Source organism: Chelonia mydas, chromosome 1 (genome assembly GCF_015237465.2).
Source record: "Chelonia mydas isolate rCheMyd1 chromosome 1, rCheMyd1.pri.v2, whole genome shotgun sequence".
In the NCBI taxonomy this organism is placed as follows: domain Eukaryota; kingdom Metazoa; phylum Chordata; order Testudines; family Cheloniidae; genus Chelonia; species Chelonia mydas.
In genome coordinates, this window is record NC_057849.1 from 63,248,936 (window position 1) to 63,321,024 (window position 72,089).

Below are 72,089 nucleotides of genomic sequence, written 5' to 3' on the forward strand. Positions count from 1 at the left end.
AATTCCTAAGCTTTAACTTTAGCATTACACTAGTTGAACTGTTATGGATGTTCCCATAATATAATTGGCAAATAAACTTCATTGGTAAATCAACAAGGGTCTGGGAATCTAAGGGAATCCCTAATTTTTGGGACAAAAATTGCCAGCCCAGATTTATATAGAATAGGATAGTTTCTTTATGTAACACGACTGTCAGACTTAGAGTAACTGATTTGGTCTATTGCCTATTGACAAATTTTAACTTTCCTTGTCAAATTCATTCTTTTTAATTTTGTAAAAAGACCCTACCAAATAACCTTCTTTATTTTGTTTTCTGTAATTCTCTCAAATTATTGTTGCTAATGAAACCTGTACATTTACAATCCTCCTCCAGTCTGTACTTTAGCTAAGGAACAGAGGCACAAGAACCGTGAGAAAGGTAACTGCTTAATTAAAATTACTTAACTAATGTGTGTTTTATACCTTTATTGTCCTTTCTGATTTGGCATCTGAAAGATCTTCTAAAGACAGATTTCTGAGGTAGAGACACAATAATGGTAATAACAGAAAGGTCTCTGTTTTGCCAGAAAAACTAGGAAAGAAATTAGCTCTGAGAAAATAGTTAGCATGGCCATTGACTTATTCACAGATCATAAATTATAATGAAAGATCTGGGAAATGCTACCCAGAATCTAGAATCCGAAAACCAAGCCCTATGAAATTAATTGAAATGTCAGAATCCCCAGAGGCTGAGCAATACATAAACTCAAAAGAAGTCCAGGAGGTTGACTCTCTGGTCTCTAGTTGAAGGGAATTGTCTCTTGATGCCAACAAATTGAAGCAGTATATGAACACTCCCAAAAGAGGGCAGTGGTCCAGGAACTTATAATACTGACCCTGGGTAAAAATGTCACTCTCAAACGTAGATGAAGAGATTAATAAGACATAACAGGAATTATTCATACACAATATATATATGATATATATATGGATATAAATGATCTTATAGGCCTTAATTTTTCGGTAGACTTTGAGCGGAGTAAGAATACTGAACTATAGAACATGTCTTACCATAGAAAGCAGTGTTAATGATGACCATACTACTCTGGGGCAGTTAGACCTTGAGGAACTGTCTCTTTAAGGGTTAAAACAGAGCATGATAACTCTGAGAGAATTCCCCTGAATAAAATCATTATCCTCATGCAGAAAGCAAGCCATATCCTGCAAAGGGGGGTAGAAAGGTCCCAGAGACCTGCTAAATAAAATGGGGCCCTGAATCCTGAGACTGACAAAATATGTTTCAACCGCCTTTACCTTAAGCCAGGAAATTCTAGGGATCCGCCAATAACACTTAATTGGCAGGAGTGGCTAGATAGGGAAGGGGGCTGGAATTGCAACTTTAATGAATACCTTCCCACAGCTCTCGAGAGGGTCCGGCAGAAGGATGTTACATGCCGTGGATGGGTTGGGTCTGTCACTGCCTTTGTGACTCAACTGTGTGACTTGACTCACTCAAATTCTAGATGCCAGGTGAAGCTTCGGGGACATTACTTATCCTTACACAGAAAGATTAAGATTTTACGTATTAATAATAATGAAGAATAATGAATCCAATTGGCACAGGTCATCTTTCCTTCAACCGATCCTTCTCAATGTGTTTTCCACCCCTTTCCTCCTCCTTTATCATCTTCCCTTTCTCAGACCTCTACAGGCCTGCTACAGGAAATCACTTAAGCTTGTACTAAATTGAAGCATGTGCTTTAAGTTCTATTTAAGTCACTCTGCTTTTAATTATTTTGTTTCCTTGAGCTCATACTTTGAGACTTCTTCTGCTGGGCTGTCAATTTTAAACTCAGGGCTGCTTGGTAGTTTGTGGTACTTGTATTTAGAGCTATCTTATAGGGGCTTTGGTCTTCTTTTTGGTAACTACAGTGTGTATCACAGCCTTCTGGTCCAAGGGAAGCTGGCAACAAAGCTGTTTATTGTAATTCATTTAATTTAAGTGGGGTTATATATATGAGCTGCAATGTCTTGCACCTTCAAATAAAAATATGCTTTTTTGTCAGGGTTTTCCTCCACCTGCTGGTGGCAGCAGGGGTGGTGGAACCGGCGGTGGCGGTGGGAGGGGGCAGGCTGGTGTCCCTGCAATGGAAACATTATGGGGGCTCTGCCCCCAAGTAAACTTACATGTCTGTGGGGGGAGAGGGACAGAGGCGAGAGCAGGACACAGAGTGGCTGGAGTGGCTGCCGTTGGGGCCAGGCACCAGGGACCCAGAGGGGCTGGAATGGGCCCAGGAGCAGGTGGGAACATCTGAAACCCTCCTTTCCAGCGTGGAGCCGCCTGCCTCTCCCTTCCCCCGATAAGCCTCAGCACCGCTCCTCACTCCCCCTCCTATCCCTTTGCCCTGTCCCATTCGCAGGGAACTTCTACCTCCCCTAGATGCCAGATTCCCTTGGGGACATTCCACAGTCTAAAGAAGGTGCGCGCAGAAGTTCATACTCACTAGGAGCCTGATTCAAGGTCTGCTGAAGTCAACGAGAGTGTTTGGATGAGGGTTTGGATCAGGCCATAGGTCAATATTCACTTAGGTGAGGATTCTCCTTAGTGCTGGTGTGGGGGATGATGTATAGACAGCATGATTTTCGCACCCTTCCCCCAGCCCTGCTCTCTTATGTCTACCCCTGAAAAGAGCATGGATCCACTAACCTGTGGAGGGACTACCACAGAGGTTGGGAGAAGGGACGCTACCAGGCCACAGAGGAAGCACTACATTGTTCTGCTCTTCTCAGCAAGAGATCCACCAAGTTTTCATCCCTTCCACCCACAAAGACAGATGGGACAATAGGGCCCATAATTTTCTCAATTAAAACAGAATCCCGCATATTAAGCAGAACACTTGGAACACCTTGGGTGGCCTGTTTGTGATTAGAAATGAACCAGACAAGCAAATATTTTAGTTACCTTGTCCTCCCAATTCCCGCACTGCCCGTTTGTTTGTGTTCTAACTGCTGTCACTCGTTGGATGTTTAGACTGCGTAATATTTTGCACACTGAGTTAACAGTGTAGCTCTAAATTTGCTCTATTGCAAATTTATACAAAATAAATCTGTGTGCTTATTCAAAGTCAACAATAGAAGGTAAACATAGAAATCTGACATACTGAGAACTATATGTCCCAAGAATTGATGAGAAACAATTTGTGCTGTCCACAGAATATAGCATGTCTTGGGACTATCTACACAACACCTCTGCCCTAGTGAAAAGTGCAGTCAAGTGGTGATAGGGCCAGATCCAAAGCTCATTTATATCAGTGGGAGTCTTTCCATTAACTTCAGTGGGCCTAGGATCATACCCATGAAGCAGAGGCTGGAACTCTGGAGACTTGGATTCTATTCCTGACTTTGTCACGCTGGCTTCCTCTCTCAGTCTATGCTACGGCAGAAAAAGGTTTGTTGATATAGCTATACAGGTCTAGTTATAGTAAACCCTTCTAGTGTACATTCAGCATCTACCAGCAAAAATGTGCTTTTGCTGGTGTAGCTTATACCAGTTCCCCAAACAAAATAAAGACTTATGCTGGTACAAAAGGACTTTTATGCACCTACACTAGGACTTTTACCAGTATAGATGTATTGTAAAAAAAAAAAAATAAAAAAAAATCACACCCCTAATCAACATTATAATACCTGCAAAACTTTCTAGTGTAGACCTGGTCTAAGTCCTAGTTGTCCCCTCTGTAAATTGGAGATGATAATAATATTAATCCACTGCTGAAAAGCTCTTTACATTCTTCAGAAGGAAGATGTGGTACATGGGAAGTGCTGTTATTACTCAGAGGAATTGGAATAACCTCATATCTGGAGGGACATAAAGTTTCTAACTTGTTTTGTAAGTCCGGAAATAGGTGGGGTAGAATATTACGTTCTGATATGGGGCCCCTTTGCACTGCTCCACGAGCACAAACAGGCGAGAAACCTGATTGAACTGGCCAGATGGGATTTCTCCTGTGTAAGGGAAATCCCCAAAGAGCCTACAGCTGCCACAGTGGCTTCCTTCAGCCTGTGCCACCTCTGCCTCACCTGCATGCTGTGGGAGCTCGTGTGGAACGCAGCTCTGCGGCACTCAGGCGTTGCGTACCCGCTGTGTAAGGTCTCAGAATCCTCCCCCTCCCTCATTTTCTTACACTTAAAGAAGCAGTACTCAGAAAACGGAACCCAAGCTGCATTCTCCACAATAAGTATGTATTGTTTAAAAATACAACTGCAGACACTAATTAAAGGTAGGGGAACTGACCTGAACTTCCACCCAAACTCACACCTAGCCTTCCTGCCAGTTTAGAAATGTCTGGATAGCCATTTTCATCCTTGCTTGCCTCTACGCCTGGCTCCAGTGAGCACTGGAAGTGGAAGTGCCTAAATGCCATGAGACCAGCTCATCGATTGCCTGAATGTCTTGAAATTTGCTGGCAAACCATGTAGATCTTCGTGCTCCCACGCAAAGGGCCGTTCCACAGTGTGCTGTTCCCTGATCTCCGCTGCTTCAGGAGCCATGGTACCAAAGCTATAGGATGGGCGGACTGTCTTAGCATTATCTTGCAGGTTTGCTGGGGCTGTTCTTTAGCTCATCCCCCTCCCCTCTCCAATGGTTGGCCTTTAGCCCAAATTTGTGGAGCCCCATGTGCTCATGTTAAAAGGCATCCAGGGGCTTAGAGAAAGGGAAGGATGCTCCTTTGACATTGTATGTGAAATGACCTAACTTGAGGTGCTTTCACCCCATCTGAGTTTAGAAGCAGGGTTAGGAAGATGATGTGGTCCAGGTTGTCTATGTGCTCCTGAAAGGATTTACAATAAAAATACGGATAAAAGTCCAGTAAAAGGAAGCAGCTATTCTCCCTCCTCCTCCAAAACCACCAAGAATGCATTTTAATCATTGCAGTCCTATCAAATTAATTGTTCTGTCCATTGTGTACTTATTCCTTTGTGGCTCTCAGAGAACAAGATTAGATACTGGGAATGAGGAAGGGCTTTGCGGTACAAAAGGGCAGGGTGGTTAATTTTTGACAGCAGGCAATGAAAAAGTTATCTTTGTATAATAGTAGTTCAGTCACTTTCTGTGCTGAGATTCACTCACCTTTATGAGAAGTGTCAATAAATATTACACAAGTTCCTCTTTCTAAGCACAAAACTCCTGCTGGGGGAATTCCCAGAGCACACTATAAAAGGGCTCTGTCTGTCCTTTCTCCATCATACCTGTTTGCTGAGAAGATGAAGTGTGCAAACTTGGCTGTGCTGCTGGTCTTTCTACAAAATGCCATTGCACTGAATGCAGCCACCACCACCGCCGTCACCACCACACTCCATAATGTGGTAAGATGCGTATTATGATTTTCACAGGCTCTAACGTATTCTTGTTTCCTCTCACTATTCAGGTTGCTAGGAACATCTTTTAAAATTATTTGAGGCAAGTTTTCAGATCTCCACTCGTTCTGTGGGCTCTCTGCAGGTAGCAAGTGTAAAATACTGCCTTTAACAAATGTGCTGGGATTTAATTATAAATCCGAAAACAGATTACACTGTTTTAAAAAGCCAAAATTCTGCCTTCAGTTAGGCAAATGCAACTCCCATCGAGAATCTGAATAGAGTTTAAATGCAAAATGCAGGTTGTATTTAATTAAATATGGTTTGTACTTGAGACAAACTCAATCCAAAACCACACATGCAAACACCCCTCAGCCTTTTGGAGTGTTGAAGATCTGGATCTAGATCTCCGTGTCTCAGGTTCATTTGTCCAGCACTTTGAAAACATAATGCACTATATGAGTTCTAGGTGATACTATTAATGCAGTCTAGTAGGCCTTGAAAGTGCTGTGGACTCACGTAGGGAACTCAGCATCTAAGGAGAGGGAATGTTTTTTCACTGCAGCATGAATAAGCAGTGGCAATTCCTGGCAGTAAGAATCAAGGCTGAAGTGTAAATACATAATGATAAGCTGAGGACGCGGGAATTTAGTATGTCAGAGATTTCTCCTCATTATGCTCACTCTTGGGTAAACCATAATTCATGCAGACATTTGTAAAATTTATGATGCTCCTTGTAACTCTGCTGTTAATCACCATCAGCCCCCCCTGTACAACACTATCAGGGGGCCAGACAAATGGTTGGGTATATTATCTTTTTGACAAGCTGGCCCAAAAAAATCCTGTTTTCTCTGAATCAGTTTAAACGAGTAGCCCTTTTCCTGTCATCTTCCAGTTCCTCAGCTGGCTGTTTTAGGGGCTCCTTAGGAGTGGGACTGTCTGACTGGCTTGGGGAATGAGGGAGCAGGTGATGGGGATGCAGCAGCATGAGGAGCTGAACAGGTTCTTGGATGAAGTAGTGGGAGGCCTTCAGGGGAAGCTGGCTAAAACTGGGGCTCCAGAGCTCTGTCAGAATGGAGTTCTGCTTCAGCGTGGCTTTGAAGTTGTGCAGCTGGGGAGGACACCTGCCACGCGGAGCTCCTGCAGGAATGGCACATTGCTCTTGTACGGCTGGCTAGCAGCTGCCTCCTTATGCAAGCCCCTTCCTGCCCCACACTCCTCTAGTTTAATCACATCATTTAATGCACAGTTTATCAAATGGTTTTGTAACCATTGGAGATTGCCATGGTTCCCATTCGGTGGAACTCAGCTGCGTACGGTGGTTGGGTCCGTCCCTGCGGTATTTTGTGCAGTATTTTGTGCAGTACACAGGCCCTTGATTACGGTAGACTCTCAGGGATGCATATTAAGGTTAAAGAGTGACATCCAATCTTGCCAGTGCTACGGAGGGGTAGGACCTGACACCATATTCCATAAGATGGCAGTGAGAGGGTATATATTACTTTAGCATAAATAATGCACATTGTTTTGCACAGACTGAGCATTCAAGGCCTTTCATTGATCACATGAAGCTTTTTTCAAAGGAAGGACTCCACGAAACAGCGTTGTACCAGAAGAAACATTAACCGTCTCAGCAGTCAGTCAGAAATCCCAATCAACGTTAGAGCTGCTGGAGATGGCTCCCTTAACAAAATCAAAGTGTTTCAGAATACTGACGAATACGGAATGCTGATTGTCTGTCGGGAGGGGGGGGGTCATGATTTAAACAGGGATGGAACATGTAGTGTGTTGCATTGTAACAGGTGTTTTTGTTTCCTTTCCAGACTACACCTCTTCCTAGCTTGGTGGAATATCTGACTGAACCTCAGGCCACACTCAACAAACCTCAGTTTATGACAGAGGTATACCATTGTTTACTGTTCTTGGAAAGCTATAGTAAACATCATCATTAAGATAAGAGAGATGTGTGATCTAGTAAATTAAGCGCAAATCAGGTTGTTTAGAGGTCTAATCCTGGCTGTCACAGGACTCTGTGTCCTCTGAGCCAAATTGCTTAAGCTGAAACTTGAGCTCAGGATTTTGAAAATTAATTTCCTAAATTTAGGTTCCTAAATCCATATATAGTCACTGTAACCAGGCGCAGACTCACCGGCAGCACCTCCTGCTGGTCGTCTCGGGGAATTAGCGTTCCAGCCTCCGGAGCGCCCTCTTCAGGCTGGTGTCTCGCCTTACTGCTGGCTCCCATGTCCCTCCCAGGACCCCGGTGCCCCTTTCACTGGGTGCTGCCCCCCACCCACTATCCCTATCTCGCCTCAGTCGTAGGCTCCTGCCAGTCACCAACTAGCCCCCGTGCCCTGGGGCAGACTGCAGTATGAGCCACTCATCACCGGCAAGGTTGGGTTTGGACTGCTGCTTCTGCCTACCCGTGGCTGCCCCTGCAACCCCCGTGCCTAATAGGCCTTCCCAGGCCTGCAGCCTGGGGCTTTCCTAGGCCAGAGCTCCCAGGCTCCCTTGGCCTTTGCCCAGCCCTGCTCCAAACTGGGTCCTCTATTCAGGTCTCTGCAGCCAGATCCCTCCTTCTCAGAGCTAGAGAGAGAGTGCTCTTCTGCTCCTGGCCCGCTGGGTCTGTTTGGGGCGTGGCCCCCAGCTGCAGCTACTCTGCCAATCAGCCCAGCTCTTCCCCTGCCCCAGCCCTCTCCCAGGGCTATCTTAAACCCCTCTGGGCCCGAGCGGGGTGTCCACCCCGCTACATCGCCCAAATAAATGGCCTGGTTTTCAGAAATGCTCAGCACCCAGCAGCTCTCATTTACTTTATTAAGCTACAAATATTTGGACCAGGCTGAATAATATTTCTTTTAGACTCAGATACCTTTATGTAATACATGATTTAATTTTACAAACAGAACTTTTGCAGTCAAGTCCTTGCCGCAGGCTAGGACAGTTTGCTCTCTGTTAAATACTAAATGAAGCCTATTTAGCTTTTAAAAATACACACACCAACCAACCAACCAACCAAAAAGAGCCAAACTTCAGCATATTTTTATGTAGGACTTGGAAAGATGTTATGACCAAAATTAATAATTCTATTGACATTGCACTGTGATCAAAGGACTCAGGGACCCAGGAAGATCTTAATAAATAATAATAATAATAATACTGCTTACGGTTTCATCAATATCATGAACCCAGCATACTATAATGTCAATGGAAGAAATGAAACAATTCTGTCAACATCATATCAAGTCTGAGGAAGCTATGAACTTGATGTGATGTTAATGTGCAAAGGCCCTGAAATCTGCAACCATTGTTCATGCTGAATAGTTCTACTGAAACCTGTCCCTCTAAATTCCTGCTAAACGTCATCAACCTTTAATTCTTTGTTCTTACAGGAGTTCAGTGATTCAACCTATTGATGCCATTTATTTTTTTGGAGGAAGGATAGTCTTATGGTTAAGGCACTAGCCCGGGGCTCAGGGAATTTGGGATGGTCCAGTGGTTGGGGCTTTGGAGAGCTGGATTCAGATTGCTGCTCTGCCACAGACTTCTTGTGTGACCTCGGGCAAGTCATTAACTTCTCTGTGCCTCAGTTCGCCGTCTGTACAATGGGGATAATAGCACTTCCCTACCTCACAGAGGTGTTGTAAGACAAATACATTAAAGATTCTGAGGTGCTCAGATAATAGGGCAATGGGTGCCATAAAAGACAGAATTCTTGCCCCTGCCACAAATGTCATGTGTGATCTTGGCCAAGTTACTTAAACTTTCTGGGTCAAATGCTGGCTCCCGTTGAAGTCAACAGCAAAATTCCCATTGCCTTCAACGGGGTTCCTCATTGGTAAAACAGGGATAACAATATTTCTTCTTCCCACCCTTTAGCTATCTTGTCTGTTTAGACTTTAACCTCTTTAAGGCAGGGGCTGTCTTTTAGTATGTATATGTACATCTTCTAGCATAATGAGGCCAAACCTCAGCGGGGGTAACTAGGCACTCCTACAATACAAATAATAATTTTTTAAAAAGTAGTTGAATCCATCCATTGACGTTTGGTGGGTTTTTGATAGTTTAAATCCACTTTTAAAAGAGTTATTTAATTTATTAAATAAACATAGATAATGGGCAGTTTGTAATCTGTCTGAGGGATAAAATAATGCCCCCTCCCTGCAGGCTAGCACAGATGGGGGCCTTATCAAAGGTAAGTACAATAACCGTATTTGACTGTTAATTGGATGTTTTCCTCTCTGCTCCTTTTTTCACCATTCCTGCTGAGCAGAATTCAAATCCAGTAAAGTGAGGAGTCTGAGGGTGACAATTCCAAAAGCACCTAAGGGAGTTAGGAGCCCAAGGCCCATTTTTAATAATGACCGAGGCCCAGATTTTTAAAAGCTATTTAAGCATTCCTGCACTCAGTGTTGCAATGTCTAACCAATTTAGGTGTCTCAATTTCATTTTTAAAAGGGATTTAGGAGCCCAAATTTAGGGATTGTGTTAATCAATAAAGGAAGCACTGAATGTGGAACAGAAGCCTGTTTATGTCACTTTATTGGAAGTGGACAAATTTAGTCATGGTACAAAACTACTCATAAAAGCGATATTCACCAGCCAATATTTTATTATTTTTTAACTCTAACTGCCCCAATTAAAAAACTTGTTTATACCTCTGTGCACTGATGGAGCAGCGATAAATGTCCCTCACTCCACTCAGTACCCTGCAGTAGCTGGCATAGCAGCTCTCATGTGAATGTGGTTGAGTATACAACCTGTTTACCAGGGCTAGCTGAAAAATATCAAATGAATCATATTCCCAATGGGGAAAATAGGGTTTAGTCAAAATCAAAATTTTCCATGAAAATAGATCAATTTCTTTGGATTCTTCCATCAGTAAAATCCAAACAAACTTTGTAAAGTGCTTTGAATTAATGGACTAAAAGCACTAACTGGACCTGATGCAAAGACCATTAAAAGCAATGGAAAGACTGCCAATAAGATTTAATATTATTATTTCCTGCTCTGCCATTGACTGTCTGATCTTAGAAAAATCACTTAACTTTCCTGTACCTCAGTTTTGCCAGTGTTAAAATGGTTATAATAGAATTTAACTACCTCTATAGAGGTGGGGTGAAGCTTAACGAATTAATATAGGAAAATACTTGGAGTTTATTGGAAGAAAGTTGTAATGAATAAATGCTTTCAGGGTCAGTATTATTTTTATTAATGATTACAGCTCAACTTTTCCCTGCCTGGGGACTGTTGTCAGTCCTTTGCTGTTGTTTCCTAGTAGCATATTGACAATTTTTTATTTGCTTTCTGAAACAAACTTGTTCTTACAGCCATTTGCCAATGTAACCGGCTCTTTGAATGAAAATGGAGTGTGCCAATGCTCAGTGTACCTGCCAGACACCACGTTTCCTGTGCAGAAGGTCGAGATGCTGGAAATCACAGCCCAAGTGCTTTCTGAGAAATTTGAAACAGAACTTACTAAAGTAAGGATTTTTGGTTTTTCTTTTAAAAAAAAATCTACCAGTCCTATTGTTAGTGAATGTGAAACAGTCCAGCAGTCAGAACTTTGCAGGGTCTGCCTTCCAAGCAACGGCAGCAAGGGGCTTGTAAAAATTGCAAGGAAAAGGGTGACTAAACAAAAAATGTTCAATATTGTAGCATGCAAGCAGGGCCTTATAATAACATGAGTTTCAAATATCCTCATTCCTGGGCCTATATAGGCAGTCCCTAGGGAGGTGCGGAGTCCGGGGCGGAAGTGATGGATTCATCTCTTCCAGGACCGACTGCGCTGGCCAATCGCACTGGCCTGTGGGGCCCCGCAAAGCATGGGGCCTTGAGCGGTCGCCCCAATTCGCCCTACCCAAAGGACATGGTGTTCTTGGAAGGATGGAGGAAGGGCTATGCTACTCTTTATTAACCACGGAACAATCTTGTTGGCTTGTAATTGCTATATACAGTCACAGAGGAAGCCATGATTCCTGCTCCCTCCTGTGTTATTACTTGTATGTAACCAGCTTATGGGAGGGAATGAGAGAAGAGAGAGCAAATGTCAGCTCAGCCCAGGGTGAAGCATGGGCAAAAATCCACCCCCTCACCTCCTCCATTCCCTTAACAGTTGAAAAAAAATCAGTTATTTTCTCGGTCAACATCCGATGCTCTAGCAATGACTACTGAATTATGCATTCTAGTTAAAGACAAACTCCTTATCCTTACACTACTTTGCTTGTTTGTTACAAGGATTCAGATCTCATTTTTCTTGCAAAAATCAGGCAAAACTAGGGGACTACCATGGTTTCTTGAGAGAAGGAGAACCTGCATTTGATTTTTGCTGGTAGATGAATATTCAGGGTTTAAATTAGGTGTCCATAAGAAAGTGTTTGACTTTTCCAGGAGCCAGACATCTTAAAAAATGAAGTGTCCTTGAATTAATCAGTAGAAAAGGCACAGCAGTAAATTATAAATTCTAACCATAAATATTCATAACTCTCTTCTAGTATAATCAAGAATAGATAAGAAGTTATGCATAAAAACACAACAATGGGGGGCATAATCCTATAGAAAGTCTTTTCAGTTAAAATAATTTGCTTTGAAATAACTAGCGCAAACGATGACATACATTCAGTTGTCAGTGGAGATATGAAGGGCAATTTGACAAATCTCAGTGCCTCTCAGCACAAGAGTTACCTGATAGCTTTAGGAGGAAAATGGAACTTGACATTAATGATCCATGAAAACACTAGGTATTTAAGGTGTTCCCAAAGTGCTCCCATTGTGGTCAGTGGCAAAATTTCAATAGCTTGCAACAGGACAGGATCAGGTCTATTATTCTCATCCTGAAACTTGGACTAATTTTGCAAGGCCCTCCCGAATCCGAGAGGATTGAAATAAGACTCAACTGAAGCCAATCTCCTGTTGAAGTGAAACTCTGCATTGGGAGTTTTGCCTGAGTAAGGACCAAGTATGGATGGCAGGAATTGGCTGATTTTTTGAAACCCTGTAGCCGTTCTCTATTAAAAAAATGGCTGGACTCTAGTGACCTCAGCTGATGTTGTTTTCTCTAAGTCAATGGAGCTCTGGCTGTGTATACCAGTTCAGGAGTTGGCCCTCACTTTTCAACTCCAGTGGTAGATACCAAAAAAAATCTTGACCTAGTCTGAGTTTCACTGCACTTTATCATGTTGCGTCTGATCAGCCAAACAGTGTTGCAATGCATCAAGTTAGATATAGTGTGACAGATCCTCCAATGTGATCCAGGCAAAGAGATATCAGGTCAGAAATGAAAACAAACACACTGTATTTTTGTTTAACTATGGGGGTGTTACAACTTCATAGATAATTATTATGTTGCTTGACTATAGAACGAAAAAGATACCAGGCGTTGACCTGTTCATCTCTGAGTTCAAGTAAAATTGAAATGTCTGGAGAGGGGCAGAAGATGCTTGAATCTATGTGCATATTTGTACTTGTCTCATGTAAACATATTTCTCAGGCTCTCTTTGAAATGAGTTTTTTACCTTTCTAGATGTACAGTTACTTCTCAGTGTGTAACCCAATGTACTGCTTGTTTCCTGAAAATACTTATGGACAAAATGAAACAATAAAACCAAAAGATCTCCCAACTCATCCTAGCGTTAGAGGGGTCTGAACCAAAACTCTGGGTTCCAAGCACCCCCAAACTATGGGGATGTTCAGATCCACATCCAATTTTGCAACCCAGACTCATCTTTACACATTATGGAGTGGAAGCGACCACTGACCTATTGTGAAAGTTAAAACAACTAGGCAAATCATAAACACTTGGATTTGGGTTTTGAATCTGAGAACCACTTTACAAAGAGGGTTGGAATAACAAACAGATCCTCAACTAATTTAAATGGATGAAGCACCATGGAAGTTAGTTTACAACTTGCTAATTTACACCCGCTGAGGATGTGTCCCAAATGCCATAACTACATTTCACCATCCCATTGTGGTTGGGTTCAATCTTGCCCTACTTACTTAGTCAAAACTCCATTTGAAGCTAATGGGAGTTTTTCCTGAGTAAGACTTGCAGGATCCAGCCCTTTAAGAGGTGCTATACATGCATTAGAAGCCCTAGATATACAACCTGATTGAATCCCTAAGCTTTTGTCTGATTGTAGGCTGTTAATTCAACAAGCAAAGGGGGCCCTTTTATAAAATCAGCAGGCAGTGAATTTCACAGACAAAGAGATACTCCGATATTCCAAAGCATAAAAAACTGTTGCCTGAAAATGTTGGACTAATTTTCTCATCTGTAATTTGAAACCTTGCTAGCAAAATTATCATGATAAAAAAATTACCTGTTAGACTAATGCGGGAATCAACTTTTGTTCGCAACAGTGAATAGGAGTATGGTTCTCTTTGTGCACCACATTAAAAGGGAAGAATAGCAACGTTAACCCCATGGGAGAATTTGCCTTTCAGTGCTTTGACCACAATGCCCAGAACATGCTCGGGCAATAAAAACAGGAAGAGCAAACACACCTGCCCAACAGAGATGAAAAATACATTCAAAACAGATTATTCTGTTGGAAATATTCCTCTTGATCTCAGCTGGGTTATATGACATGCGGGTGGCATGCTCACCATGTGATCACGGAGATCAGACTTGCCTGTGGCCAATGCACTTGCACGTGAATTGCTTGCTCATGTCATTTCTATCCCCCTTTCCCTCCCTCTCCATCCTTTTTCATTTTATGTCTTCCTTCTGCTTCCTCATTCCTCCACTCCCACCCTCCACCTGCATGCTGGAGGAGTGTCTGCTTGCATGCTGAGTAACCTGTGTTGATAAATACCAGTTTTGGGTAACTGACACAATAAATGAACATTACAGATTTTCTCCCTGCCCTTTTCAGGCCCTTAGTGTGACAATGCTTGCAAAGCAGGAAAAACTAGATAGGAATTATTCTTACGCATGCCTAAAAAATAGATGAATTTTATATTTCTTTAACGGTGCAATTCACCCCCTGCAGAGGTCCACCACAAGGCCTATGCACTGCTCAAACCCCACTGCAAAGCTCTGTGATGAATGCGAGATGCATGCGAGGTGAATATTGATCTGTACCCCAAAATGTGGTTTATGCACTAGATTTCTGAGATGGTGTGTTGGCCTGTTAGAGGGGAGCAGATGGTTTCAACACAATCCCCCACAGGTAGATACAGTCACAAGCTATTAAGGCAAAATGGGTCTAACTGCCAAGCAATAGAGCAGCCATCATGGGAGGCATTCTCCTAGATGGCCCAGCTGGGCAACTGGGAAAAAACAGTCTGAGTCAGAAGGAAGACTGGGCTGTGTAACACACTCCAAATAGGGCTTATGTAGTGCCTCTGCCTTGTGCTGGCCCTCTGCATTTTGCCCAAATTGAAAAAAACAGATCAATACATCTGAGAAAACCAAAACTCCTGGGCTCAGGCCTGAAGCTCTTACTTATGAGAGTAGCCCTTACTTAGGCTGGTAGTCCACTGACTTCAGTGGATTGCAGATTTGGCATATTTTTGGCGACTAGCTTTTCTTTTAAAGCATTTGTTTTCTTTGAATATTTTAATATTATTAGCATCGGGATAGATACCCACATTTCTGAACGTTTGTGCCTGTGGTATAGGTAATTCCACACATCAGTACGCGTTTTCTCCACATGGTTGCCACTTTGTGCTCACCGGTTTGTGAACGCAAATGCATTTTTATGCATGCGGTGGGGTCATGTGCAAATTTTACAGGCACAGTTTAGACACCAACTTTTAAAACATCTTCCCCACAGAGATTACTGGGGAAATCTCCCAGCTCTCACTAGATTTTTTGTGAGTAGCAAGGTAGTCAAAATCCATCTAAATCCTCTATTCAAACAACATGAGGGTGGTGAAACCCTGGAATGCGTTACCTAGGGAGGTGGTGGAATCTCCTTCCCTAGAAGTTTTTAAGGTCAGGCTTGACAAAGCCCTGGCTGGGATGATTTTGTCGGGGATCAGTCCTGCTTTGAGCAGGGGGTTGGACTAGATGACGTCCTGAGGTCCCTTCCAACCCTGATATTCTATGATTCTATGAACATGGATCTTGTTCTATGCACTGGCCCACGTTAGGGTGGAGGTAGGGAAATTTAGACATACCTATGGTGAACGTCCAGTCAGTTAGCTCCATATATGGAGATAAATTTAAACAGACACTATTTGTTTTGATTGCCAAGTACAACACCTTTAATCATTCCTAAGCTTGAATTTACACAGGACTAAAACAATGAGAGCCAGATCCTCAGTTAGTGTAAATAAGGGACTCAGTTGGTGTAACCAGGAGATATTCAAAGATCTGAAACTCAAAAAAGAGTCATACAAAAGTGGAAACTAGGTGAAATTACAGAGGATGAATATTAAAAAAACCCAACAGAAGCATGAAGGGACAAAATTAGAAAGGCCAAGGCAAAAAACCCCAAGATTAATCTAGCTTGAGACATAAAAAGTAACAAGAAAACATTTTACCAATATATGAGAAGCAAGAAGATGACCAAGGACAGGAGAGGCCCATTACTCAATGAGCAGGGAAAGACAATAACAGAAAACACAGCAATATCTGAAGTGTTAATTGCCTTTTTTGTTAATATTTTCACCAAAAACATTAGCACTGATTGGATGACTAATATAGTGAACATCAGTGCAAATGGGGTAGGATCTGAGGCTAAAATAAGGAAAGGACAAGTTAAGAATTACTTAGATGAATTAAATGTCTTCAAGCTGGCAGGGCCTGATGAAATACATCATAGAATACTTCAGGAAAATATTGAAAATATTGCTGAGCTATTAGCAATGATCTTTGAGAACTCATGGAGGATGGCAGAGATCCCAGAGGCCTGGAAAAGGGCAAATATAGCACCTGTCTATAAAAAGGGCATAAGGACAACCCAGGGAATTATAGACCAGTCATCTGAACTTTGGTATCCGGAAAGATAATGGAGCAAATAATTAAACAATTTGCAAGCACCTAGAAAAAGTGAAAAGTAGCAGTCAATCTGAATTTGTGAAGAAAAAATTATTTCAACCGAATATCCTTCTTTGACAAGGTAACAACCCTTGTGGATAGTGTGGACACAGCAGATGTGATATATCTTGATTTTAGTAAGGCTTTTGATACTCTCTCACATGACCTGCTCATAAGAAAACTAGAGAAATATAGCCTAGATGAACCTACTATAAGGTTGGTGCACAACTGGTTGGAAAAGTATATACAGAGAGTATTTATCAATAGTTCACATTTGAGCTGGAGGGGCATATTGAATGGGGTCCTGTAGGAATCTGTCCTGGGTCTGGTTTTATTCAATATCTTCATAAACGATTTAGATAATGGCATAGAGAGTACACTTTTAAAATTTGTTGACAATACCAAGCTGGGAGGGATTGCAAGTGCTTTGGAGGACAGGATTAGAATTCAAAATGATCTTGACAAACTGGAGAAATGGTCTGAAATAAATAGGATGAAATTCAATAAAGACATATGCAAAGTACTACCTCTAGGAAGGAATAATCAATTGCACAAATACAAAATGGATATGACTGCATAGGAACACGTATTGCAGAAAAGGATCTAGGGGTTATGTGGCATCAAAAATGAAATATGAGTGAACAATGTAATATTGTTGCAAAAAAACTGAACATCTTGCTGGGATGTATTAGCAGAAGTGTTGTAAGCAAGATACGAGAAGTAATTCTTCCATTCTGCTCAGCACTGATAAGGCCTCAGCTGGACTATGGTGTCCAGTTCTGGGCACGACACTGAAAAGTTGTGGACAAATTGGAGGAAGTCCAGAGGAGAGTAACAAAAATGATTAAAGGTCTAGAAAACATGACCTATGAAGAAAGATTGAAAAGATTGGATTTGTTTAGTCAGGAGAGGAGTAGACTGAGGGGGGAGGTGAAAACAGTTTTCAGGTACCTAAAAGTTTGTTAGTGGTTAAGGAGAACAATTTTTCACCGAGGGACGTACTGGCCGCCGCTTCCAGCAGCTCCCATTGGCCTGGAGCAGCGAACCGTGGCCACTGGGAGCCACGATCAGCCAAACCTGTGGACACGGCAGGTAATCAAACCGGCCCGGCCCACCAGGGGCTTTCCCTGCACAAGCGGCGGAACAAGTTTGGGAACCACTGCTGTAGGCAATATCACCAGGACAGTAGAATAGCAAAGCTCTAGTCTTAATGAAAAACTGTACCCATGTCAAATTTTTTAAAGTCCATTTCGGAGCTGTCCTCTTGATTAAAACAGATCTGAAAAAAATTGTGACTGGTGCAAAACACTCTTAATTCATGTTAAGATAATGTAAAAGTTGCCAAATTGATTTTTAATCCAACAAATTAATTTTAAGTCTGAGAATATGCATGAGCAATTTCAATCCAGAAGGTAATATTTAGGGAAGTGATAAGCACCTGAAAATTAGGGCTTATAATGGAAATGCCTTCTGAGTCCGTAATTTCAGAGTTGCTAATTTGACACAATAATATAATTCTATTTATTCCTGTTGAGAGATACTTCTTACCTTTTGGAATGCCATTAAGGAAAAATGGGTACAGTTTTAAATCATGTGGGGAGAAGATTATATCTTTTCCAAGATGTTCCATTTGTATGCGCCAAATCCACATAATGTTCTTGACATTCTTCTTCACAATGTTTGCACCGTGACCTTTACATTAGTAGATACATGTACAAAAGTATATTTCTCCAGCCATCTGTTTAGTGGTTCCACGTCTGAAGAGGCTGCTGGGCAACAGTTATTCGACCTAAAAGCTAAAATAACTATTTCATCTCAACTGGCCTTCATGTAAATCAGTTTCAGGATGGATGGATCGGATTTGTAATAGTGCACTCTGCTAAAATATCCCCTTCTTCAGGGGACTCAATTAGTTCTAATGCAGAAAAGGTTGGGTACTATTTGCAGAGTGGTGGCCTGACCAGTGCCCGCTGAAGGCAACAGAAAGTCATCTTGGGGAAAGTGCTGGATCTCTCGTTACCTTTTCCAGCCCCAGAGAGTACATCTACACAGCAAGTGGCAGGCCGCAGCAGTCAATCTCTGAGCCCCAGGCAACAGACTCAGGTTTGCGCTGCGTGCTAAAAATAGCTGTATAAGTGGCATGGCTCAGGCTGGAAAGCAGGCTCTGAGGCCTAGGGAGGGGTTTATCTTTTAGCACTTCTGCTTTTAGCCTGGCAGTGAGAGCCCCCGTCTGTCGACAGGCTCGGAGTCATACCCCAACATTCTTCACGTACATCACTTATTAGAAATAGTCACTGCAGATTCCCTGGTGGACTCTGGCCCCTGAAATTCTATATAATCCTGGATAAAGTTAGCTCCTAGAGGGAACATTAGTGAGTGTAAGCGGGTGGCTTGCCCTGTACAGGCCGGAGGGCCTGGGGCTCAGGGCCGGATTAACTTTTTGTGGGCCTGGTGCCAAACATATTTATGGGACCCCTTGGGGACAGTGGAGCATGGTGTGGGGAGGTTGGTCCCCAGAGCGAGGGGCTGGCCAGGGGCAGTGGGGCATGGCACGGCGGGGGTGGCCCCACTCCGCCCAGCCCAGTGCAAGGGCACAGTTTACAAATCAGCAGTTGCCAGATGCACAATGGCTTGTCTGGCCCTGTGCTGCCAGCATGCCACTTCTCTTTGGGGGTGGACCTGGGCTGTGCCCCACAGCTCTCTGACCAACCTCCCCCTACTCCCTATGCCCAATATCCCTTGGACCTGCTATGCCATTTGTGGTGCCCCTCCACATATCTCCCACCACCAATGCACAGTGCCCTGCACACTACCACCCTGCCCAGTGCCCCCCCACAACCCCACCACAACTGCCCAGCACCCCCCCAGCCCGACCACAGCTGTTCAGCACCCACACAAAACCCCCACTCCCTAGCACCCTAACACACACAGATCTCCCCCACCTGCCACTGCCCAGTGCCTTTCCCCACAGCCCTATCACCACAACTACACAGCACCCCAAAAACCCTCCACTGCTCAGCACCCCAACACACACAGACCTCCTCCACCACCCAGAGCCCCCCACAGACCCCCCACTGCTTAGCACCCCAAACGCATAAACTTCTCCCACTGCCCAGCACCCCTGCCCCCTCACAGCCCAGCACCATCCACTGGCCCCCCCAGAGATCCACTCCCCTCATGCCCTGCCCCCCCGGCTGAACTCACTGCTGCTGGGAGGTGACTGTGGCTGCTGCGCTGAGCCAGCAGCATGGCTGGGGCTAGTCCCATTCCCGGGGCAGGGAATTGCTCCGGCCCCTTTGGAGCAGCATGATCACCCAGGCAAGGGCCTGCCCCTGCCACGGATAGACTCTCAGGACCCTCTTGCCTGGAGGGGCCCAGCCAAGCCCCCCACACTGCCTCTTCCCCCCTACACTGGCCGAGAGTGGCCAGAGCTGGAGCTGCACTGGGGTCTGGCCAGGGGGCAGAGAGGAGCCAGTGGGCTGGTGGGGCCTCAGGGCACAGTGCAAATGGAGAAGGCCAGGCTGGGGCTCCTTCTGAGTGTGGGCCCAGCACCTTGGCACCATTGTAAACCTGGTGTTGCTGGGGCAGCCAACCCCGATTACTGAAAGAGGCACACCTGACAGGGATCAGGAGATTCCCCTATAAAAAGTAGCTGGAAGCTGAAATGGGGAAAACTCAGGGAGACCAAAAACTGCTGGGAGTGAGGAGGCTCCAGCAGAATCCTGGGATTTGTGACTATGGTTTGTCTATACCAGTGTTACCCAGCCTTATTACACAGGAGTGCCACATAAACCTTATGTGGGCCAAACAGATTCTACATATTTTAATAAGATTTAAAGTCACATGTATTGATTTATATTTGAAGTTTAGCTTGTGTTGTATGTCTTTAGATAGGTTGTTTCTATGTACAGTATTGTCTATTTACACACTTGTGTAAACTAAAATGATTTAAACGTGATGACCAAACGCTAGTGAATCGGCCATTAGTATATTGTGTTGAAGCAGGCCTCAGGCTTTATAAAATACTCTGATGGGCTGTGTACGGCCCACAGGCCATAGGTTGGGCACTCCTGATCTACACTGTCCAGCAGTTTGGACCACGGGGGTGTGAATAGCAATGTGCACCAAGATGCTGCACTGTAACTCACTTGTGTGGATGCTGTGGGTGCAACCCATAAGTTTCCTAGTTTGCCTTCATGGAATCCTCTTCAAATAGGACTACATTAATGGGAAGAAGGAACCTTTTAGTTCGCACCCCAGGCATCCACACAGGGAAGTTACAGAGCAGCACTTTGGTGCGCCCTGCAGTCTGAACCACAGGGCAGTATAGATGTAGCCTAAGATTTCAGCTAGGAAGTGCTGGCAGTAGCCTGCTAAGGCAGGGGAGACTCTGAGAGAACAGGGGAAAGACAGCCAAAGCTCTCCAAGCAGGGAGGCTTGGGAGCAGGAAGAGAAACGTTTGCTTGTTGGACTTTAATTTGGGACTCTTGAGATTTATTTTGAGTTTGTTTTGTGAATCAACCTAGGTCCCAACAAGGGGTATTTTGACCCCAGAAAAAGAGTATGGAGTCTGCATAAGGGGCTCTGGACGGGGAAACACGCAGATGCTGCAGGGTGACCTCTGGTCAAAAGGAGTTGCTCACAGTGTGGTTGCTCTTGTTACAGTGAGGAATAAAAAAGTGAAGATTATGAATGAAATTCTGCCCTCAGTAATGCATAGGTGTAAATGAAGGCACAATTTGGCAAATTTATATATAAATGCGTGTAATAAAGATGTCAAACATGCCTGTTATATTTGCTAAACTGAACTTGAAAATGTGCTTGGTTTTTTTTTAGGTTAGCCAATATACCAAAGCAGTTGAAATATATGAACAGAGAATCCGAAACCTCACCATCAAGGTGGAACATATGGAGTCGACCAGTGTTTCTTACACTAAGCTGGACTTTCAGTTACTGAAACTGGAAATCATTGAAATGGAGAGACTGGTCACTCAGCTGAAATCCACAGTTGTTGGAAGCAATGTGATTGTTGAACAACTATACGTGGAGGTAGAGTATGAGGGTTATTCTGCCATTCAGAAACATTCCGTTCTGTGTTACACCAGTGACATTTGGAATGTCTCTACTATTGTCAGTGGAGTTACTCTGGATTTAAATCAGTGTAAATTAAAGCAAATCTTGGCCTGAAGCATGTTTCTTCATATATGACAGAAAATGGCAATTTTTATCATTTGTGTGACTGAAAGCTAAAGTTCTTGGATGCTGCTATATTAAATAAATATGCTGTCTAAATTATTATAATAAATATTAATTTATGGGCACCGATGCCTGAAAGCTCCTGTGCTCTACAAATATAATTTAAAAATTTAACTTATTAGGGTAGTAACCCAATCAATATAAAATCAAGAACTGGAAAAGACTCACACCTTCCCAATATTCAATAAATCAAATTTTCAAAGTTATCACTCACTCACCTGGAGTGAATAATTGCTTTTGATGGCAAGTAAAATATCATTAGTTTCTTCACTGTCCTCTTCAATATTAAATGAGCATGTGAATAGATTATTTATCTGGGCAGGTAAAATTTCAAGACACATTTGCAAGGTTGAAATCATTTATAGGTAACAATTAATAATCGAGTAAGTGGACATGTTTGGGTGATCTTTAGCATTCTGGAATATGATTGAGTGCTAAAATCACAAACATTTTCTTGTGGTTACACACATCCACATGATGGTTATGCTAAACCTGATGGTTATGCTAAAACATATTCTTGGGAACATTTCCTAAAACTTGTTCTGCAGCACCTGTTGTGAAATGATAAATCCAGCCTAAAATGTTTGTGAAATAAAGTTGACTGTAATTTAAAGTCATGATGAATTTTTATTTCTCCAGATTAGGAATTTGACTCTCATGGTAAATGATCTGGAATCACTGGACAAAAACAATATCCTTGCAATCCGTCGAGAAATTGTGACTCTGCAGAATCGACTGAAGGAATGTGAAAAAGATAGAAATCAAACCACTCCACCCCCCTATTTCCCACCAGGTAAGCATTTCATGTATAGATCACATGAGAAGGGATGGGAGAAGTAGGAAGAAGACTGAGTTAAATGAAATGACAATAAAGCACAGGTCCTGGAAAATTTGCCAGACATGTACTAACCTTTCAGCAACAGACTGGTATGAAAAATGAGAGCAGGAAACAAACACTTTCACATACTCTTATACTGTTTTTCAAGTGGAAAAAGTTGGAAAACAGTACAAATGTAATGTTTTCCCCTTCTTCCAAACTCTCTTTTTGTGGTAAAATATAAGAACATAAGAACGGCCATTGGGTCAGACCAAAGGTCCATCCAGTATCCTGTCTTCCAACAGTGGCCAGTGCAAAGTGTCCCAGAGGGAATGAACAGAACAGGTAATCATCAAGTGGTCCCTCCACTATCGCCCATTCCCAGCTTCTGGCAAACAGAGGCTAGGGATACCATCCCTGCCCACCCTGGCTAATAGCCATTGATGGACCTATCCTCCATGAATTTATCTAGTTCTTTTTTGAACCCTGTTATAGTCTTGGCCTTCACAACACCCTCTGGCAAGGAGTTCCACAGATTGACTGTTCGTTGTATGAAAAATACTTCTTTTTGTTTGTTTGAAATCTGCTGCCTATTAATTTCAATTGGTGACCCCTAGTTCTTGTGTTATGAGAAGAAATAAATAGCACTTCCTTATTTACTTTCTCCACACCAGTCATGATTTTATAGTTCTCTATCATATCCCTCCTTAGTTGTCTTTTTTCCAAGCTGAAAAGTCCCAGACTTATTAAACTCTCCTCATATGGCAGACGCTCTTTACCCCTAATCATTTTTGTTGCTCTTTTCTGAACCTTTTCCAATATATCTTTTTTTGAGATGGGGTGACCATATCTGCACACAGTATTCAAGATGTGGGCGTACCATAGATTTATATAGAGGCAATATGATATTTTCTGTCTTATTATCTATCCCTTTCTTAATGATTGCCAACATTCTATTTGCTTTTTGACTGCCGCTGCACATTGAGTGGATGTTTTCAGAGAACTATCCACAATCACTCCAAGATCTCTTTCTTGAGTGGTAACAGCTAATTTAGACCCCATCATTTTATATGTATAGTTGGGTTTATGTTTTAAATGTGCATTACTTTGCATTTATCAACATTGAATTTCATCTGCCATTTTGTTGTCCAGTTAACCAGATTTGAGAGAGATTTTTTTTCTGACTAGCTCTGATCATGGATAACTTCTGTGAAAGTGATATGTGTCTTGTCAATGTTACTTTACTGCTGCTTGGGAAATTTGAGAAGCAGCTGATTCACTGGAGGAGTTTGTATGCAGACTCAAGAAGACAACATTGCGTAGTTTACATTTTTCATTAATGTGCAGAAATTTATTTTGAGCCATAAAGTCTAGAATCTTAGGGTGAAATCCTAGTCCCATTGAACTCAGTGGGAGTTTTGCCATTGTCTTCAATGGAGCCAGGATTTCACTCAGTTTTTTTTTTTAAAGAAAGTTTAAATTCTGTAGCAATTGATAGCTTTCCTTAAGGGAAAGCTTCCCAATCACTAATGAGTAGGCAAGAGGATTTTTCAAGCACTGTTACTCCCTTGTATGCGTTTTTATGACTTCTTTTTGCCAAATTATTCTAAAGCAGAAGATATTGAAATGTTCATAATACAATTGGGGAAAAAGACTGTTTTTTCACCTGTACCTAACAATTTGGCTAGCAAATCAGAGGTGAACCAGATGAATAACAAAAAGTTTGGAGAAACCTTTGAACAAAGCAGAGCACTTTCCACTGTACAGATAGTGTACATATATTACCTGCCAGCATCCTACCATCCTACCATATTGCCTCCTACCATCTTCAGGTCAGTTATTTCAAGCTTCCCATTAGCAGGAGAGAGGAACTGGTGGAAGTAAATGTTTTCCCTCTGCGGCCTCTTCAGGGTTTGCCAGCATTACAGGCAGCCAGCGCAGTTTGTCTCTGATAGGAAAAATGAACAGCACCTTATCGGTTAGGTCAGATGATGTGGGGGATGGAGGAGGGGCTTATTTCAGGGTTGGTGGATCTCTTTCTGGTTGACTTGAATGTGACATGCCTGCAGGGCACCGCAGCTTTCTTAGCACCGGGAATGACATGGAAGGCCAGATCCTCAGCTGGCATAAGTTGCCATAGCTCCATTGACTTTGGTTGGAGTATGACAGTTTATACCAGTTAGGGACCTAGCTGATGACTTTTTTGATGGTTTCTGGGTGCAATTCCCCATTGGCACAGAGGCTTCAGAAGGCCCCTACTGCAGTGGAACCTCAGTGGTTCTCTTGTTTGAGGCATGTGTGAAGCTGTGGAGAGACCATAGGGAGGGACTCTACATGTCTTGTGCATGGTAGAGGTAAGTTGCCATCAACTTCAAATAGCTCAAAACAAGGTTTGCTGGGAGTTTGGGAGCAGAGAGTGCTTGTGATTTCTGGGTGTGCCATTAGGTAGATCAAATGATAGTAAACCATGCTGAAGGGGAGTATATCAGTGCCATGGTTCCTACTTCAGCCCAAGACTGGAATAACAACTGTGGAGAGCCTGGGAATTTACCTGTCTGTTAGGAAGTGGAGCTGCTCAGCTACTACTGTGTAAATATCTAGATAGATACAAAGATTCAGATCCCTAACCTGCTGTATAATTGACCACACAAAGCCTGCTTAGCCTGACATTGTTTGCATAGTGGAGAGGAAGGTGAGCAGATGAATTTCACTCTCTTTACAGTGGGTGCAATCTTTCATTTCATGTCCTATTGTTCAAAACTTTCTACAGCGATTGCACACAGTATAGTCCAGGGGTGGGCAACCTATGGCCTGCGGGCCAGATCTGGCCCCTCAGGACTTTGGATCCGGCCTGTGGGATTGCCCCCGTGGTGCCGCAGAAGTGGCTGGCACCACGTCCCTGGGGCCCTAGGGGTGGGGAGGGGCGGGGAGAGGGCTCTGTGCATTGCCCTTGCCTCCAGGCACCGCCCCCCGCAGCTCCCATTGGCCGGGAACGGGGAACTGCGGCCAATGTGAGCTTCGGGGGACATACTTGGAGGCGCAGCAAGGGCAGCGCGTGGAGCCCTGTGCCCCCCCACCCCAGGGGCCGCATAGGGACGTGGTGACTGCCGCTTCCCAGAGCGGTGTGGCGTGGGGCCAGGGCAGGCATGCAGGCAGCCTGCCCTGGCCCCGGTGTGCGCTGCTGCCACCCCGGAGCCGCTTTAGGTAAGCGGCACCGGGCCGGAGCCTGAACCACTCCTGCAACCCGCCCCCCAACTCCCTGCCCTAAGCCCCCTGCCTGCACCTCGCACCCCTCCTACACCCCAACTCCCTTCCCTGAGCCCCCTGCTGCACCCTGCACCCCTCCTGCACCCCAACCCCCTTCCCTGAGCCTCCTCATACACTCTGCACCCCTCCTCTGCCACAATCCCTTGCCCTGAGCCCGTTCATGCACACCGCACCCCCTCCCACACCTCGCACTCCCTCTTGCACCCCAACCCCCTGCCCAGGCCCTGCATACAATTTCCCCACCCAGATGTGGCTCTCAGCCCAAAAAGTTTGCCCACCCCTGGTATAGTCCATTTCCTTAACAGAGAGAATGTGAGAGGGAGAGGTTGTTGTTTGGGAACAGGGGGCAAATAAGTGACTTTGTTGGATTTCCTGGATGGGTCCCTTTGGAGGATGCGAACGGTTGCTCACACTAGACTGTCAAAACTCCCTAACACGCCTTTAAGCAGTTACACACAGATTTCCAGAAATTTCCTCCACAACCTTGATTCCTGTCAAACAACTTCCTCTGCTTTTGGCTCATACTATATTTATAATATTTGTATTACACTGATTCTTTGTCCTGTTTTCAGATCTGTTCCCCCCCACCCTTCATATTTTGGTTGGGTAAAGCGGACTTGGGAGACCCTGAAAGATCGCTAACTTGTCTAAGGCGGGTTTAATTAAAGTTACTCGTTCTTGCAGTACTTTGGAATACAGCCCTCAAACACTGCATCCCAAGGTGCTGCTCACTGACACACGGTGTAGAGAGAGCAGGCCTATTCTCAAGCAACCTGTCAGAAAGAAAGTACTGTTCTCCATCTAGCCTGCTCTCTGACTGCAGTTTTCTAGTGCATGGCCCAGTCCACGATGGGATTCAGTAAATGTGCTGATAATAAAAACTCATTACTTTTACCATGCTTGCAGCAGTTTCCAGCACCTCTGTCACTATTTACTGCCCCAAATCAGCAGAATCTTATCCAACCTTTTCCCATCCCTTTGACAAACTAAGGACTTGTCTCCACTTTACAGCGCTGGAACTTTCTCGCTCAGGGGTGTGAAAAAACATCCCCTTGAGTGCCGCAAGTTTCAGCGCTGTAACGTGCCAGTGGAGAGGATGCGCCAGGGCTGGGAGCCGCGCTTCCAGCCCTGGTAGCTATTCCCCGTGTGGAGGTGGATTTTTAGAGCTCTCCCAGAGCTGGCCGCAGCAGCCCTTTAACGTTGCCAGTGAAGATGTGCCATGAATGACTGTCTCTCTTTTGTGTTGATTTCAGCTGATTGCATCAGGACAGGAGTACAGAGATAAATGTTCAGTGAGGGCTCAGCAACAGGCTCATTGTCACACTGGACTAAAATGATCTGGTAGTCAGCAGACAGTCATGAGCCAAATGAGACACTAACAGGCATATGAAAGGGCAAAGCTGGTTTTCCCCCGCATTGTGCCTTCATGGACTAATATACCAGACTGCAGGTTATTGGCAAACAGCTCTCACCAGGGTGGGGACATGGAATCAGCCTCCGTGGAAGCTCAGGCATCTCGGTCTGAGGGTTACACTGATTTCATGCACCCCCATCTAAATAAGGCTGGGATGTAGGAAAATAAATGCCTATAGTTTGGTTGTCTTTTGGGGTAATGTAGTGGCACCAGTTATCACCTGAAATGTTAATGCTTTAGTTATGGATATGTTAATTTAGAGCTGGACATTTCCATGGTGTTTGTACAAACACAGGTCCACTCCAGCAATCTGATCCAGGTGGGTGGAGCTCTGTGCCCCTGATATCAATGGGAATCAATGTGGGTGTAAGGATCTGCCTGCATGGGCCAGATCAGAGAAGTAGGACTAAAATGTAATATGTTCCCTTCCCCAGGGAGCTTACTATTTCTGAGTTGGATGGTGTCCCAGCCCTTTGGAAGAGGTGGTGCATTGCTCCTGGGGCAGCCCAGCAACACAGGAAAAATTGTGGTTCAAGGAGCCACATTTTCCCGTTCTGCCTTGTTCTTCAGGGGGCACAGGCAATGTTCCCTCTAATTTTTTCCATCCATGTGTGGAATGAATTTTGTTATGTGCACCAAATTATCGAGGTAATGTGTGGATGTGTGCTCCCAGTAGAAACAAAAAACCTAAATATAAGAATATTTTTTAAAAGTTACCATAGGGAAAATTACTCCAGCCATTTTAGAACTCACTACTCAAAGAATTAAATGTAAGCGTAAGAGAGGAATAAAAATTATGAAATGCACACATCAGTAAAAAAAACTCAAATAACAGCACTTTGAAAGAACAAAATTACAGAGCCTATATGTGCATTGTAGGAAGTATTCAGAAGTAACAACAAGAACACCACAAATATGTGTTGGGAGGTGTGTGTGTGTGTGTTTGTGAGAGAGAGACACACACACGTACTGCCCCTTTAAGTAGATCGGCACTCACCAGTCTGAACAGTCTGTGCTTGTTCAGACACAGCAGCAGCTGCCAGCAAGCTCTGTCCCACTTCTGAGCTCTGTCGTGTCAGCCCCACCCCGCTCTGCAGAGATGGGATACAGGCAGGGGTGAAAGTAAGTTGAGTGACTTACCGGTACGCTGGGGCCAGCTCTGGCACCCAGAAGGGGCGGGGCCTAGGGTGGAAGGGGCAGGGCTGAGAGGGTCAGAGCCAGCCCCAGCCCACCCTGATAGGTAAGTGCCCCGCCCCTCCTTCTCCTCACCCCTCCTTCTCCTCTTCCTCCCCTTCCCCCCCAACCAGGGTAGCAGCAGCAGCCCGGGGCTCTGGGGGCTATTTAAAGGGCCCGAGCTCCCCTCTTCTACTGCTCCGGTCCTTTAAATAGCTGCCAGAGCCCTGGGGAAGTGGCGGGGCTCCAGGGGCTATTTAAAGGGTCGGAGCTCCAGCTGCCTCTGCTGCCCCGATCCTTTAAATAGCCCCCAGAGTCCTGGAGTAGCGGGGGCAGGGCTCCAGCAGCTATTTAAAAGGCCAGGGCAGTAGAAGCAGGGGAGCCCCGGGCCATTTAAATAGCCGCCGGAGCACCGCTGCCGCTACCCCAGGACTCCAGCCGCGGGGCTCTGGAGGCAATTTAAAGGGCCTGGGGCTCCAGCCACTGCTGGGAGCCCAAGGCCCTTTAAATTGCCCCCTGGGGAAGCCGGGCTGCCCCAGTACGGTGCACCAGCTCTTGCTGGTATGCCGTACCGGGGCGTACCGGCTTACTTTCACCTCTGGATACAGGGGTGGTGGGGACGGGGAAACCCTGACATCATCCTCCTATCTCTCCCACTGCTATGCACAGCAAGCAGGAGGCTCCCGGGAGCAGCTGGCCAGGGGCTCCAAGGCAGAGGGTAGGAGCAGCGCTGCAGTGGCAGGAGAGGGCACCTGAAGTGCGCGGAACTTGACAGACTGCTGGGCGGCTGCCTGGCTGCGCAGCTTAGAGGGAACTATGGGCACAAGGATATCAATTCACTGCTGTCACAACGCCCAACCTGCCAGCTTAGCTGTGGTGACTGGCACACTGAGACTATGGAGCCATGGCTTCCCACCTCTCCATGCTCACTCCTCTGCCCCTCAGAAGTGGGTTAGCAAGTAGACATGCAGCGCCACTTCCCCCTGGGCATCCTGACCCAAAGTCTGGGTAGCCTGTGTGGGGGAATAAAGCGTATGTGTTTTCTTAGCTCCCTCTACCTTATTTCCCCACATGAACATGCAGCCCACCTCTGAAAAAGAGACAAGACACAGCTTTAGCCCTGGGACTTCAATGATCAGAGGCCTAACACAGTAAAAAAGGAGTTAAAAATGCTAAAGTCTGAATAATTCATATGGATTTATTTCAAGTGCCGCCCAATATTTACAAAATGACATGACACTTTGTTTCTTTTGTGTATCTTTTTCCATAAGATCCAGACAGGAAGGCAGGTTAAGATTAAATAAACAACGAGTTCCTCTGAACCTGTGCAGAAGACAGATAACCCACCCTGACTACCACAGAGTTGGTTTTTTAAACTGTTTCTGGGAGAATTTTCAAAAATCAAATATCTACTGTATGGAACCTCACACAATTTCTCATGTCATTAAACTGCACATGCTTCTAACCTTATTTTAATAATTCATGCATGGTTTCATAAATAAGAAACAAACAAGTGTTCAGCAGAGAGATCTCTTTAAGGGAAGAAATAATAATTTATTATTTCTTTTGTAAGAAAAGGTCTCTCTGCTGAACACGTTTCTTTTTTATTTATGAAACTGCATATGAATTATTAAAATAAAGCTGGATTGGGTTCAGTTTAATGACATGAAAACTTATTTGAGGTTGCATATATATGAGTTAAGTAGTACCTCAGTACCAGCAATATTATTTGGAACAAATCACAGATTTATAGAGGCACTTAATAACCATTTAAAAATAAGATTGCTGTGAGTTAGGTTCAGTAATAGATTCAGTATGTCAACAGTTAAGAACAAACCATAATGCCGGAGGTAGTGATACACAATAGAGATATAAGGCAAATGGCTCAAATTGATTTATGGCGTTGGCAGGCTGCAAGCCACTGTGCATCATCATCCGCGTTATCTTTCCTGCACTGCATTAGCTGAGGTATGAGCACCTCCAAACATCAGTATGTGTGCCAAGTACTGAGGCCATGTTATTAGCCATGCTAATTGCCGTTTGCAGAGCTACAGCCTGCCTGGCTATACGTGCCTGCATTGTGTGCTATATCTGGAAATGAGGTCTCCGGTCTCAGCGGTCCATTCCCAATCAGTAAAGCACTTAAGCACGTGTTTAACTTCTTTGCCGAATCTGAGCCTAGAATGCTGATTTGCTGTAACTGGAGCGTTATTTGGTAGTGTTTTTCAACAAGGGAGCAAAACCCTGGGCTACACCATCTTCTAGCAGTGTGTCCTCAGAGCAGAAGATTGATCGGGGGAAGTTACAGTGGCACAGAATGGCTGTAATCTCTAGCCAACCATGCCCCACAAATGGCTGGTGCTGACCAATAAGGGGCATGACCCAGGTGGCCAGGGGAGGCAGCAATTCAGCACAGCCTCTCTGCAGCTTCCATCAGCAGGGCTCCACAGAAGCCCCGGGAAGAAATGAAATCTGCTTCCCATCCCCAGCAGTGAGGGCAGTGAGTGAATTCCTGATCCCCACATGCTTTGGCACCACAGATCAGGCTGGGGTAGGGAGGTGTGAGAAAAGATGTACAACAGAAGAAAGGAGACAGTGGAGCTTAGGAAAGGTGGAAAGACAAAAGCAAGTGAGACATGGTGAGTTTCACTGAAAAACCATATTTCATAGACTGCCCCAAATGTTACAATTACAGTTAAATGCACATTAACATTGGATTCTGCAGATGTTACCAATAGTTAAACTGAAAGGCCACAAAGATACAGTCCTGCCTCTATGGCGGTGCATCCTTCTAGCTAGATGTTGATAAATCATCCCTGCCAGGGATGACTTTGATCCCTCTATTTCTGAACAAGAAATGTTTTGCATTTGCAAGTGTAACGCCGACAGACCCCGGTCATTGGTGGAAGGATCGAACCTGGGACCTCTGGAGCTTAGTGCATGAACCTCTACAGCATGCGCTAAAAGCCAACGGGCTGTTAGCTCAGGCTGTAGAGCAGACTCATTTTATTTCTCTCTCTAAGTGGCCTCAGTGCCACTAGATGGGACAGAACACCACACCCAGAAGGTGTGTGGGTTACATACTTCCCCTAGCTGAGGAAGCACGTTCCAAGCTTCAGAGTCTTTCCAGTTGAAATCCTGGACAAGCCCCAACTTGTGTCGTGGACAGACCCCAATCATTGAGAGGCAGGATCGAACCGGGGATCTCTGGAGCTTAGTGCATGAGCCTCTACCTTATGATCTAAAAGCCAACTGCTTGTTAGCTAAGGTTGTAGAGCAGACTCATTTAACTCTCTCTCTAAGTGGTCTCGGGTGCCACTAGATGAGACGGAACCCAGGAGGTGTGTGGGTTACACAAGCACCAGTTTTCTCCAAGTGGCAGGTGTGTTCCAATCATTTCCCAGGGAGAGCATCTTCAGACTGACCACAAGGGGTTCTCCCTCCTCTGCACATTGCTTTGTATATTGTGGACTGTTCAGAAGATGTTTCTGGCCAAAGGAACCTGCTCGTCTGGGCCTGTCAGTGTTCCCTATTCTGCTCCACAGGTGCTCTTCAACCCTCCTTAAGGGGGACCAGCTTTAGGTATGAGAGCATAGTTCTGTCTTTGTGTTATCTCTGTTCTCAGTGCTAATAAGGGGGTGATGGTGTTATTTGTGCTGTGGCCTCTTCTCTATTTGGAATAGACTAAGACCAGCAACTATTTTCATACAGGCTTGCAAACAGCCATCAAATGATATTCACTGAAAAGATAAAATATAAGTGACTTGTGTCAAAAACACCCCCTCCACCAGAGCATGTGCAGCCTCTGCCCTGATCTAGGTGTTTATGATGTCATTAGCTGTTGCCATGAATTGATCAATTAATAGAAACATGAAACTTGGCAGATAAAATTTCCTTCACCTCTAAGAGGAAGGGAGCATTATCTAGCGGTGAAAGCACCCGAGTTAGGAAATGTTTGTTCTATTCCTGGCATTGCCACTCACTTGCTGTGTGACCTTATATAGGTCACTTGGCATCTGTGTCTCAGATGACCATATTTTTAAAGGAAAAAGAAAGCTGGCGCACGTACATGCTGACATCTTTTAGGGCTGCAAAGAGTCAGACAAAAGGATACTTTTATTTTAAAGTGTGCTGGTGTCACCACTGCCAGCTTCTGACTCAGAGAGACATGCATATTTTGGAGTGCAGGATTTTTTCAATTTTTAAATCAGCTTCTGTACCAAATGACTGGAGGATAGCTAATGTGACGCAATTTTAAGAAAGGGCTCCAGAGGTGACCCTGGCAATTACAGACGAGTAAGCCTGACTTCAGTACCAGGCAAACTGGTTGAAACTATAGTAAAGAACAAAATTGTCAGACACATAGATTAACATAATTTGCTGGGGAATAGTCAACATGGTTTTTGTAAAGGGAAATCATGCCTCACCAATCTACAAGAATTCTTTGAGGGGGTTGTCAAGGTTCCTTCCCCACTCTGAAGTCTAGGGTACAGATGTGGGGACCTGCATGAAAACCTCCTAAGCTTACTTTTACCAGCTTAGGTTAAAACTTCCCCAAGGTACAAACTATTTTACCCTTTGCCCCTGGACTTCCACTGCCACCACCAAACTTTATCTGGGTTCCTGAGAAAACGTAGTTTGGACACGTCTTTCCCCCCAAAATCCTCCCAACCCTTGCACCCCACTTCCTGGGGAAGGTTTGGTAAAAATCCTCACCAATTTGCATAGGTGACCACAGACCCAAACCCTTGGATCTTAGAACAATGAAAAAGCATTCAGTTTCCTTACAAGAAGACTTTTAATAGAAGTAAAAAAGAATCACCTCTGTAAAATCAGGATGGTGAATACCTTACAGGGTAATTAGATTCAAAACATAGAGAATCCCTCTAGGCAAAACCTTAAGTTACAAAAAAGACACACAGACAGGAATAGTCATTCTATTCAGCACAGCTCTTTTCTCAGCCACTTAAAGAAATCATAATCTAACACATACCTAGCTAGATTACTTACTAAGTTCTAAGACTCCATTCCTGTTCTGTCCCCGGCAAAAGCATCACACAGACAGACACAGACCCTTTGTTTTTCTCCCTCCTCCCAGCTTTTGAAAGTATCTTGTCTCCTCATTGGTCATTTTGGTCAGGTGCCAGCGAGGTTACCTTTAGCTTCTTAACCCTTTACAGGTGAGAGGATTTTTCCTCTGGCCAGGAGGGATTTTAAAGGGGTTTACTCTTCCCTTTATATTTATGACAGGGGTCAACAAGCATGTGGATAAGGGGGATCCAGTGGATATAGTATATTTAGATTTTCAGAAAGCCTTTGACAAGGTCCCTCCTCAAAGCCTCTTGAGCAAAGTAAGCAGTCATGGGATAAGAGGGAGGGTTCTCTCATGTATTGGTAACTGGTTAAAAGATAGGAAACTAGGGGTAGGAATAAATGGTCAGTTTTTAGAATGGGGAGAGGTAAATTGTGGTGTCCCCTAGGGGTCTGTACTGGGCCCAGTCCTATTGAACATATTGATAAATGAGCTGGTAAAAAGGGTAAACAGTGAGGTGGCAAAATTTGCAGATGATATAAAACTACTCAAGATAGTTAAGTCCCAGGCAGACTGCGAAGAGCTGCAGAAGGATCTCTCAAAACTGGATGACTGGGCAACAAAATGGCAGATGAAATTCAATGTTGATAAATGCAAAGTAATACACATTGGAAAACATAAACCCAACTATACATATAAAATGTTGGGGTCTAAATTAGCAGTTACCACTCAAGAAAGAGATCTTGGAGTTATTGTGGAGAGTTCTCTGAAAACAACCACTCAATGTGAAGCGGCAGTCTAAAAAGTGAACAGAATGCTGGCAATCATTAAGAAAGGTATAGATAATAAGACAGAAAATATCATATTGCCTCTCTATGCATCCATGGTATGCCCACATCTTGAATACTGCATGCAGATGTGGTCACCCCATCTCAAAAAAGATATATTGGAATTGGAAAAGGTTCAGAAAAGAGCAACAAAAATGATTAGGGGTATGGAGCGTCTGCCATATGAGGAGAGATTAATAAGACGAGGACTTTTCAGCTTGGAAACAAGATGACTAAGGGGGGAATATAATAGAGAACTATAAAATCATGACTGTTGTGGAGAAAGTAAATAAGGAAATGTTATTTACACCTTCTCATAACACAAGAACTAGGGGTCACCAAACAAAATTAATTTTAAGGCAGCAGCTTTCAAACAAATAAAAGGAAGTATTTGTCACACAACGAACAGTCAATCTGTGGAACTCCTTGCCAGAGGGTGTTGTGAAGGCCAAGACTATAACAGGGTTCAAAAAAGAACTAGATAAATTCATGGCTATTAGCCAGGATGGGCAGGGATGGTGTCCCTAGCCTCTGTTTGCCAGAAGCTGGGAATGGGCTATAGTGGAGGGATCAGTTGATGATTACCTGTTCTGATCATTCCCTCTGGGGCACCTGGCATTGGTCACTGTCGGAAGACAGGATACTGGGCTAGATGGACTTTTGGTCTGACCCCATATGGCTGTTCTTATGTTCTTATGTTCCAATAATGTCGTGTTCTGCGTTCATTGTGAAACATTGAACAAAGTGTCACCAACAGTCGCTTTGAGCAAAGGAGTTGATTTGAGCAAAGGAATAGCTTTGATAGCGTTCATTGAAGTTCTCTTCATTCCAGACATTGTTCATTCCACTGAATGCTCATTCCACTGGGCTGTTTATTCTAGGTAAATAGTGCAAATTCTACTCAGCATAGCAATACATCTTGAACAAGCATTGTGTAGCTATCAAAAAACCAAACATTTTGGCTGATGAAATGAAAAACACAGGCTATTTCAATCATCCTGAAGCTCCTGGGTCATCGTAAAAAACACCAGGACTGTTACCTCACATGTAAACTGGGGATATTTAACACCAGCTCACAGCGCTGTTGTAAGGCTGTGCTCATTAATGTCTGAATTGCTTTGAGAGCCTCAGGTGGAAGGCACTGTGATGTATTGTTTTTAAGTGGTGATTTTGACAGCAGCATGCTAATCTGAAATGAGCCTCTAGAACTAGTGCTGCTATTTCTCCCTCCAACTTCTAAAATTCATTGTTGTATAGTGAGACAAGATGTCCCATTTTCTTGTTTCCTATATTCCCAGAACTATGCTCCACTACAGGAGCAAAGGACCTAAAATGCTTCTGAAATTGTAATTTCTATGTGATTTCCCAGCCCATCGGGTTGGAAAGCATAGAATAGGTGGAAACAGAAAACTGATCACTTATCTAAGCTGATCACTTATTTACTGCAAGTGAGTACTGACTGAAAACAGAGGTCCCTATAATTTGTTGCTGGATTGTTGGCTATTTTTTCAGTATGACCCCCATTCTAGTGGTATGGGGCTTTGACCTCTGTATCTCAGTCAGACTGGAACAGCTACAGTAATGACATCCATGCGCTGCTTACATGGTGCAAAGCAAATCTTTGACAAAGATATGTATGTATTTCTGTTCTTGCAACAAAGCTGATTCTTATAAAGCACACACTGTAATCTTCTCCCCTAATCATGCCATTTGAAAAGCCTGCATTTTCTTTTTGCTTACAGGTAGCTGTGGTCATGGTGGAATTGTGAATATCAGCCAGCCCTATATTGTACAGCTTAACTGGAGAGGATTTTCCTTCAAATATGGTGCCTGGGGTAGGGATTACTCTCTTCAGACTCCAAAGAAGGACCTATACTGGGTTGCACCTTTGAACACAGATGGGAGACTCTTGCAATATTACAGACTTCATGATTCCTATGATGATTTGCTGCTATTCAAAAATGCTAGAGAGAGAACAATTTCATACGGGGAAGGCAGTGGCACTGCAGTTTACAATAATTTCATGTACTATAATATATATAATTCAAGAGATATGGGCAAGCTTGATTTAAACAGAAACACATTAACTGTGAGGAAAACTCTGCCCAATGCTGCTTATGGTAACCGTTTCTCTTATGCTGGTGTTGGGTGGCAAGATATGGACTTTGCTGTGGATGAAAGTGGATTATGGGTAATTTATTCAACTGAAGAAAGCACAGGTAACATTGTGATTAGCAAACTCAATGAGACCACACTTGATGTGCTCCATACTTGGAAAACAAGGCAGTACAAGCCATCTGTTTCCAACACTTTCATCATATGTGGTGTTCTATATGCCACACGACCTGTCAACACTAGGGAAGAGGAAATATTTTACATGTATGACACCAACACCAAACAGGAAGGTAAAATTAACATAATTATGGACAAAATGTTAGAAACAATTCAGAGTATCAACTATAACCCCTCAGACCATATCTTGTATGTTTACAATAATGGCTACCTTGTTAAATACAATCTGATTTTTCAACCTGTGTTACACTGATATGAATAAACATAACAGCTAGAGATCATAGAAAGTCCCATTTTATATCCCTGTGGAAAATGCTAATGTTAGATTAGGATCTAATCCTACCAAGAATAGCTACTGGGCATAGGGTTTATTACCATGAGCTTTCCCATTGAAGGGATTACTTACACTATAATCTCTATGCCTGGTAATAACTAATTGCAAAACTGGGTTCTTAGCTTTTTAACTGGTGTTTAGCTACAATGGTGACAGGTGTACTAGAAATGCCTCTGCTATAAAGATAAATAGATGACTTACTGATGGACAGAACATGCATAGCAATAGGCTCATACACTGATGTGCATTTGGAGGAATGTCTGTATTTGAATAAAACATGGAAACTGAACTGCTGTTTTATCATCATTGCTCAAAGTAAGGAAGGCCATAAATATATTAAACACTGGCCTCAAATAATTACTAAAAGATTAAAATTAGAGGAGAATTAAGACTTGATCTTTAAAGAGCAGACCATTGGTTAAGATGAAGCTATGGAAACGGTTGCCATGGCGCCTTCCTTGCAACCCATCGATATATTTTAGATGGCAGGGCTCCAATGCACTACTTTCCTAAAGTTGCACTCCAGGGAATAAAAACCGTACCCATTTTTGGATAGTTGCATTTTCTTAGCACTGAGTCCTGCGGGTCTGAGCCATAGCCCACTGAAAGCAAAAGAAAGAGTTCCATTGACTTGAATAGTCTCTGGCAGTTCCTTGGTGTAGGCCATATGCTTCAGTAGAACAGAATCTATGCCACCCTGCATACTTCCATTTAGTCATTTAGCAGTCTGGAATTTATTGTGACCTCCATTAGCATTTTTCAAAAACACTCTGAAAACAAGGAGCCAAAATTCATTTCCAGTATAACTCCATTGGCTTCAATTATTTTACATTGGGGGGTGAATCTGGCACATGATCTGTCAGTTACAGAATACTGAAGTTAGGACAAAATCAGTCATATGATCTTTATTTTTAAAATGCCACAAAATATTTTTTTATCAATATCTGTACTGTAATCATGTCAGAAATACTGACATGTACAATTGTGAAAATGCAGTGAATGTTTGCTGGTTTTATTTTATTAATCCTATTTTTGTTTTCTTATAATCTGGATCAGTAGATGGGAGTGATTAATTTTTGTTTAATAAAGTGTTCTAAAAAATCTAAACCCTATAGTTATTTAAGTCATTGTGCGACAGCTGGGAAACTTTTGGGATGCAGCAAAAAGCCAGCTTGACCAAACAATATTGGAAACAGAGATCATCACACTCCTTTGGGCTTAGAGAGTTTAAATACTCCTGGAACAACACAAAGGTGTGAATCAATATGTCAGTAACTAGATGAGGGACTTTATTTCCACCCACTGAAATATGTTCATCGGTTAGATTAACATTCTCCACCAAACTGAGATGTTACTTGAGAGGTCTGAGGCTGATGACCCATCTTTAAGTCAGGTGCTGCTATTTACCAGGTATCTGCATCTGTTTCCGAAAATGTGTGAAATAAATTTGAAAGCCAGCCATCACCGGCACAGTAATCTGATCCATGAGCATGGGCCTATAAGGAATTCACAATAGCCCAACCGAGGGTTTGTTTAAAAATAAAAAAGCTAATAGAGAACAGAATATTTCTTGCTTCACATTTTTTGGGGTGGCGAACCAATAATTCCCAAGGGTTGCCCTATTCAAAGCCATAAAAGGTATCCCTATATGGCACCACATTTTAAGGAGCAATTTGGGCCTAGATCGGCAAAGAGGACTTAGGTTCAGTGTTGCAACACCTAACTTTAGGTCCCCTGCCACTTACTGTAATCTTCAGCCCTGACTCAGGTACACAGGCTCCCCATAAATGTATGCGGAGATTTAGGCACCTAAGAATGAGATTCACAGAAGCTGAGTGGGATGCTGCTTAAGATAGCCAGTAGCAAATGCTGAGTAGAGGGTTGGCCTCACGTCCACTTAATGCTACTTGGGATTCACAGCTGTGAACCCTCTCCTGGAATTAGGTGTTTAACCCAGGTCAGCCCTGTGTGAAGGGGGGAAATTGGAGGTCGTGATGCCCTTTTTATACACAGTATTTAAAGCATTCAGCTTGGATATGGGAGATCAGGGTTCAAATCCCCACTCTTCTTGTGTCAGAGCAAGCACTTGAACCCCCAGGTCTTTCACTACCCAAGTGAGTATGCTAAGTACTGGGCTACAGGGAACTCTGAAGTGGGTCAGGGGAGGGGCTTTCTCAATCTCACCTGTTGAAGCTGCTTCACTTTGTATGAAATACTTAAATAGTCAGTGGGCCAAAGAGTAGTCAGAATGACTCTATAGCAGAGGGATTACAGTATCTAGTTTACAGACCCAAGTTCTAGTCCTGCACCAATGACTGTTTAAACCTGGAACATTACTCAGTTCTAAGCTGTTACTGTGTCTTGTTATTGTCACTGTGAGAAATCTTGTGATTAGCAACAAACTTGCTAGCAGCCAGCAGGGCCAAACCCGTCAACTTTCTTTTGTAGGAGGTTCCTATTTACCAAATAGGCTGTGCAATGTCAGCTCATTCTGTATCTAATATCAGAAAGACTAAAGCAAAGGGCAAGTCTAGCTGATTCTGTGCATTTCCCACTTGCAATTTTTGAGAGTCACATCAGCTGGACAGCTCCATGCCTTTCTGTGCTGTCCAAAGAGAGAGTGCCTCTTCAGTCATGTAGGTGCCTAGTGTGGGGTAGGCCCCAAATGGCCTCATACTGTAAATGAGTTTCTGATATGGTACTCTCCAATTTACAAAGAGGAGTACAGTGTCGCCAGTCCCTGCACTGGCTTGCCAAATTGAACAGCAAAGCAACTTGAAAGCAAGCGCCTTCCATTGAAGCAATTGACAAAACTTCCTTTTTCTTCAATGGGAGCGAGACTACAATGAACCGAAATCGGAACATAAATTCACAAATTCGGTTGTTTGGAGATCCATTCCTGACCTGATTCCTCTCCACAGTCTTGCATCTTGGCCTGTCTCTCTGTCATCTCCTTGTGGATATTTTGCTATCTATTTCATTGTAACTTGGTCAAAATTGAGCTCCTTTCATTCCTCTCAAGATCTCCATTGCATTCTCAGTCACCACTGACAGTACTACCATCCTTCCTGTCACTCAGACTCATCATGAGAATCATCTTTGACTCTTCACCCTCTTTAGAGCCATGCATCCAAGCTGTATCCAAGCCTTGCCACTTCTTCCTCCCTAGCACTTCCACTCTTGGGCCTATTCCCTCAGTCTACATGATTAAAACTCTACCTGGTGCTTATCTGCATCCTCTCTGACCTTCCTGTCATTCACCTCACTCTCCTATCTAGGCAAAATGATGTTGCAAAGTTACCTTTTTGACCTGTCACAGTGACAATGTCAGTCCCCTTCTCGAGTCCAATAGAACATGTCATATGGAAGTTTTTTGTTCCTCCTTTATGGTCTTTCACAACCTAACCCTTCCCCACTTGTCTACTCTTTTATCAACCCTGCCTCTTCTGCTTTGCCAATGCTGTTAGCCCCTATCTATTAGTTCACCTGTCATCCAAGCACTTTCCCATTTATTTCCACTCTGACTCTTATGCATGTGCACTCCCCCTAAACTAATCCATAAATCCATTACACTGTGCTCCTCCAAATAGCTCCTTAAGACCGACTTCTTCCAGATGCCTATGGTTAGTTGGCAGCTGATTACAGCTAAGCAGATGTTTCCAGTAGGAACTTCTGATATTTATCGTATTTAAAATAATTAAAGACATGAACCAACTCAGGACCATCTATTCGTGAGCATAGCTGGTCTCTGCAAACTCATGATCCTGTTACTTTTACCCTTATTGTTTATCCCTCATTCTTTTCAATTGTTGTTACAATTACTTGTTGCGTCTTAGCTTACATTTTGTTGTATGTTCTTCTAGGGAGGAACTGCCTTTTTGCTCTGCGTTAGAACAGCATCAAACACCAATTGTGGCCTCTAGGTACTTCTGGGATACAAACAATAAATAATAGCATGCCTCGGATTTTTTGTGCATCTGTGTTTTTGTCCGAAATTTCATGTGTGCGGCTATGTGGATTGAATTTAAATTGGCTTTGAAAAGTAGGCAAACAATATGCTTCCAGACAACTGTGTAAACATTCTGTTGGAAACAGTGTTTCAACAGTTATGTGCACGTAATGACATTTAAATTTCATGAATTCATCTCTAAATTTATAAGGTGTAAGAGATGGGGATCTCTTTCTCCTGTAGATATTACATTGTTTTTTGTGATTGAATATTAGTGCACCTGAAAGTTAGAGACTAACAACACTAGTCTGAGGCAATCACAGAGCACAAAGCCAATGGGTAGTCTTTTGCACACTGCACTATTGGTGGGAACTCTGCCATAAAAACAACATTTAGCATGTCTCTTGAGAATAGATTGAAAAATCATGACTTGCAGTCTCTGCTGAAGATTCTTGAAAAATTCTGTTCCTATTTGTTCTTAGTCTGTTTTCAAACTCTAACAAACAGTTCTAGTGTTAATTACTTAACACTCTTTAGTTAAGTATTTGCCAGTGTAATGCCCTTGGAGTTCAGGGAGCATGGCCCCTTTAAAACCTTGTTCTGAGGCAGAAGTGCATGTTGTTTCAGGCCTGGGGAGTGGGAGAGTGACAGGGCAGGTGTAGCTCCAGACAAGAGGGCTACACTGAGCAGGCCCTCATGTAATGAAGCAGCAGAGAATGAGCCCAGAGCCTGGGAGGGACAAAGCAACTGACTGGGCCACCCCAGGACTGGAGCTAGGAGGAGCACTGTGCCAGGGAGGAATCACCTGAGAAGGACAAACCAGAGCCTGATCCAGAGCTCTGTGGGGCTGTGAGTATTGGGGCTTGTGATCTTGCATTAGGAATAAAGAGGGAGGCTGTAGCTAGTTAAGTGGGGAGGTTGTTGCTCTGTGTCACTTTGTAGAGAGTGGCAGAAGAGGGCACCGGAGGGGTTTGCTGGGGAAAGTTTATTGGTGCTGAAGACGACCAGGGGCACCAAAGACTCACTGCCAGACTGGAACTTTTCTCAGGACTCCTGAAGTCTGAGTGTAGATGCATTGCTCAGTGTCTGCCCCTTTCAGTCTGTGGTACCACTGGGGCCTTCTGTTGGATATAATCCTGTTTTACTGCTTCCTTATCTTCCGCCCTGTTGTTTTTCTCCATTCATCCCTCTGTGATGAAGTAAAAAGAAAAGGAGTACTTGTGGCACCTTAGAGACTAACCAATTTATCTGAGCATAAGATTTTGTAGTGATAAACACCCATTTTTTCATGGTCTGTGTGTATAAAAACATCTTCTGTATTTTCCACAGTATGCATCCGATGAAGTGAGCTGTAGCTCACGAAAGCTTATGCTCAAATAAATTGGTTAGTCTCTAAGGTGCCACAAGTACTCCTTTTCTTTTTGCGAATACAGACTAACATGGCGGTTAGTCTGAAACCTGTGATGAAGTATTTCCCTTTCCTATATTCCTTGTACTATTCTGGTGCATGTGTGTTTACTCCAGGGGATGTGGAACAGGTACTCCTGGGTTGGAAGGGAGTTTCTCTGCTGAATTACTGCACTTGCCTTTTCTTGGCCGGAGCTCCCTGCAAAGCAAACTCCTTCTTGGCCACAAGGGCATTAAAGTTACACTAGCAAGTTAAAATCGTTTCCTCCATTATACACTCTTTTGGCTTTATCTCCACATTCAGTTTTTGGTTCCGATTGAGCTAGTCTTGTCATTGTACTGGTAATGACTTACATCCTTACACGGCCCATGATATTGAGCTTTATCTCCAGAAAGATCCTAAAGAACCATACAAGCCACATTTGTGTATGTACGTGTAACTCATGGTGAATGTGTGTTACAGGTCCCCTGCTGTAGCTGATCTGCTCTATCCACTAATCCATCTTTCCAAGAAGTAAGGATTTGTTCACACAAGGAAGCTATATCACTTTAACTGCACTGGTACAGTTAAAGTGGTACAACTGGTAGTAAGGGATCATCATCTAGTATCATCATCGTGTTCCTATTGTGCCTCTGGCGTTTAGGGCCGTGACGAAGCTCCTCCACTCCTGTCTGTTTCTGGCAAGTCTTTTAATGGTTCCCCAGCTGTGCCCCAGGTTTTTCAGCTCAGCTTCCACAGCTCTTCGCTACGTTGTTTTCGGGCAGCCTCGTTTTCACTTGCCTTCAGGTGTCCATCTTATTGCTACTCTGGTGATGGAATCAGTTTCCATCAGAAGCACATGGCGGATCCATCTCCAACGCCTCCTGGCAATGAAGGTGCTCAGAGCCTCTTGGCTGCACTGTGTCAATAGGTCTTGGTTTGAGATTGTTCTGGGCCAAAAGAGACAGAGGCTTTTTCTGAGGCAGGTTGTATGGAATAAAGACAGTTTGGACATGTCATACTTCCTCATTCCCCAGCATTCTCCACTATAAAGTAGTGTTGAAAGTACGCAGCTCTGATAAATCTTGAATTTGGTTTTGGTGTTGTATTTTGATGATTTCCAGACTGTATTTAAGCTCCTGAAGGTGTTCCTGGCTTTACTGATTTAGTTCCAGATGTTCTGGCTTGTTCCACCGTCTTGGCTGATAGTGCTGCCCAACTATGTGAATGTTTCTACATTGGTGAGAACATGATCCTCTATCTGTACTTGTGATGGTGAGGCAATATTAAGGGTCATGATATCTGTCTTGCGGTTGATTTTCAGTCCAATTTGCTGGCTGAATGTGTTGAGTCAAGTTGTTTTTTCTTGTATATGGTGTTAGGTATGTGAAAGGAGAGTGACATCATCTGCAAAGTCCAGGTCTTCAAGGGATGAGAAGAGTATCCATTTAATGCCTCTTGGCAGGTCTTCTCTTGTACGCTGCATTACCCCGTCGATGGCAATGTTGAAGAGGATTGCAGGCATGACACATCCTGATGTACTCCTGTTTTGACTTCAAAACTGAGCTCATTGTGATCAACACTGCATGTAAAGTTGAAATAGAAGCTGTTGATGACGTTGATTATACGGAAAGGAATTCCATATGCCCACAGCCTGCCATAGGCTGGTCCTGTGAATGCTATCAAAAGCCTTCTCAAAGTCTGAAAATTTATGTAGAGTTGCCATTGCCATTCTAAGCACTGTTCTATTATGTTTTGTAGAGTGAAGATCTGGTCTATGCATCCAGGCCCTTTCCGAAAACCAGCTTGCTCTTTTTTGAGAATGCTACCATCTGCCTCTGATATATGCTGGACTATGATCTTACACAATACTTTGCTTGGCACAGATAAAAGTGTGATACTATGCCAGTTATTACAATCACAGAGTTCCTTTATCTCGTATCTTCACTATAACCCCATTGGTCCACTCATCGGGCACTTTTTCCCTCTCCCAGACTGATGTAAATAGCGGGGGCCAGGATAGATGCTGCTAATTTAGGATTTACCTTGAACAATTCTGCATTCAAGTTATCCTTGCCAGGAGCTTTCCCATTTTTTTAAAGGATTTGATGGCTTGAATGATCTCTTCCTTAGCTGGGGTGTCTGTGTTGATATCAAGATCTTTTTCTGCTTCCTGGATGTTTGCTTCCTCTTTAGGTGGCTCCCTGTCCAGCAATTCTTTGAACTGCTCTGTCTGGTGCATTTCTTGTTCTTTTTCGGTTGTTAGTAGGTGTCCTTTTTTGTTCCTGAGAGTGTTTGTTGGTGTCTGCCGTTTACCACTGATTAGCCGCGTCATTTTGTAGACGGTTCCTTGTTCATCACGAGCAGCTGCAGCCTCTGCTTGTGTTGCCAGATTATCAATATAATGCCGTTTGTCCACTCTCACAAGGTGTTTGATCTCCCGGTGTGCCTTGCTATATTGCTCATCACAGGCGCCAACTTTCGTTGGCGTTGGTGGGTGCTCATGAGCCCCCCGTCCCTATCCCAACTCTGCCCCCTCCCTGCCCCTATTGGACCCATCCCCAAATCCCCGCCCCGGCCCTGTCTCTTCCCTGAGCGCGCTGCGTTCCTCCTCCTCCCCCCTCCCAGCGCTTGCCACACGAAACAGCTGTTTCGCAGCACAAGCGCTGGGAGGGAAGGGGGAGAAGCAGGATGTGGTGGCGTGCTCAGGGGAGGAGGCGGAGCAGAGGCGGAGGTGAGCTGGGGCGGGGGGTGCGGGTCGGGGAGCTGCTGGTGGGTGCAGAGCACCCACCAATTTTTCCCCGGGGGTGCTCCAGCCCTGGAGCACCCACAGAGTCTGTGCCTATGCTGCTTGTGATCTGTCCTTTAGCTTCTGGGATTTTGTGTTAAAAACTTTTTTCTTCAGGGCTCATCTGGTTGCTGTGGCATTCCATGTGCTGGGTGTAATCCACTCCTTCCTTCTCTTTTGTCTGTAGCCTAGACTGGCTTCACTGCTCTGTTTATAAAGCTGGGAATTAATATTTAATCTCACTGAGGAGCTGGGAATCTCCTCTCACCAAGGGGCTATAACACTTGTTACTTTGTCCCACTTTTTGTTGATCTCCCCATCTGCATTCCCCTCCTCTTCGTCAAGGTCTGCAAGTGCTTGAAACCTGTTCTTTAACTGCAGAACGAAGGCTCCTCTATCTCAAGGGACTTTAGCTTGTCAATATCATAACGTCTATGTCCCTTGTTTGATGGACCCACACATCTCAGTTTTAGCTTGATGGAGATTGTCACAAGGTGGTGGTCGCTGCCAACATCTGCACCCCTTCTCACTTTCACATCTGTCAGTGAGCGTCACCATTTGTCATTGATCATGATATGGTCAATCTGGTTCTCATCTCTGCTATTTGGGGAACATGATGTCAGCTTGTGAATTTCACGATGTTCAAGTAGGATTCCGCCGATGACTAGGTCATTCATATTCCAGAAATCAACAAGTCTTTCTCTGTTTTCATTCATGGTGCCACACCCATTTCTTCCCATTGCTCTGTCGTTGTTTGTGTTGTCCTTACCGACCTTGGCATTCAGGTCTCCCATGACGATAGTTAGGTCGTGGCATGGTACTCTCTCTAACTCCGCCTGTAGTGTCAGGTAGAATTTGTCCTTTACTTCTTCATCACTGTCATTTGTTGGAGCATAGCACTGAATCAGGATGATACTATTATGTTTCCCTTTCAGTCTGGCTCTCATAAATCTGCTGCTGATGGATTTCCATTCAAGCAGGGAGTGCTCCACTCCCTTCTTCAAAAGGAGGGCAACACCCTCATGGTATTGTCCATCATCCCATCCAGAAATCAGCAAAGTTTCTCCCGAGGCTGTTGTTAATCTTCCTGATCCCTTCCATCTGCTCTCGTATAAGGGTCCTTTATACTGTTACAGCTATTCTTGGACAGGAAGAACAACCACTATACTGGTATCAGCATGCAGCATAGGTATAGCCATTTAGGTCCCAGGATATTAAAGAGACAAGGTGTGTGGGACAATATATTTTATTGGACCAACTTCTGATGGTGAGAGAGTACCTTTCCCAGACCTGAAGAAGAGCTCCCTGTAGCTCAAAAGCATCTCTCTCTCACCCACAGAAGTTGGTTCAGTAAAAGGGATTACCTCACCCACCTTGTCTTTCTAATATCCTGGTATAAGTCATCTTTATACCACTGCAACTGCATCCACAGTAGGGCTTCTTCTACTGGTATAATTATTGTAGTTAAAAAAAAAAAAAAGTCACACCTGTTTGAAATAGTAATCCTGGTTAAAAAAAAGAATAAAGTGTAAATCAGGCCTAAGTCTAATGATGTTCAAAACTGCTGAACAACTTCAAAGAGCCATCTATTTAAAAAAAATAAAATAAAAATCAATGAAAAAATAAAGTTCTCTCTTCCTCTACACTCTCTAAAATGTGGAATTTCCCCTCTGAATGACATTGAGGCAACGTTCAGGATGGGAAATATGCAGTCTTGCACCAGTGAGAGGAGTAATATCCAGTAGCTTGTAAACCATCAGGGCTGGGAATTAATATTTCATCCCTCTGAGGAGCTGGGAATCTCCTCTTTCCAAGGGGTTCTAACACTGGTTCCTTGCCTACTCAGGTTTTGAGATATCAGACTTTAAAAAAAAAATCACATTATGATTGGTCGAAAAGAGAGTGAGTGTGTAGCAAGAAGTCCCTCTCCTCCCCTCTGGAGTACAGACAGTAAGCAAGCTGTTTGTCATGCACAGGGCGGCAAATTGAATGAGTAAGAATGAATGGGCAACCATTCTTAGGAACTCTATGGGGAACAGCTACAGCCATTGGCCTGGTTTCTCTGGACTAGCTGAGTTGTGCTTGGCTCAGGTCCAGCATGTGGAGGAGTCAAAGGTGACTTGCAGCCATCATCCCAGTAATGAGTCTGGAGGGTGCTGGCCTTGGCGAAAGTAAGGGCAGCTTTGAGTCTCTTTTATCTTATGCTGGCTGCTAATGGCCCCCAGGAGTCATTCCAGAAGCTGGGAATCAGCTGGATGTGGCAATATCCTGACCTCACGCCTTTCCTCCTGCCCCATCTCCTGTGCTAGTATTTGAGCTGGGATACAGCTTCTTGGTGCAGCTAGAGTGGTGCAAGGCAGCCAGAAGTCACTGGAAAACTGGGCCCACCATTTGGTTCTTAGGGATCAATCCTGCTCCCACAGAACTGATTGGCAAAACTTCCATTGACCTTAGGCCTCAAATCGTATTCATGGTTTTCATGAAGCAAACAGTGAAGGAGTTTGAGAGGGAAATGTGATAGAGGTCCAGATTTAAAGGAGAAAGTGAACTATTTGTGTGCTATTTGCAAGCACAAGTGTCAGAACTGAGTTTTTTTTTTTACTGTACTGAATTTGAAAATAGGTGGGAAAAGGGGAGTGGAAGCTTACTGGTAACCCATATCATTATCTATCTAATCTATTAACTTTTTTAAAAGAACCAAACTGAGGGGGCACCAAAAATTTATTCATGCAGAAAAACATTTAAAAGATGAGGGATTCATCTTTCCCTTAGTGTAAATAACTTTTTATAATCTAACAGAAGTAAGAGGACACTAGATTTGTGTGGAATATAAGTGACTCTGGGAATAAAATGCATGCAGTCCTTTGAAATGAGAGGCATTTTGGAATCTTAAGTCACAGTTTTGGTGCTTTGGTTCTCAGCTCATTTTATGTCTTCAGGAGAATTCCAATTTCCAGTTAAGCAGAGTAGTGCCTTGCTTCTGATTTGGAATCAGGGCTGATTGGCTCTTTTTTTTTCATGATTCTTATTTTGATCAATCATTGTGCAAGAGCATATCAGTCGACAGCAGTGTTAAAGACTGAGATTTAAGACTCAAGTCTCCCTATGAATGTTGAAAATGCATATTTAAGCAGCACAGATTGTTACCATCCACATTCTGAACAGAACCCAGAGCCTTAAACTGTTCTATTTGTTGTATACATATGGAAATACTGTTTACTGCAGAAAAGTAGAGGTGCAAATCCTTTTTATGCATGATGTGAGACATTTAATACATTCAATAGTAAAGCAATTTTATACATTTTGAATGGAAGCATTGTTTGCTTATTCTTCTTACTGTGACAACCTCCCTGGAAGATATAGCAGAATTAAAGGCTCAGACTTCTTGGAACTCAATAAAAAGTCTTGAGTGATACAACTGCACTCTGATTTAAGAGTTTCTGATTCTCCCCTATGGTAATAGTCTACAGAGCAGGTAGACTATTCCACCATCGCAGGGTCCCAGAGCTCAAGCTCCAGCCCAAAATCTCTATACGACAATTTTTCAGCCCCACAAGGTCAAATCAGTTGACCCAGGCCAGCCTGGGCTTTTTAATTCCCGGGTAGATATATCCAGAGGGAGATGGGAAACAGTGAATCTACTACTGTCTTTCTCTTCTTTCTCCCTCTTTAATAGGAGGGAACAAAGCGACACAGAGGGATTTGCAAAAAGAAAAGGAGTACTTGTGGCACCTTAGAGACTAACCAATTTATTTGAGCATAAGCTTTCGTGAGCTACAGCTCACTTCATCGGATGCTGTAGCTCACGAAAGCTTATGCTCAAATAAATTGGTTAGTCTCTAAGGTGCCACAAGTACTCCTTTTCTTTTTGCGAATACAGACTAACACGGCTGTTACTCTGAAACAAAGGGATTTGGAGACATGCCCAAGGGCAGAGAGGAGACAGCCAGTCACTGGAAGACCCAGGAATCAATCCCAGGAATTACTTCAAACATTTCTTTTAGTTCTGATCTCTTTGAACGAATGTTCATTCAGATTCAATAATAATCGCCACAGTGTACAAACCTAGAAAGACAGAGTGCCACTTTGTGTTGATTTTTAATTTTATTCAGTGTTAAATCATTACATTTCCATCTGGAGAGATCAGTAGCATAATTTTGGTTTTTAAGTAGATACAATCCCCAATCAGCATTGGAACTATGTTATGATTCACAAGCAGTTCATGAATATTTTCTTTGCATCTCTGAGACATTCATCCGGAGGATAAGAGATGAGTTTTCCATGTTTCTCACAGTTAGCATGCAGGCAGGTGAAGTGGAAGGGAGTTTGGATCCGTGGATCATATGTGATGGAAGGGAGGCAGTTGAAGATTGGTATTGTTATGAGCTGGGTGAAACGTTGTTATGGGGTGAGCCAAGAGATTGAAGGTGAGTTCACACCCATCAATTAACATAAATGTAAGCAAAAACACCACCTAAGAAAAAAGAGGTGTGTGAACCTACCCAGGAGCTTTTGGCTGAGTACTGTTTTTTGGTAGGTGTGCGTGGGAAAAGAGATCTCACAGAAACTGAGGTCAGATAAGAACATTTGGAAAGAGAAAGGCAGTCTGAAGGAGCAGCTAAATGTATGTGGCTGACCCTGGAAGAAACCAGGGAAAAGCTTTCGGGTTGGAGTGCAGGCTGAAAAGAGTGCTCTTGACGTTGTGATCCAAAGAGGTCGTTTCCTATTGTCTGATTCCTTTTGCATTTGCTGGACGCTGGACTTTGTACATTCTTTGTAAATAAAATTGTATCAAAGAAATACTTGAGTACCACTAATTTCTGTTCCCCACAGAGTCCCAAACTGACTAGCTGCTCAGGTTGAAAAGGGGCAACAATATTTACAATATGGAGGAGAAGGTTTGTGGCCTCCATTACTGTACAAGAGGTACAATGACACAGTTATGGTGGTTAGATTTCAAGGGATCGTTGGTGGGTAGATAAGGAGGATAGGGCAGAGTTTAGGATGTTTGTGGAATCTTAATCTGCAAGTTGGGCAATTCTAAGTTAAGAGAAAATAGGCTTGTGAGACTTCAATTTTTTAAATATAATTTTGATGGATATCAATGTTTATTTTAAAGCATTTTTAAAGATTTTTTTATTAAGTTAAATTTTCACAGTCATGGGAAATTATAGGGGTGTCAGACAACAGGAAAGGGGTGAGGTCAGATGATTTAATGACCATAGATGTTGAGAATCAAAAAGTTAGCTTTATACTATTAAAACAAATTGTCATCAGCACATGCCAACATAGGCAAAATAAATATCCTTAAATCAAACTCCAATAAGTTCTCAAGCAGCATTTTTCTTACTTATCGGTAAATTTTGATGATTGTGGATGGAAATACTTTTTCATCGGTTTGTGTGTGTATGGTGAAATTGATTTTTATCAACTGTTACAGATAAACTAAATTCTTCCATGCCTATCTATAGATGCCACACTTTAGCACATTTTTCTTCATTAAATGATACATGTTTACAGCTATAAAAATCTTGAGTATTTTTGTTCTGAAATTGTGCATTTCTAAAGTCACATGCTCTTATTCTACACAGCAAAAAATAATATTTTAAAACGGAACAGTGCATTGAATAGACTTCGAGGGCTAAATCTCTAAAGCATTCCAAGGATTTAATCTTGTATGTGTCTTGGTGAGAGAATGCTAACAGTCTGTGATAGGATCAGAGCAAATGCATCAACACAGATAGTGCTGGGAAACGTACCTGGTACGTGGGACAAACACAGATTTGGTCTATCAGATACGTCACAGTGTTGTCAGTGAAATTCTGACACTTCAAAGAGCACAGTCTCTGCACAGAAATTGCAGATGAAACCAGCAACAAAGAGGTTAAAGTGCTGAGAACTGGAAAGCAGACTATGGCTAAATCGAGCAAATATTGCCATTTTGTACCTGACTCTTCACAATCCATCATTCATTTGCAGCTATATTGTGCTATCAATCCATGTGCATTCCGTGGGGTTTCAGCAGCACAACTCCCATTAACTTTAATAGGAGTCAGGAGAATAAAGTGCTGAGCTAAGCACTTTGAAAACGTACCCTTTCATTCTTAAAAATATATTACTCTGCTTTGTGCAGTGGGGAAGCTGCGGGAAATAGAGCTGAATGCTTCATAATGTCAGTGTGCTTTGTGCTTAATGTTTACCGTGTGGTTCATAGGCTGCTTTACATTGCAGTGGACAATAGATTTCATTACTCAAATGAGTGACTTTAGAATCTATCGACACGAAGCACACAAAAATCTCTCAGTGAGATAACAATTATGTGCATGTGTGTACGTGTAGGTTATGCAGGAAAGACAGACCATTTCGGAAAATTCACTGCTACTGCCTCTTTTACAAAAGCCAGTTGCCAGGATACGGTCAAGACCAACTGCTGGGGCAGTTCTGGTGTTAAATGAACCTCCCACCCCACCCCAACAGCAACCAAACGAGACTCAGAGCCAAATATTTAACCCTAGGCCAGAGGACCAGTGCTTAATTTGGGCCAGAGTTTGCCAGGGCTGAGCCCCGGCACCCCTAGGCTTGGCAGTTCATAGCCCCGGCACCTCTGGGCTTGCTGCATCATTTATGCATGTAAAAAAAATTGCTCAAGCCCCAGCACCTTTTTCCATTACAAATTAAGCACTGCAGAGGACCATGTGCAAGGAGGGCAAGTGCATCCATGCCCCCATCTTCTCCTGAACAATTATAGTAAATGTGTGCGCAGATCAGAAGATTGCACATACCAACAGCTGCTGAGGTACCTCAAAGCCAGGTCCTGCAAGACGCTGAGTCATCATCTCTCATTAACTTCCCTGAATGGGAGTTGTGGGTGCTCGGCACCTCACAGGGGCTGCTCGGCACCTCACAGAGTTGGGTTTAACTACCCAGCCGTCTACTTTGCTTCCTAGTTTCTATGCACAATTGCAATGATTCTGACAAAAATTAGCCATTCGTACATACGGATCTACATTCGAAGTCATTTCTCGAACACACGTCAGCTTCGATCTTTGACACGCCCCGTAAAGTGCGCATAAAAAACAACAAATACAATAGTCATAAATGCCTCTGAAAGAGGGATGCAAACTTTTATTGCATACACAGCCATATTTCTTGTTCAGGAAGACAGCTTTTGCACAGATCTCAAGTTTTGCTGCTCTAGGAATGTGAAAAAGAGGACAGAGTTTTAACTGCATTGAGATCAGTAGGCACGATCAGCTCTCAAGACTATTCTCCTTACCCAGATAAACAGTAGTTCTTCACAATGATTTCTGAAGTGTACCATGTTCCCATTTACTTAGACGCGCAGTGCATAGAGTGGGAACCATTGAAAAGTCTTGTCCTGCATTATCTAAGGGATTCCGAAGGAAATTGAGGAAATCTGCATTACAATACATTCTTCCAGAGCAGAGGGATCTCACAAAGCATAGCCTGCACAACAGAGGCAGCTTTTCAGGGTAATATACATTATAATTGGGTTATTCCTTTCCAAATATGGTGCACCCCTCAAGGGCCTCCACAGTCATAGCAGAGGGATTGTTCAGCCCAGACAAGGGAGATGCAATGGTGGGCGGAAGTCTCCAAATCCAACAACATGAATATATTTTTCCATTTTCAAAATGAAAAATTAACAATTACCCTCTTTCATTGCCAGCAAAAACTAATCTCAGTCAGATCTAATGTTGGGTTCCCAGGGATTCGCTGCCAGGCCCAGATCAAGGTGAACTGGTAGATCCTCCTGCTCCCCTACAAACTACCAGCTCAGCCCTAAAGGTGTTCCTTGCAGGTCAAGGTTAAAAACGCATTGCTGGGGGATTATGGAGGAAGCTTGCACTGCTATTGATTATAACCTTCATGTCCTGTGTATGAATAGAAGGGGTCCAGTTTCCCTGCTGTCAAACTGGCATCTTTTCCAAGCATTAAACTAAAGTGAACCTGAAAGCAGAGGGCATAATTGTTTCCAGTCCCTGCACAGGTTTGTGGGGCACAAGGGTCTTTCTCTTTGTATCCCTGGGCGTGGGCTAGGCACAATCATAGTCCTTCATCAGCCTGAGGGTAAATGTTACTCAAGCCTAGTGCCACTAGACTCCCTAGAGGAGTCAAGAAAGGGCAGGGCAAAGTGGAGCTGGTCCTTCCCCTGTAAAAAGCATGCGTTTCACCAGTACAGCTGAGGTGCTCTCCCTCTGCCCCGGTGCGGTTATGCTTGCCTGAGTTGCCCCAACACAGCATTGGCCAACAGAACCCTGTCAGGATCAGGCCATCAGCATCTTTTTCTAACACTAAGTTCACTTAGGGCCTGAACCATTTCCGTTGACTTCCCTGGGGGTGCGGGGTGGGGAACATAAAATAGGACATGAAGTCCATTAAAATAGTATTTTTATTTTAGCTGAGCTGTGAATAATTTGTAGTGAATAATTTGTAGATTTTCACCCTTTCCCCCGCTATTTGTGAAATTATTGCATTTATTCATTGGTAGTCCTTCATATGTTTTTCGCCTATGACTAGTTTGCTGTGAATATTTAAGCTTCGCACTTTGCACTGTGTTGGTTCATTATGAGTTACAAATATTATAATTAGATATACCCGACCCTCGCTAGAACATGTGTCTATATAGCGCGAATTTGCATGTAACGCCGTTGCGGCTATGGATCCCAAATTTTATTACTTTAATTGGAATTCATTTTAACACGATCCCCGCGTTAACGCGGTACTGTGCATGGATCCCAAATCCTGTGTTCTAGCGAGGGTCTGGTGTATTATCGTAAATTCACTTTCAGTGTCTATTTCCGCCTTCAAGTTTAAAATCTGCTTTCCACAAGTATGCATGCCACAGAAGACGGATCACCCAAGTACCCCCTGAAAGCAAACACAAGAATGGTTGTGAATATTGGTGAACAGAATTTTCAATTGAAAATACATAGTGGTGGAACATTTTTCCTACTCTTTGTTCTAGTTTTTAATAAAAAATGTATTGGAAACAAGAAGTAACTTAGCCCTGGTATACACTACAAGTTTAGGTCGAATTTAGCAGCGTTAGATCGATTTAACCCTGCACTCGTCCACACGACGAAGCCATTTTTATTGACTTAAAGGGCTCTTAAAATCGATTTCTGTACACCTCTCCGATGAAGGGATTAGCGCTGAAATCGACACCGCCGGGTCGAATTTGGGGTAGTGTGGATGCAATTCGATGGTATTGGCCTCCAGGAGCTATCCCAGAGTGCTCCATTGTGACCTCTCTGGACAGCACTTTCAACTCAGATGCACTAGCCAGGTACACAGGAAAAGCCCCAGGAGCTTTTGAATTTCATTTCCTGTTTGGCCAGCGTGGCGAGCTCATCAGCACAGGTGACCATGCAGTCCCAGAATCACAAAAGAGCTCCATCATGGACCGAACGGGAGGTACTGGATCTCATCGCTGTATGGGGAGACGAATCCGTGCAATCAGAACTCCGTTCCAAAAGATGAAATGCCAATATATTTGCCAAAATCTCCAAGGGCATGATGGACAGAGGCTACAACAGGGACCCACAGCAGTGCTGTGTGAAAATTAAGGAGCTCAGGCAAGCCTACCAAAAAACCAAAGAGGCAAACGGCCGCTCCGGATCAGAGTCCCAGACATGCTGCTTCTATGATGAGCTGCTTGCCATTCTAGGGAGCGCCTCTACTACTACCCCACCCCGTCCGTGGATACCTACAAGGGGGAGTCTCACACAACAGACATGAGGATTTTGGGGACGAGGAAGATGAGGAGGATGAGGATAGCGCACAACAGGCAAACGGAGAAACCATTCTCCCTGACAGCCAGGAACTGTTTATCACCTTGGAGCCAATACCCTCTCAACCCTCCCAAGGCGGGGTCCCGGATCATGAAGCCAGAGAAGGCACCTCTGGTGAGTGTACCTTTGTTAATATAATACATGGTTTAAAGGCAAGCATGTTTAATGATTAATTTGCCCTGAAGACTTGGGATGCATTCGCGGCCAGTACAGCCCCTCCTTTTAAATAGCCAACCCAACGGATGCTTGGTATGGGAAAGGAGGGTGTTGCTGTTTGAAACCATTCCCACATGTTATGAAGGTTGAAGAAGCTGAAAGACTGTGGCTTACCATTGCTGCCTGCAAGCCAAATTCTGTTGCCCGGCCCTGCATATGTGATCTCTCACACCAAACCAGCAGGCCCTCAATATAAGAGGCAAAATGCGACCTTGTACTTAAAGTACATGTGCTATGTAATGTTAACAGCTTAGTTCACCGTGGAAGAGTCTACCCATTGTTCTCTAAAATGTATCTTTTTAAATACTACTCTCCCTTTTTTTCCTCCTGCAGCTGCAAATGTTTCAACGCTCCCCCTATCATCTCCATCCCAGAAGCTAGCGCAGATAAGAAGGCGAAAAAAACTGCACTCACGACTAAATGTTCTCAGAGCTCATGCAGTCCTCCTGCACTGAAAGAGCTCAGCAGAATGCATGGAGACAAACAATGTCAGAGTCCAGGAAAACAGAAAATGAACGTGAGGACTGGAGGGACGTCAAGATGAGAGGTTGCAGGAGCAAGAGGAGAGGTGGCGGCAGGGTGATGAGAGGAGGCTGGATGCAATGCCGAGGCTACTGGGGGATCAAACTGATATGCTCTGGCGTCTGGTGGAGCTGCAAGAAAGGCAGCAGGAGCAGAGACCGCCGCTGTGGCCCCTGTGTAACCACCTGCTCTCCTCCCCAAGTTCCATAGCCTCCTCACCCAGAGGCCCAAGAATGCGGGGGGGGGGCCCCCTCCGGGCACCCAACCACTCCACCCCAGAGGACTGCATAAGCAACAGAAGGCTGGTATTCAATAAGTTTTGAAGTGCAGTGCGGCCTTGTCCTTCCCTCCTCCCCTCATCCAACACCCCACCCAGTGCTTCCCTCCTCCCCCATCTCTCCTGGGCTACCTTGGCAGTTATTCCCCTATTTGTGTGATGAATTAATAAAGAATGCATGATTTTGAAACAACACTGGCTTTATTGCCTCTGCAAGTGGTGATCGAATGCGGGAGGGCGGTTGGCTTACAGGGAAGTTGAATGAACCAAGGGGGCGGGTTTTCATCCAGGAGAAACAAACAAAACTGTCACACCGTAGCCTGGCCAGTCATGAAACTGGTTTTCAAAGCTTCTCTGATGTGTAGCGCGCCCTGCTGTGCTCTTTTAATCGCCCTGGTGTCTGGCTGTGTGAAATCAGTGTCCAGGCAATTTGCCTCAATCTCCCACCCTACCATAAACGTCTCCCCCTTACTCTCACAGATATTGTGGAGCACACAGCAAGCAGCAATAACAATGGGAATATTGGTTTTGTGAAGTCTAACTGAGTCAGTAAACTGCGCCAGTGTGCTTTTAAACATCCAAATGCACATTCTACCACCATTCTTCACTTGCTCAGCCTATAGTTGAACAGCTTCTGACTACTGTCCAGGGTGCCTGTGTATGGCTTCATGAGCCAGGGCATTAAGGGGTCGGCTGGGTCCCCAAGGATAACTATAGGCATTTCAACATCCCCAATGTTTTTTTTACGGTCTGGAAAGTAAGTCCCTTCCTGCTGCTGTTCAAACAGACCAGAGCTCCTGAAGATGCGAGCGTCATGTACCTTTCCCGGCCATCCCATGTTGATGTCAGTGAAACTTGTGATCCACCAGTGCTTGCAGCACCATTGAAAAGTACCCCTTGCGGTTTATGTACTGGCTGCCTTGGTGGTCCGGTCCCAAGATAGGGATATGTGTTCCATCTATCGCCCTACCACAATTAGGGAATCCCATTGCAGCAAAGCCATCCACTATGACCTCCACATCTCCCAGACTCACTACCCTTGATAGCAGCAGCTCAGTGATTGCGTTGGCTACTTGGATCACAGCAGCCCCCACAGTAGATTTGCCCACTCCAAATTGATTCCCGACTGACCGGTAACTGGCATTGCAAGCTTCCAGAGGGCTATTGCCACTCGCTTCTGAACTGTGAGGGCTACTCTCATCCTGGTATTCTTGCACTTCAGGGCAGGGGAAAGCAAGTCACAAAGTTCCATGAAAGTGCCCTTACTCATGCGAAAGTTTTGCAGCCACTGGGAATCATCCCAGACCCGCAACACTATGCGGCCCACAAGTCTGTGCTTGTTTACCGGGCCCAGAATCTGTGTTTCACGGCATGAGCGTGACCCATTGCCACCAGGATGTCCAAATTGCCGGGGCCTGTGCTTTGAGAGACGTCTGTGTCCATGTCCTCATCACTCTTGTTACCATGCTGCCATCATCTCCTTGCCTGCTTTTGGGAGTTCTGGTTCTGCACATACTGCAGGATAATGCGCCAGGTGTTTACAATGCTCATAACTGCTGCGGTGATCTGAGTGGGCTCCATGCTTGCCGTGGTATGGCGTCCGCGGGAGAACAGAGTTGCAGCGGAAGCAGTGGCTAAAAACGGATGCCACGAGAATAGATATTTATAGAGAACGACGAGAGGACCTGAGAGGTGGATTCATGAGACCAGAAGAGCAGAGTTGCAGCGGAAGTGGTGGAGGGCGACGGTTAGCACCGCACATATTTCCCAAGGAAGAATACACATACCCGGGAGCCCAGGACAGACAACATGGAGAAATTCGCAATTGAGACAATAGCAGCAGAGCAGAGTTGCAGCGGAAGCGGTGGATGATGATGGTTAGCAGACCTACTGCATCGTCTGCTGCCAGCAGCACCCAGGACACAACAGTGGTGATGTCGGTGAGCTGAGCTGAGCTGGCTGCACTCTTGTCGTGGTATGGCGTCTGCACAGAAAAAAGGTGCAAAACGATTGTCTGCCATTGCTTTCATGGAGGGAGGAGTGACTGACAACACGTACCCAAAACCACCCGCAACAATGTTTTTGCCCCATCAGGCATTGGGAGCTTAACCCAGAATTCCAGTGGGTGGTGGAGACTGTGGGATAGCTACCCACAGTGCACCGCTCCGTAAGTAGATGCTAGCCAGGGTAGTGAGGACGCACTCCGCCAACTTAATGCACTTAGTGTGGACATACACAATCGACTGCATAAGATCAATTTCTAAAAATCGACTTCTACAATATCGACCTAATTTTGTAATGTAGACATACCCTAAAAGCTGTCTTAGCATACATTGATGCTACCCCATTGATCAATGCTAGAAATGGAAAGATATCAATATGAATATGTAAATAAGAATGCATTTTCCTATCTGTAATTGATTCTTCCATGACACTTCCTCCCCACATCATACTCTGGCATGCATTTAGGGATTCTTGGTCTGGAGGTTGTCACCAGGTTTATAGGGTACAGGCCAACTGTTGTACAACCATGGGACATTGTCAGGATGTAGGAGGCAAGTTGAATTTAAGTAAAAAGTTGCTATTGACATGTACAATATTTTCTCCATCTTTGTCAGAAACTTCTGCAAGGGAAGTGAGTTGTAGTTAAAGCACAGGACTTGGGAAGAAGGCACCAAGATTTTATTCAATTTTTGGTATGACTTTTGGTAAGTTATTGTTGGGCCACTGTTTCCCCATCTGTAGAGTGGGGACAATAGTGCAGGGGTGATGCAAGTCTAGATGTAGACACACCCACATCTTGAATAGTGTGTGCAGATTAGGTCACCCCATCTCAAAAAGTTATATTGGAATTGGAAAAGGTACAGAGAAGGGCAAAAAAATGATTAGCGGTATGGAGCAGCTTCTGTATGAGGAGAGATTAAATAGACTGGGACTTTTCAGCATGGAAAAGTTACAACTAAGGGGAGACATGATGGAGGTCTGTAAAAATCTTGACTGGTGTGGAGAAAATGAATAAGGAAGTGTTATTTATTCCTTCACATAACACAAGAACCAGGGGTCACGCAATGAAATTAATAGGCAGCAAGTTTAATACAAACAAGAGGAAGTATTTCTTCACACAATGCAGAGTCAACCTGTGGAACTCATTGCCAGCAGACGTTGTGAAGGCCAAAACTATAACTGCATTAAAAAAAGAACTAGATAAGTTCTTGGAGGATAGGTCCATTAATGGCTATTAGTCAGGCTGGCAGGAATGCTACACCATACTCTGAGTGTCCCTAGCCTCTGTTTGCCAGAAGCTGGGAGTGGACAATAGGGGATGGATCACTTGATTGTCTGTGTTGTTCATTCCTTCTGAAGAACTTGGCATTGGCCACTGACAGAAAACAGGATACTGGGCTAGATGGACCATTGGTATGACCCAGTATGGCTGTTCTTACGTTCTAAATTCACTAATAATTGCAAAGTGTGTTGAGATCCGCAGATGGAAGGCAGGCACAATAGAAGTGCAAATAAATCATCATTACTGTATCAGTATTCATTCATCGCAGTTTCATTATTCACTACAAACCACAGTCTGTGGAGCTCAGAGTCGATACAATAGACTGGAAAATAAGTTTGTTTTCAAAAATAAAAATGTGCGTTAAGGAAGAGGGAGGAAAGAGATAAGGAATTGGACTGTAGCATCCCTAGTATTAAATAAGGGCATTGTGTATACTTATTTGTTATTGTGGCTTGTAATATTAGTGGTGATTCTCTGAAGGAGAACAAGAGGTGGAGAAGAGAATAAGAAGGAATCATTGTGTACTCTTGTGCAGACTGAATCGATCTAGAGACTGGGATATAGAACTTTCATAAATGCCATCACTTTGAGTGTGACCACTAGGGGTGATCCCTCCAGGTCACAGCTGAGTCACATCATGGGGTGGAGTGTCCCTTTTGCTGTTCCTGCCCATGCTGTATAATTTCTGTGGCTAAGCAGAGGACTTAAGTTTCCAGGTCTTGCACTCTGGCACTTTTTGTAAGTGGTAAATTCCCTTTAAAAGTAGAAAGGATACAGAGCCAAAACCCCCAGATCTGGACACTCCTCAACTCTGGGGGAGGAATGTGCATGGCATTGAGCCTGGACCTGTAATTTTGCAGCTGCTTTTATAACAGGCCAAAACAAAACCCCAGAGATGAACCCCCCTCAACCTCTGGTGCTGAAAACTTGGATTCACATCTGAATTTGGTGTCTTGAGCCATCTCTGCTTAAAACACAAACATATAGAGGCCAACCCTCATCTGCAGTAAGTTGTAATAGCTCCCTTGAAGTCAGTGGAGTCATGACAATTGGATCTGTCCCGTGTTTTGTGCTGTTTCCTGTAGCAAATGAATGCTTCAGGGAAGAAGCCATGGAAAAAAGATAGACAATGTGGAGGGGTGAAGTGGGGGAAAGAATTAAATAAATAGCAAAAGGAAGCCTTAGAGCCTACCTCAAGGCTTTAGACAAAGCAATACCATACTTGTGAGCCCTCTGCACCCTCTGTGCAGTTGAAAAAGGCAGGGGGAAGAAATGGCATCATGTTAGCTACAAAAATACAGTACTTAATTATTTTCAATAGTCAGTCGAGTTTTGCTTGGAGTCAGTGTTCCTTTAGACACTCAGAGTTCTAGCCCTCACTAAAAAGCAGTCCCTGCAACAAAAGAGATTGCTAAGAAAATTTAAAACAGACTCCTAACAATGGAGGCTTCAGTTCTACTGCACAAGTGTTGGGAAAGCATGTCTTGGGACTTCCATAGGGCTGCTCTGAATACATCTGAAAAGCAGTTAAGGCTGGCAAATAGCTACTAAAGTTTTGCATCACCAGTCCTGAGAGTGCCTTGGTAATGGTGTGACTTACTTAATTCAATGTAGGCTTGGAAAGGGATCCCTACGGCTCAAAAATGCTGTTGTGTAGGCCACTCATGTGCCTCAAGGGGATTGTCACAACATATCCATGGCAATTGATCTAGTGAGCTGCGGGACTTTCAGGGAGCTGCCACATTATAAAGACTGCATGGTATGTACTGGTGTGTGTGATACACACACACACAGAGTGAGTGAGACTGCCCTCTAGTGGAAGATACATCAGACCTACTGAGGTATCTGAACTAGTGGAGGTGTTGTTTTGAAGTGGATACATTTGCAGAAATCAGGTCTGGTTTGTGAATTATTTGTCAGTAGAAAAAAATGGCTAAATGGATCAGATAAAACATTCAGTGAATAATTTGACTATTTGATACTGGCTATTTAAGCTATCAGCATAAGCTCCATGTAGACAAAACAGAGCTCTTAATATTTCCCCCTAGCCCCTGCCTTCTTTCTCATTAACTATGAATGACACAATAGGGCCTTTCCTCTCAGTCCACACCGCTAAAACTCTCATCTAGGCCCTCATCATTGCATAGCTTGATGCACTGCAACCTGCTCCTTTCTGGCCTTGACAAATGCCATCAGGTGCCATTATATCCATTCAAAATGCTGTCGCAAAGATTTTTATTTTAGCTTGCTTCTTTGACATGACCACCTCCCTCTTTGCATCCCTCCACTGGCTCTCCCTTCTCCATCACAGCACAAACAAGCTATTTGTCTTCACTCTTTTAAGACCTATCCTGACTCTCCTCTAACAAATTAGAAGAGGTTAACTCTCTCCTCTGCCAGTCATGCTAGCCTTCATTGTCCATGTGTCACATTTTTTTGCAACATGTGCTTTCCCACCTTCTCTGATGCCACGCCTGATGCATGGAAAGCGCCTCTCAAATATCTGCCAAGCTGTCCCATTGTCTACTTTCAAATCTATCCTTAAATCTCTCCTCTCATGTGATGTTTACAAGACACTTGACAACTGTGAGGCAGCTGGTGTGCTGTGATCCCTGCTGATCATGCTGATCAGAGCCTTCTCATTATTACCTTTTGCTTCCCAAATTGACCTGTTGTATCCACATGATGTCTCTCATCTTATAGTTAGACTGAAAACTCCTTAGGGCAGGGACGCTTTATGTTATGAATATGGTGCCAAGCACAATGGGGGCTATGGTTTGTAAAGGCTACCACAATACAAATAATTATAATAATTAAAAACCAACTTCAGTCTCAGGTTCCATAGGCCTTCTTGTAGAGTTAGCCTCTGCATTCAGTCTCCTCTTTCTAGAGACTAGCTATTTTCTTGGCCCTGCAGTTGGCACATCTTCCAGAGCTTTCCATGGGCATGCCTTGGATACTGAATGCGATGGGGCAAACCTCAGCAGAGGCCACAGCTGGGCATGAACTAATTGGAGAGGTGTTTGGAGTCAGCCAGCACTGCTTCACTGAATGTTTTTTTTTGGTTGTGCTGGATGTCTTTTTGGATGGCTGAGAAGTGACTTTATTTTATGGCAGGCAGTGAGATTACCCTACATCACAGCATTGACTTAGGTGCCCTTATCACCGCCATTTATACCTCACTTACCTTCCTTTTGGCCACTAATTTGTGGCTATGAAAGCTATTTAGCCTATTTTACATCACCACAAGTTTGTGGGGCTTCTCTGTTCACATTTTCCATCCAGTTACACCACTTGAGGGTGTAAGTTGCACCAGCCTAACTGGTTAAGATACCTTTTCTCATCTTTCTCCACCGTGACTCACTTTTAAACTTCCCTTCTCTAGTCTGTAGAACCATTCAGTTCTGGATTCATTTGGTGTTTTTGGATTTGTTTAATCTCTGCTGTCATATCCAAAGCACTTTCAGAACCAGCAGGTAGTTTCCTCCTTTTAGGAGCTGACACAGAGCTTTCCCCACTGCACCAGGAACCTTACTATTATATCCAGTGGATTTTTACAGTTAATTTCTTTTCATATTTCAGATTCTAATATAGTCTGAAAATCCCAATGACTCTCAAAGGCTTTCTGGAGGTCTATTATCTCACTATCTTTTATGCTGTATATGGGGAGTACAGCTACCAGTACTGCTGAGAGAACATTTATAGGCTTTCCAATTCCCACTACTGCCTTAAAGAATGAAAAGTATGCAGGCATGTATATGTGTGGATTTTTTTGTTACACTTCCAACCAATATCTCCCTCTAAAGGAACCAAGACACTATAAGAAATGAAAATCTTGTACGACAAGTGCTCAATTGCCAATAATGAACATAGAGTGCAAAAGCAAATTAAAAAATCCTATGCCAGGAGAGACCATTAAGAGCAATTTGACATTTATTGAACAACAGATGGTGATTAAAAGCATAAAACCGAAGTTGGCTTGCTTAAAAAAAGGGCAGTTCTATTTAAAAAAAGTCTAACATTTCAATTAAAACACCTCTGGACATCAGTTAAATCATGTGAAGATCAACCTCAGAAGGGCTTCTATCTGCATTATAATCAATAATGCAGTTAAAAATCGGCCATCTAAAAGCCCCAGTTTTTAGCTTGACAATTTGCCTAAGAGATTATCCAAAGCTTGAAGGAATCTTCCCCTACCAAGCAGAGCTCAGTTTGTAAACACTGAACAAGGAGAACTGTCATTTATATTAAACAAGGAGAACTGATTGCTCTTCCCTTTTCCCCCTCCTCACCCTATTCTCCTAATCTAGCCTGGTTTTCAGGGGGTCAAATCGTGATCTACTTCTCTGCAGCATGGAGTCTGAACTGGGATTGTCCGATTGTGCTAGAAACTGTACAAACGCATATTGAGAAACAGTCCCGGTCCTGAAGAGCTTACTTTCTAAATAGATAAGACAGGCAAAAGTTGGGAAAGGAAACAAGGCACAGAAATGTTAAGTGACTTGCCCCAGATAATGGGCAGAGCTTGGAATAGAACCAAATTCTTCATATTGACTCCCAGTTCAATGCTCTAGGCCAGGGGTGGACTGTTCCCAGCCAATGGGAAATGTGGGAAGCACTGGCTAGCATGTCCCTCGGCCCACGCTGCTTCCTGCAGCTCCCATTGGCTGGGAACAGTGAAGTGCGGCTAGTGGGAGCTGCGGGGTTCCATGCCTGCGGACGCTCCAGATAAACAAACTGGCCTGGTCCACCAGCGGCTTTACCTTGACGGGCCGGGTGCCAAAGGTTGCCGACCCCTGTTCTAGGCATTGGGCCACACTGCCTTTCATTTGGATTCTTTTCTGGGTTCTTACATGGTCTCCAGCTCTCTGAGGACGTCTGTAACCCACCTGGGTTCAGTGGCTGTGGAGGCAAAATGGAATCCTGGAGGAGGCCACGTGGCCAGTCAGCCAAATGCATGCTTTCATGCCTTCACTAATATAAATAGCATCTAAGGCATTGGGGAGTGACATCAGGCAAAGCAGTATGGGTTGGGCATGACAAGTGACAGCAGTGCCCCAGAGCTGGCAGTTTGAGACAGAAATATCAGCCAAGTCAGACAGGCCCGTTAGGATAAGCCCCCTCCATGCCAACGACAATAATAGCTCCTTGTTACTGTTCCAGCCTGTTACAAATGTACCTACATACAATTCTAAAAAGCCCAGTGTTGAGTTTTGCCTCATCCCTTCCCCACAATCCTTTGTGCTGAACAACTATCTTTGTATTTTGGAAAAAAACCAAACACAATGAGGATCCTGAGGGAGACCTCTAGGAGCTACAGAATAATGAAAGCATAGGATAACTCTACTTACTTAACTGTGTTTTATTTTCTGCTTCCCCAGTCCCTATCTCATGGCCCAATCATAACCTGTCAGCCATCAGCTATTTAGCACATCCTCCATGCACACCCATTAGAAACTTGACTCAATCATGGTTTGCCTTTATTCTTCCTTTTCTCTCATACTAACACCTCTCCTCTGCATTAGCATCTCCTTTCTTCTCCTCTGTCCCTTTCACTTTCCCCACCTTCTGTATTTTGTCCTTGCTTCTACTTTCCCCTCGTATTGCACCCACCTTAGTGAACAAATTTTGAATTAGTAATCACAGGCATTTGCACTGAAAACCTGATTAAATAGTTATATTCACTCAATCAGTGAGCAGAAACATGCAGTGATACCCTATAGACGGTCACTGCAGCTCCTGTTATGGTAGCAACTGTGGAAACTCTTGTGTATATAAAGGTGTTGGTCGCTGCTGACATTTTAACCACCAGGCTGTCTAGACCTGTCTGAGGAGGGTTGGTCAACGTGGTGCTGGCTGCCTGGCACTGGTGTCCCTACTATTGCTACTATCAGTGGAGTTGTATTTACGGTAGAGTCAGAAATTTCTGGCAAAGGAGCCTAAAATAGGCCCAGCCAGTCTGCAGCCAAAACTTGAATTCTGAATACGTGAAGCAAACAGCTTCTGACCAGGATAGAGATGAAGCATTATTCTCTAAAGTTATGTAGTGAATAACTCAGAATAATGAATACAAGAGAAAAATCACAATCTGCTCACAACGCTTGCAAACAGAGGGGGAAAAAAATCAATTATTCATGCAGTTTTCACTCCGCTCTAAGAAAGAACAATGACATGCTCTTTGCTGGCTTTCTATACTCAACTCTGGCCTCCCGCAAATAGTCATAAAATACTAAATGAGAGGATTGCACTGGGCAGTGAATTTGCTCATTACATTTTGCAAAAGGGTGAAAAAACTACCAAAAAAAAAGTTCAAAACTGGGTAACACATTAAAGCTGGTAACAAGATGGGAAGACAATTACGAGGTGGTGGTGCACCATGTGAGATGTAGTATCAGAGGGGTAGCCATGTTAGTCTGGATCTGTAAAAGTGGCAAAGAGTCCTGTGGCACCTTATAGACTAACAGACATATTGGAGCATAAGCTTTCGTGGGTAAATACCCACTTCGTCAGATGCATATAGTTGAAATTTCCAGAGGCAGGTATAAATATGCAAGCAAGAATCAGGCTAGGGATAACGAGGTTAGTTCAATCAGGGAGGATGAGGCCCTCTTCTAGCAGCTGAGGTGTGAACACCAAGGGAGGAGAAACTACTTTTGTAGCTGGCTAGCCATTCACCGTCTTTGTTTAATCCTCAGCTGATGGTGTCAAATTTGCAACTGAACTGAAGCTCAGCAGTTTCTCTTTGAAGTCTGGTCCTGAAGTTTTTTTGCTGCAGGATGGCTACCTTTAAATCTGCAATTGTGTGTCCAGGGAGGTTGAAGTGTTCTCCTACAGGTTTTTGTATATTGCCATTCCTAATATCTGATTTGTGTCCATTTATCCTTTTACATAGGGACTGTCCAGTTTGGCTGATGTACATAGCAGAGAGGCATTGCTGGCACTTGATGGCATAGATTACATTGGTGGACGTGCAGATGAATGAACCGGTGATGGTGTGGCTGACCTGGTTAGGTCCTATGTTGGTGTTGCTGGTGTAGATATGTGGGCTGAGTTGGCATTGAGGTTTGTTGCATGGATTGGTTCCTGAGTTAGAGTGACTATGGTGCGGTGTGTCGTTGCTGGTGAGAATATGTTTCAGGTTGGCAGGTTGTCTGTGGGCGAGGACTGGCCTGCCTCCCAAGGCCTGTGAAAGTGAGGGATCATTGTCCAGGATGGGTTGTAGATCACTGATGATGCATTGGAGAGGTTTTAGCTGAGGACTGAATGTGATGGCCAGTGGAGTTCTATTGGTTTCTTTCTTGGGTTTGCCTTGCAGCAGGAGGCTTCTGGGTATACCTCTGGCTCTGTTGATCTGTTTCCTTATTTTCTCGTGTGGGTATCGTATTTTGAGAATGCTTGGTGAAGATCTCGTAGGTGTTGGTCTCTGTCTGAGGGGTTGGAGCAAATGCGGTTGTACCTCAGCGCTTGGCTGTGCAGGGTCGCCCAAAACTGGGGTTGCAGGCCGAGGAGATGGGTGAGCAGGAGGACCCCATGGTGGACATTTTGAGCCCCGAAGGTCCATCCAGAATATGTGACCCTGCACAGGCCAATGGATTTGAGGTGTGGTGTGTCCAGGATGGAAGCTGGAGGCATGAAAGTAGGCATAGTGGTTGGTGGGTTTTCGGTATAGGGTGGTGTTAATGTGACCATCACTTATTTGCACCATGTGAGATGTAGTTTGATCAGGGAGCCCAGCCCACAAAAGGAAATGGAAACATGAAGCATTTAAACTACAATTCCCATGGAGGTACCAGGGCAGCATTTTGAAATCAAAATAGTTCATTTTTTGCCAGAATATTTCAGATTTTGATTTTTCCTCAAAAGTTGCAGTATTGCATAGGGACACAAAAATAAAACAAGCAACCAACCCATTTTCTGACTGACTCTCTAAATACAGCTTACCACATGAGTTCAAAAAGAAGGGGATAGAGATTTGGTTGTTAAGATAATTCTTTGATGGCATGATGAAACTTTATATGTGGTTAACGTGACATTGTTCTAAATGTAGGCATGAAAAATTGCACAAAAACTGAGGGCACCCCAGCTAGTTATTGAAGCTACATTTACAATTTACACCACTTGAGGATCTGGCCCTGAAAGTGCAAGGAGAAGATAATGAGCAGCTAGGCAGGACAATAGAGAAGAGCATAATGAGAGAGATGAAGGGGCTGTAGCGGGGGAGCAAAGGTGTTGGTGCAGGGAGAGTTTTCAAGAGATGGGGAGTTTGAAATGGATGCAGAAGGCAAGGGAGAGCCAGTGAAGGGAGTCAAGGGGGAGAGGCAAGTTACATGGCTAGAGTGGCAGGAGAAGAAAGGAATGTGAATACTTTATGTTCCATGATATTGTATAGGTTTTTCTGGTCCAAATTTCAGCCAAGGAAGGTCAGTATTTTAACCCAGTTTGGCTACCAAACACAAGCAAATGGAAGCATTTCTTTTCATTGTTACTTGCCTGTGCTTGGAGTTCCAGTAATACCACTACTGACTCAGCTACCACCAATACTATCACAGATTTTCTATCGTTTCCTGTTGGAACCAGAGAAAACCTTATTGACCAGTATAGGTTTGCAAAAGTTAACATTCTTGTACTGCTACAAAAGGAGAGAGACACACAGACACAGACACGCAGAGAGGAAGAAAGCAAACATTTTCTTTCTGCTTATGCCAGCAGGATGGAATAACAATAATAAGCAGTAACAAACTATTAAAGTACCACAAATTAGTATCTGATTGGCTTTTAAAAACACATTAATCAGTTAATTCGTTAAGAGTATTTGTTGAGGTTTAAGACCTATGAGACAAAAATACCTCATTTGCAAGTAATTAATACAGAATTACTTAAGCAATACAATTTCACATGCAAACACAATACTTGTATTTGAATTACTTTTAATCCACTTGAAAAAGATGCTTAGATGTTTAATCATCAGATAAATTAGATGTGTTTTGGTAATTACCTATCAATCAATATTCCAGTTCAACATCCACATTGCTCTAGTAAAGAGCATGCTGTGTAGACAAGATTTTATTTAGCATTAAACAGTCTTTCCTATTTAATTTTCTTTGTGCAGATAGTTCTCAGGGAGGTTTTACATTTAGCCAATTTAGATATTCAGTACTTCAAAGGAGAATTACTATTTTTGCCTCCCTACTCCTGAAAGCAAATCCCCCATGAGGCTTGATTTTGTATTCCTGTGGGGGCAAAACCTCTCTTGACTTCAATGGGAGTCTGGTCTGTGTCAAAATTTCAGGAATGAGCATGTATTTACTGTAATAATTTTCCACTCTGTCACCTTTGGATTTACATTCTGATTTCAGTGGTTTTACACCTGTATAAATCTATTGATGTAGTGGATCCAGGTCCCTGCCTGAGGAGTTTACAGTCTAAGGGACTGCTCCAGAAAGATTCGGAGGTCAATGTGCATTAAGAACACTCAGCACCTCTCAGGGTTGGCCCTTCATTTAGAGCAATAAAAGAAGAGCCAGATATCATGATATGGTGTGTGGGGAGAATGGGAAAAAGTGAAATGACAAGAAGGGGGAAAAATGAATGAGGAGTGTTAATTTTTCATAGAGCGACTGGCACTGAATTTTAAGATCTTTTAAATAAAACCTGCTCATTTAAAAAAAAAAAGCCAAAATGAAAGAAAGATTAATGCACATCAACATTAGGCACACCAACCTCACCCTTAGCAGGAGCCCTGAAGCTGGGACCACTGGCTGCTGGCCACAGAAGACCATGAAGTGGGTGAATGCAGATGCCCCAGTGTGTCCAAGCAACCTCCTTTCAAATGATAGCAGTGTGTTAGGTCTGCACTAACAACTGAATGCATGGGTTTTCTCTACTACTAGCAGTTATGTCTTGGGGTGTCTACTGTCACGTGGGGAATACAGAAGGAACGGCAGTTGTACATTGAGCCAGTACATAGGACCTAATGGGGCAGAAGGCTCCTACCTTACCCTCCCCATGCATTTGGATCCAGGGATCCAGATCTGATCCTCTATATTAAAAATAGTCAAACCCTTTTCTTTTTAGTGTCCAAAAAGGAATTCAGTTTGAAGCTGACTATATCCACCAGTTTTAAGACAGAATCTGAGGTGAAAGGCACTGAAAAAATAGGGGTTACCAATGGAATGTGGACACCACCTTATTTCCAGCACTTTCAGCAGCTCTACTACAATAAAAAGAGTAAGGTTCAATAAAGCGCAAGACAGAAACAGGAAATAATATTAGATGTGACATATTAGCCATAAGGCCTTTTCTAGAGCACAGTCGAAAAAATTAGGACAAGGGTATGGCAGTGTGTTTCTACCCACATTGTGAGAAAGGCCTTCTAGCCACAGTGTTCCCTTTAAGCTTATTTTCTATTTCTAGCATGTGTTTTATGAACTTTTATTTTTGTTTTGCAGGCTAGACACATATCACCAACCTTAATGTCAAATTAGATAATGAACAGCAATATTCATTTTAAAGAAAAATAATTCAAATAACTGTCATGTTGCATTAGAGCTTTTGCTGCTAGCAAAAGCTTTAATTAAGTCTGCAGAATGGTTTCTGCTCTAACCCTCCGTTTGTAGATTCTCATAACTTCCTGAGCAATTTTCTGTTATGGCTGCATCTTTGTATGCTCAGAAATAATCCTATGTATGGTGCAAAGAAAAACATTTTGTGAGGTTTTCACAAAGTTAGATCATTTTACAAGATGTAAGAGAGAGGCAGAAGCCTTTATTCCTGAGGTTGTCAGATTTCATTTAGACAACCTCTAATTACTATTGCATGCTAGTGTATGTGTAACAGTCAGAAATATATTAAATGACATTACCAAGATAAACAGGAAAAGGAAATACTATGATGAACCAGATCCTGGCCCCTCCATATGGCCAACTTTGTGCTGCCATAAAGCTGCCCTGGTTGGTAGCTGATGATTCCCTGGGTGGCGCAGAGCCAAGTTAACTGGTTTGCCCCAGGGAAAGGACGTGGCTGGCTCATTGCTAGAACATAGCAATCTCCATTCGGAGTACTGGGTACTGCTACTAGCTGTTCTATATTATGCTGAGGGCTGAACTGACAATCTCAGCAACCAGGGAAGTGCAGAGGTGACTGAGCCACCTTTGCCTCTGTGCCTTGGGTTCTGAGTTAAGCAAAACACAGCTAGACCTGAGGAGTGGACCTAACACATGCAAGCAACGTGATGTGAAATTAATGTTATTGCAGGGACCATTGGAGTGGCAGACACATTATCATCACAAATGTTTGAAGGGAAATCAATATATTTAGCCCAACTCCACTTTAATTTATATCTGTATGAACCTTTAGCAGCATCACTGACTTCACAGAAGTTACACTGGATTTAAACGAATGCAGCTGAGGGCCTGATCCAGCTCTTGTTGAAGTCAGTCGAAAGATTCCCATTGACTCCAGTGAGAACTGGATCAGGCCTGGAGAGCAGAATTTGGCCATGAGGGGATGATTCTCCAATGTCTTGCATCTTATGCAAAGTGAGTGCAAATGGATGCAAAATGCTACCAAATCAGAGTACTCCACCCCCTTAGATACATTTTACATCCTCTTTGCACAAGTGTAAAATTACAACCCAAGATAGAAGGCAGTGGAGAATCAAGCCCGTGCTCTTTTTTTATTCAAGTGTCTAGATCTGGTTCTCTTCTCACTTGTAAGTCCCGATTTATACCTATGTAAATGAGGGAGAATCATCTTTCTCTGTTACTGAATTAGGGCTTGACTCTGAAGCCAGCTATACTGGTGTAAATAGGAGCTACTTCTGGAGTAAGGTACTATTCCACCAGAGTGGGGCGACCCAAATGGACCTTTAATCTTTCTGGGACTAAGTTGTCCACCTGTAAACTAGAGAGAATATTATTTAATTTATCCTACTCTTTGTCTGACTTGTCTACATTGTTTGCAAGAAATTGCCAGCTAAGGAATTGCCATACTGGATCTGATCTGAGGTCCATCTAGTTCTGGATCTGTCTCTGACAGTGGCACCACCACATACTTTAGAGGAAGGTGTAAAAACCCTGTAGCAGGTAGATGGGGGATAATCTGCCCCCCACATTAAGTCTATCCTGATCTCTAATGGAAATTGGCATAAGTTATGAACCATGAGTTTAATATTCCTTCCAACATTTTATATGATAACTCTGGATATTCTTGGTATCCAGATATCCATATAAATGTCTAATTCCATTTTGAATCTTGCTAAATTCTTGGCCTCAATAACTTTGTGACAAGGAGTTCAATTTTGTGTTGTGTGAAAAAGTGTTTCCTTTTATTAGTTGTGGATTTTCCACCTCTTAATTTAATTGAATGTCACCTTGTTCTTGTGTTGAGAGACAGAATAGGAGTTTCTCATTGACTCTAAAAATAATGACTGGTCTAGAGAAGGTAAGACAGGAAATGGTTTCCTCATCCCAAAAATCTTGATCTTTCTTGCTGCCCTTCTCTGAGCCGCTGAACCTCTAATTGTGCAATAACCTTTTTTGAGATGGGGTGAGATGTTCAGCACACAGGAGACAGAAAACAGGGGAATTTGAGGGGGAGAAGGAGATCCCACTGCTGAATGAACAAGGTGCGAGTACTAATCTTGGGGTTATTTCAGTTAAAGGGTCAGTTGGGATTGTGTGTCTGGGGACTATTTGAGACTTTGTTCCCTGGATCATCCTTGATTGTCTTTGATCAGCCTCACACAGCCTTCTGATCACCCTCCCACTGTGTGATTAATGAGGGGGTAGGGCTGACCTAGGACAGAGGGTCTTAAAAGCCAGAGGCTAAGTGACCAAGGGGAGCTAGTGAACAGAGGATTTTGAGAGGGAGTTGATGGGAGGGAGATGTAATATAATTGCTATTGTTAGGAAGGGCCGCATTACCAGACCAATGCTGCTCCTGTCTCCTCCACCTGTGCCTGTATCCAGACAGAGAGCCTAACCATGGATGCCTCTGCAAATCCATACCAGGATCTAGGTAGAGACTGTGGCTTGCAATTCCCGCTCTCAGAAAGCCAGTCTGGGGGGGACCATCCAGTGTGAAAGGTGCCTGCTGGTGGAATCTCTCAGGAAGCAG

General features: G+C 43.6%; 1 protein-coding gene across 1 annotated transcript; it reads left to right on the top strand.

The window, feature by feature from the left end:
- Positions 1 to 5,228: 5,228 nt before the first annotated feature.
- OLFM4 (olfactomedin 4) lies at positions 5,229 to 37,834 on the top strand. The gene is made up of 6 exons (XM_007061307.4): positions 5,229 to 5,346; positions 7,161 to 7,238; positions 10,665 to 10,817; positions 21,158 to 21,370; positions 22,217 to 22,370; positions 35,850 to 37,834. Exons 1-6 carry the CDS (start codon positions 5,245 to 5,247, stop codon positions 36,650 to 36,652), a joined length of 1,503 nt encoding a protein of 500 aa, XP_007061369.2. The 5' UTR covers positions 5,229 to 5,244; the 3' UTR covers positions 36,653 to 37,834.
- Positions 37,835 to 72,089: the final 34,255 nt, after the last annotated feature.

Excerpts from the sequence above, each read along its gene's own strand:
- OLFM4 (XM_007061307.4), top strand. The coding sequence starts at position 5,245 with ATGAAGTGTGCAAACTTGGCTGTGCTGCTGGTCTTTCTACAAAATGCC. Across the intron at positions 10,818-21,157 it reads TTGAAACAGAACTTACTAAA|GTTAGCCAATATACCAAAGC; the intron begins GTAAGGATTTTT and ends GTTTTTTTTTAG. Across the intron at positions 21,371-22,216 it reads TTGAACAACTATACGTGGAG|ATTAGGAATTTGACTCTCAT; the intron begins GTAGAGTATGAG and ends TTATTTCTCCAG.